This window comes from Ambystoma mexicanum, chromosome 5p, assembly GCF_040938575.1.
Source record: "Ambystoma mexicanum isolate Mex_15411 chromosome 5p, UKY_AmexF1_1, whole genome shotgun sequence".
Lineage (NCBI taxonomy): Eukaryota > Metazoa > Chordata > Amphibia > Caudata > Ambystomatidae > Ambystoma > Ambystoma mexicanum.
Window position 1 is genome coordinate 631,943,028 of NC_090930.1, and position 72,089 is coordinate 632,015,116.

Genomic DNA, 72,089 nt, shown 5'->3' on the forward strand with positions numbered 1-72,089 from the left:
ATAGCAAGGTCTGGAATGCAACTCTCCCCCCGTATGTTGCTTGCTTCCAGGTACAGAAGCGCTGTGTTCTGTTCAACAACTGAAAGATGCCGCCGCACTCACAATTTGCAAATTGTTACTAGAATAGATATTTGAAGGTGTCATAGCTGTCGAAAGTGTCCATCATCACACCACGTTCAAAGAAACCCAATAAAGGGGGGGTGTTAAACATGTCATAGCTGATGGTTTCATATGCATTTTGTATATATGTAACTGATGTAGTAATTCACTCTCTTGCATCCCTCGAGGTCTAGAGATACACGTCACGGGGCGTGGACCGAGTTGGCCAACTGAGACTTTTGCTTTGCAATAAACCCTAGCTTTGGGATTACAACCTTGTGTCTGGCGTATCTATCGTGTTTGGTGACTCGCCTTGTTTCCATAGACGTAAGGAACCCTTAGGGTCCCATTTCAACCTAGCAGATTCTTTGGCGATTTGCTGTATGTGCCCCCTATCAGGTAGGGGCTTCCTCTGTTGATGCTTGCAGCTGCGATAAAACGGTTAGCGACAGCAACTGTTTGTGCTTCAACAAATTGCAGCTAGAGGATTATGGGCTATACTTAGAGGCTCCTCAGGCTGTTAATATGGCAAAACTACCCAGATATCATACTCATACTGAACCTTCACAGTTGGTACCTTTACCATGGAAAGACATTCAGATGTGTGGCACTAGGTTTGCTTGCCTTATTAGGGATGGACTTCTAGAATTTTCAGCAGTGTTTTATAAGGCATGGCATTGATTTTTTCTAGCTGATACTATCTGACTATCAAATGTTGTATTACAAAACTGCTTTTATATACATGTGTAACTTTAGGACAGAATATTTGTGAAAATGCATGCACATTGTCAATACATTTAAAAATGGTGTAAGTAGACATTGTGGCTTCATGAGGCACTATCCCAAATAACACAGCCCCATTATTTGCAACCATAGAGAACCAGAGGTAAAAAATGATAGACCGAATTTGTCCTATAACATTTCAATTTCTATGGCTCTTTACTGAGCCTTGACTGACAAATCTCCAGCCCCATCCGCCTCTTTGGTGCAAAGTTATGATTCTGGACTCTTCTGCCCAAGCACTACCAGCTCTTTGAAATCCTTACCCCACAAGCTTTCCAGGTGCTGGTTAGTGCACCTGTTCCAAGCCAAACCATTGTTTTCTCCCCCTCCCACCTAGATGTAGAAAAGAAACCTCTCAATGTGGCAGTATCTTTTTCACATAAGCTTTAACAAGCCAAAGGGCCAACATATTACCATTGGTTACCTTTCCTTATTTGCCTTCTAGAAGTACAATACTGAAAATATGACCATCAGCCGGAATAATGTTCTAAATACAAGTGACTGACTGCGTTCCCTATCCCAAGACTAAACGTAGGTGGGCATGTTGGGCAAGAGGCTTAGTAGAGATGGACACATAATTGACTATGTCTAATTCAGCTAATCCAGAATAGGGCAGCAAGACTTATCCTTGCCCTTAAGCTCAGGACCGCATCTCGCCTGCCCTAAAATGTCTTCACTAGTTCCCGGTTCCTGCATGGATTAAATTCAAATCCCTCTGCATCATCGAAGGCTGTCTGGGCCCGGGGACCTCACTATGTTCAACTTTATCTCGATAAATACTGTCCCTCCAGACCTCTACGTTGCTCTGGCACAAACTCTTTTTTGTGTAAAGCGCTATGCTAAACAGAGGGCAGGAGGTTGATCACGTTCCTCAGCTGGTTCCCTACTATGGAATAGCCCCCCCTGTCCCTTTGCATCTTGAGCAGGACTTCCTAACTTCCGGAAGCTCCTCAAGATTTTCCTCCTTACCTCCTCCTTCCCATCTTCTCTCCTCTGATAATCTCACAGCTGCTGTGATTGGTGTTTGATGTACACTTTGTATCACCATTCATAACTCCTCTTGGATCCCGTTGACCACTGTAATTGCCAATCCATATGTGTTAGTATGTTTTAGTGTGTTTAGCATTGTTAAGCGAATTCCATCTGTGACAGTTGTGTTTCAAACACAAGAAAATGAATGCATTATAGATACTTCAACATTGCAAATATTGGTAGTGCCTAGCCAGTTTGAGGGCTTTTTTCTTGGCTTTATGTTTTAACATACAGTTGTTTATTAACATTGGTTAATTTGTGAATGTCTGGCAATATTTTATTCAAAATCTCAAACAGTATAGGGCCACATTCAATCATGCATTTCATACCTCAATTGAATGTTGTTACAGACCATTGCAGGTCAATTAATAGCATGGCGTACTGTTAGTGTGTTAAGTGAAAATCTTACATCTGGCTTGTAATTTTCTTTAGGGTGCACACAAATGGCATTTAGAAGGAACATGTGGGTGCCATTCTGCATCAAACTTCTTCCAGATCCTTAACAGAATACTCTTTCTGCAATAGTCAATATATGACCAGTCTATACCATTGCCATACATTGTAAATGGGGGGGTGCTCTATGCCAAAGAGTTAAATCAGTGCCCATGCCAATCCACATATTTATCATCAGTTAAGGCATACTTAGTACATACCAATGTTTCTCTTCTCGAACGCACACACCTCAGACATACATAACAATGTTTCTCTCCTGGGACGCACACATCTCAGACATCTTCTTGAACAAACCAACCCCAGACAAACTTTACTCACATTCTGGGAAATAGATTGTAGGTTTGGGACGATATACCTTGAAGGGCACCATAGGCGCTAATTGAACATACTCCTTCCTCCATGTTGTGTGGCCAACTGTGTTATTTCCATGCTTGACTCCACAACGACATCTGGGCTGGGACTCCTGCATCTTCCATGTTGCTTGTGTTAGTGGTGCAGACCATGTCTGATGGATGACATGATCTCAAATGGATTTTAGCTGATCTTTCAGGTAATCGTGTAACTGGACCCAGGCAATGTCCCACTACATCTTCTTTCATGCATCTGCTTGAAACCAAGTCTCATTCAAATGTTCCCTGTGATACTTGCGATAATCGTCAGCTCCCCATTTATATTCACTTCCCTTAGAATTGCATCTATCTCAGTGAGCTAGTTAGAAAAAGAACTCTTAAACATGTTGTTGAAAACTGAATTTTCCTTAGACATCTCAAAGAGACTCTCACACCACTCTCTGTGGCTTTATTGTGACATTTAGAAATAGCCATTGTCTTGCATGTTACTCTCATATTTAAACAGTAACAAGAATGTGAAATTAAGATATCATCTTCCCCAACCATTCACTTCAATTTTCTTTGCCACAGAAGTCATTTATTATTACCAAACGATAGGCATGCTAGTATTTTAAGGTCTACATGCTTGGAATCTTCAAAGTTCCTCTCTCCAAATGTTAAGTGATCTAGATATCTTGCTCTTTCTGAACAGGAATTATTTGCAGCCTTGTGCGGCTTATTTACTAGGCTGGGCGGAAGCCTCATAAACCATGAAGGGAGCAACTCTGCTAATAAGAACTAGTTAATAATTCTTCATGCACACAACGAGAATGCAGCATCATTTAATGATTTATTCAACAGCTATAATTCAATTATAAAAACACAAACATATCATAAAACCTGTTGCCACAAATCAAATATTACACAGCACATACCAATATAGTTGGACACACAGGTTTTCATAGATACAGTGAACATTTTTTTTTAAACAAACAGAAAAACATCCCATTCATATATTCAGGATGTCCGGAAACCTCATGGCGTTTCAATAGCCCCTTTTCCCATTCGAATTCCCAATGTGTTCCACCACCTCTCTAATAGATGTAGAAGAGGCTGTTCTCGCCCATTGTTGTTTTTTCAAGGGTAAGAATGGGCAAAGGTGGCCATTGCAACTCCATGTGGTTTCCGAACATCCTGAATACATACATCATTTGGATGTGTTTCTGTTTGTTGCAAATTCGTTTTTCACTGTGTCTCTGAAAACCTGTGTGTCCAACTTATTCATATTAGTATATGTTGTTTAATATATGTTTTGTGGCAACACTGTTTTATGATATATTTGTATTTTTATAATTCAATTATAGCTGCTGAATAAAGCATTAAATTAAGTTGCTTTGTCGTGTGCATGAAGAATTATTAACTAGTTCTCATTAGCAGAGTTGCTCCCTTCATGGTTTATGCGGCTTCGGCCCAGCCTAGTAAATAAGGCGCACAAGGCGGCAAATCATTCCCGGCGGAAGCTTATTTCTGTGTGTGTTCTTGTCGCCCTACAGTTCCCGTCAGAGATGGAGGTTGCCCTCTTTTGATTATATTGCTCTTTCTGAAAGCATTAACCACTTTGAGTTTGGTAAGGAGCTCTTATCGTCCATTGTCCCAAACCTAACTATTTTATTTAACAGTCCCTTTTTGTTCTTGTTCCATTTTCAAGGCTGTGCCTGCCAATCAATAACGTTAGCTCATGCATACACCAACTTTTAAATTAATGTGCTAATGAAAAAAAAAGTCATCTCAACCCATTCTGAATTATCACATGACATGAGAATGTACATTGTTGGTGTACACCAAAACCCATAATGAATGCAACTCATACTTAATTTCATGTTAAAGTATATTTGTTAAACTAAATATGCAGTGTATTATTAGATTTTCAATTGTTACCTAAAATAAACCGTATCTGACTTTGAAAAAAATGTGCTTTTAAAATCTTCAATTACCATTATTAAAATAATAATTATTTTTAACTGCTTGAACTGAGAAATCTAAGTTGCTTAATTTGATTTTTAGAATCAAACCCACTTTTTCTCCATTTGCTAATAAAAGAAAAAGCCTGCATGAGATGTTTTCTCCAGCACACAATCCGTTTCTAAGCTCTTTAATTCAGGACTCAAGAGCAAAGACTGACAGTAATTGTAAATGTGTTACATTATTTTTAAACCAGCAATTGCCACATGGGGCTGACTTAAGACAGCTAAATTCACTAGGTTTGGACGGCATGCTGAACTTTATTTTAAGCTTTTGTTAAAAAAAGAGCTGTTAATTGTTTATGAATAAATCAACTGCCAATACGAAATCTCAAACGTCTGAAATGCTCTGGATAAAGTAGCTTAGACACCATTTTTTTTTCTATTTTAAACTTCTTACTATAATTCAACATGAAAAAGATTTGATGAACTGAGGCATGCAATTTAACACGGATCACTGAACTACAGCTTTCGTGCAGATTTTTTTTTGCATTTCGTTTAATTGATCTTAGCATATTTGTATCATGTCAAGAAGACTGAATAGCACAGTGTAAGGACCATAGGGGTATGTTTATTCCAGAATGGCTATGTTCCAATAGCATGTGCTAATAAGCCACCCCCAAATTATGACCCTCTGTTTCACTTCAGGATATAATTATGGCAAGTCACTATTCAACAAAAATGACCCATTGCCCTGTATATAAGGCTAAGTTAGTCCTGGTTCCTGAGCATTATTGTACTCTGCCTCCTACTAATTTCTACACGTGCAGTGCATTCTCTGGAATGCACTGTAGTAGACGTAATGCTTAGGCCGGTGCTTAACAACCAATGGTAGTGGAAATTAAGAGATGGGAAGGAAGGGGTTTTGTTAATCGATGTGTCTACTCTTTGTCCTCGCATGCCTGCTGTTTTCACTTTCGTGTGAGGTGAGGGGGAGGTGTGTAGAGGTGACTGAACTAATCGAACATCTCAGAGAGAATAGTGTATCCCCTGATCTTGTGGCCCACTAGACCACATACTTCTCGAATCATAATCAGAAACAGAAAACATCTTGGCTTCCTGTGGACAAGCACATCACTGATGTTGTATTACTAGAATGGTCAGACCTACAGTAGGTGACCAGCCAATGCTTGCTTTGTTAGTACAGGTGGATACCGATTTGCTTGCTCAGGAGAATGTGAATAATTATCTTAGGATGGTTTGACTTTGGCAGATGCGCAAGATTGCATTGTTGGTCCCTCTTTGAAGATAGTGTGCAAGGGTAACAGTTTCACTTTGAGATTTGGGGCTTATGGCACATAGATTGCTAATTGGTTCATTGAAGATCTGCAGGACTTACACTCAGGAATTCATGAATGATAGGGATGTTCAGTGGGGATACCAAACCTGTTAATCAACAATGTGTAATTCATGGGATAGGCTTCACAAGCTAATCTGATGGGTGTTTTATCATGTGGGCGATTGACTGGAGCACTCAGAGATCATGGTCGAATAGTTTTCCAAAGATATCCTTCTTTAGAAAACAGTTATTTATTGAGCAGTTCGATAAGATGATGTAAATGGCATATGATGAGTTTCAGAGAGTCTTAACTAGTCAGCCTAAGTAGAAAGCAATGTCCTGAGAGTGTATTCTCTCAGTTGACCCTCTGCATGATTTCCAATCAACATAAAAGGCACAAGCATATGGCAAATAATCCATGACAAACATGGCATCCATCACTAACTGCATGCCTTGATGTAGCCACCTTGCAACATGAGGTCAGGCTTTTCCATTTCATGTACCTGACTTCACCATTTGTGACTGCATGCCTTGATGTAGCCTCCTTGCAACTTGAGGTCAGGCGTTTTCCAATGCGTGTACCTGGACATTAATGCACTTTGTATTTGTTGTAAGAACATTCGTAAACTTAAAGAGCCCAGATACCTCAGGGTTCGGTGCGCTATATAAATGTCAACTAAAATAAAAACAAATAAATAAATCCGCACTAACAATTACATACTTCATGCTTTTGAAAGTGGTAATGCAGGCATGACATGCTGGATGTCACATACGTTTCTTGAATTCTATCTGGGTGAAACACATTTCAGTTGACCGGGTAATAGAGAAAGTCAGAAAAATGAATAGTTTTTAATTTGAGATGATTTCCTATCCTTCAACGTGTATGGGTACCCCACTTCTTCTAGATTTGCTTAAAAGGAAGCACTGAGTCTAGATATCTCAATCAATGTTTTCTCCACACATGCCCTCTCCATCATCCTGAATTCAGTGCAAGTAGGTCGAGACTACAGGACCCAACACCTAAGGATTCCTTTTCAATACATAGATTATGCCAATGGGGGAGTGTGGGGCATCCGAAGCTTCAGGTGTGATCAGGGTACTACCTATCCCAAGTAGTTTCCAAAGTCTTCCCATTGAAATGTAACGAGGATACAAAATCCAGCAAGATTTTAGAACTAGTGACAATTTTGGGTTACCGTCTTTACGATGCCATGCCGATTCCTGACGCACAACATAACATCCTTCACCTCTCAGTAGCACTTACCAATTGAAGATTTTTAGCTTTTACTGTAGAGGCTCTCACATTCTGGATTCCTTCTAGAGCACTTTCTTGCAACCCACCACTTCTTTTCCACAAATGGCTGGATGGAAAGCGAGGACAAGGACAACTATGAGATTGTACACTTCTCAAGAACGTCTTGTACAATTACCTGTTTTAAGCATGAATTCCACATTTAGTTAACAGCAAACATTAGGAAGAGAATGGAGGTCACTTTTGTTTGAGAATTGAATTAAATTGCAACTTTCCTCACTCATTTGGAGGACAAAGACAACCCTACCCTGGGGAATGTACTGTTCTTGGGAAGAGTTAGCATGCCCGGGGACTTGTACGTATTTGGAACAGTGAAATACTTCTGTGTACAGGGAGTGGAATATTGGACAGCACATGAGCCTGCATAGTGGGATTCACAGTGCAGCATTGCAGAAACCCCGGGGAATCTGCTCTAGACATATTTTCAACACAATGCTGCCGCACATACAAACACAGGGTATTTCAGGGGGGATACGATATGATTAGGCACACACATAGGATAGATACCAACATGGCATTAATGTCTCATTACAGGGCAACAAAAACATTTTTTATGTGACTATCCCTAGGGGCTGACAGCTGGGCCTGCAATATGACCTCCTGATTTCCCTTTCTGCTTTTGGGTTTTCCTGGCCGCTTGCTACAGCTCCACGTGAGGGAAACATCCTGGCTGCGAATTCAGGATCGAAGAAAAGATTGATAATCACCATGCACACCTAGTCCTCATTTATATTTTTTGCATATAGGAGAATAGCTCTGAGTAATTAGTTGGACAGTCGAGTACAATTTGAGGTGCAGGGGAGGTGTGCTCAGCCTTGGTATCTAGGCTGGGAAAATACATTGAACAAATGGTTTCCTGATTAAGGAAACCCGCGTCCCCTGCACACTATCAACAAAGGTACGTAGGTCGTATAGAGTTTTTAAGGGTGCAACTAGTAATCTTATTGTTTTTTACAGGGTTTGGTTCTTAAGTTTAGTAAATTGCTGTGCTTTGCTATGACTGCAAAATATTATGAAGTGTCTCAATTAATACTTGACAATTCATCTGTGTATCAGAAAAACCGTAGTTTATTCAGATTTTTAACAAAAAACATTCAAAGTATAAGCTGGCCTAACGCGTTTCGAGTATCAATTTTCACTCTTCATCACTGTTTTTACTGTTCTGTATTCTTTACATTAAGTATAAACACTGAAGAAAAAATTAAATTAATAATCTAATATTCATATTAATATTCATATGTACATTTAAGTCAGAAAACAGGGTTCTTCAATAACCAGTTAGAAGCACATATATATGTTTCTATGTACATCATTACTTCATTCTTTGAATTCAGGATCAGTTACATTGCTCAAAAGAAAAATATATTAAGAGATTAGCTAATGCTGGGAGCCTATTAAGATAAAGGACAAACCGATCTTATCCTGAATATGCCATTACTTCCTAATAATAGCAACATTTTGGATGGTGGCTTGAATACTAACCTGAAAGGTTGTATAAAAATAGTTCTGATCTACTGGGCTAAGTGCTGATATACTAAATGCACTTACTTAAAAAAGTAGAAAAAGTATCCATAGGTTGTAATAGAGTTTATAGATTATGTGATAAATATTGAAGTAAGGGTGGTATAATAGAATTTATTAGTGCAAGAGATAATAGTGAATGGAATATATCTTACTTGTAAAAGAAATGTAGCACTCCACAGGCAGTCATCTTAGGCTTCTCTGTGGATAGGATGTCCCAATCTGGTAATTTAAGAAAAGAGAAAGCAAGGTGTATTAAGAAAAAGGGTGAATATTGGCTGTGAGGCTCAATGTGGTTGCTGAGTAGCCATACTTACAAGTTGAGATGAAGAAAAGTAGAAAAGCAGGTTTCCCAGATGTAGTTGTTACCCGAGACTCTCCATCCGCTTCCGAGTGAAAAATCGGAGTGGATCGAGCATTTATAGTCGTGGGTGACGGCACCCGCGCATGCGCGTGATGACGTCACACCGTGGCCCTGGTGTCTGATTGGTTTGATGATGTGAGAGCGGTCGCGGGTGACGTCATCCGCGCATGCGCGTGATGACGTCACACTGCAGCCATTTTGTTTGGTTACCTGTATGTGCGTGAGTCTAAATGATGAGAAAAAGTTGTCTCAACCTTTATAGGAGATACGCCTAAAATTCTATCCGGGTAGTGAATGCCAATATGTATTAGCTATACATCTAAACATCTAATGCATGGTAATGTGGAAATAATTATGAACTGGTGGTAGTGAATATAGTCTGATATGGAAATGTGAGCTAATTGAGAAGCTGTGTGTGCCCTACCCCCAACTAGGAGAAGATAAAAGAATAAATATGAATAAATGGATAAGCTAAAAATAGATATAAAAGAGAGATAAAAGAAAAAAGGGCAATTTAAATTGAAAAACACAATAATCATGACATTAGGCTGTTTGTCATAGAAAAATCAAAAGAGGCTCCCTTGCATTAAAAACACTAGGATAAAAACAATAACATTGTCTGTACATACAGTAGATTTAAGTAGCTTTTCATCTGACCCACTAGGGGGTGTACATTCTTATTGTCTAGTCATGAGATTGTACTTTCTTGTGTATCTCTTCTGGATCTCTAACCAAAGTGAATATAGGATTTTAATCCTGTTTAGTTGAATGAGGTACAGTTTAGTCTAATTCTAATTAAAACATAAGGAGGACACTAAAGAAGAGATGCCATGTATATGTTTGCAGACATGACTACATGTTTACAGAAATGGACCTAAGTGGTAATCCTCATTTAGGCCCAGAGGGAACATAGCATCTAACTTTTTCGTTCTCTTTGTGCTAAAAGTTTTTGAAGATCACCTCCTCTTGGTAAGGGATGGACTACTTCCAGGACTACCATTCTCATTTGTGAAATATTATGTTTTTTGTCACGGAAATGTCTGTAGATAGGTGACTGCACGTTTTTAGTTCTTATTTTATGTATCCAACATAGTGAAAATTGATGCTCGAAACGCGTTGGGCCAGATTATACTTTGAATGTTTTTTGTTAAAAATCTGAATGAATTACTGTTTTTCTGATAAACAGATGAATTGTCAAGTATTAATTGAGACACTTCAGAATATTTTGCAGTCATAGCAAAGCACAGAAACTTACTAAACTTAAGAACCAAACCCTGTAAAAAACAATAAGGTTACTAGGTGTACCCTTAAAAACTCTATACGGGCCACGGCCCTTGTTGATAGTGTGCAGGGGACGCGGGTTTCCTTAATCAGGAAACCATTTGTTCAATGCGAATTGAGGATCTCCACAGTGAAAATTAGATATAATAATTATAATAATAATAACAATAACAATAATAATAATAATAATATTAGCTTGTCAGGATAGATGTGGTATTGGTGTCACTTGCAGAGTTAACGATGATCTGTCTTTTGGGGAACATCAAATGTCTTCAGAAGCATCATCATACAGAGATGAGATGATGTTGATGGCCCCAGAGCACCATTGTAGCCTCTTTGCATATGCTGCTTTTGGCCATCTTAGTTCCACAGCCTCATGTGACTCACATACACAAGCATTCATTGATTCCCCAGCATGGAGGCTTTCAATGTACAGAATCCAGCCTCTGAGGAGAAAAGGCTGTGCAGTGGTGCTTGAATTGGGACAATTTCATCCACGTTGTTCTCCCAGCTCCACCAGCCCCTGTTGGCCAGTAGTAATAATGGATGAGAGCAGTAGGGGCAGGGGTGTCATTTGATTATCACTCAAGTTCCAGGAGACGTGGAAAGGTGAGGAGGGCCCGCAGCCCGTCAATGGGAACAGGTTAGCATCAATACAGAGGGCTCTTCTCACCTTTCCCCTCATATGTAAGGACCAGACAGCGAAGATCAAGACATATAACCTTGGGAGGTCAATGATCTGCCATTTAGGATTTGAAGGAATGTCAGGGTGATAGTGAAAAATTATAGTATTTTGCCAACAGGCAGCTTTTCAAGAGATCCCCTTCAAATTTTTTTGAGCGGGTAATCACCCTATTTGTGCTAGAGAGTTGTCCATGTGCTTTTTTCTATTATTTGCCTTTCACATTAGACAGTACATTGATGTATCAGAATAATATTCCTCTCTAGTACCCCACAATGAAACGTAGGGTAGGAGGGCTACATCTGAAGTATTCAGAGAAATTGTCTGCTTTGAATTTGGGTACCTCTTAGATGGAATTGAGGGGACTACATTTGCAGGAAATTGCCAGTCCAGTTTTAAGGTCTCTTCTAATGTGGTGTGCATCTCATTATACATTAACAATTGGAAGTGAGACTGTGAAGATGACAAAGAGAACATGTATATACGAGATATTTAGAGTCCTTTAGGAACAAGTGGACCCCCTCAAAGGTATAACTAATGGGATGAAGGAGAATAATGGAGCTCACCATATGTACTGCAAACATGTGCATTCCTGCCTCAATCAGAACCATCAGAAGGAGCATGAACAGAGCAGAATCAAAGGAGGATGTGACCTCTCCCTAAGCAAAGATAACTTCAGAGGCTGCAGATAAAGCAGAAATGCTTCATCTAGAAAATCAGGATCCCAAGTGCTCTGCTGAGAAAGCCATGGCTTTTTGCTTCCCACATCCTGGTATCATCCCAGTCTCGTTATAGAATTTTGCAGAGAAAGTAATGCTGAGGATGCTGATACTGATCTATAAACACCAATCTCCTCAGAAGCAACCAAAAAAGCGAATGTATTCATTCAATGGCAGAGTATAAACAGACACCAGCGAAGAAAGACAGTCCCTCTGCCTCACCAAACTATCATACCTTCCTCACAAAGAGGTCTCAAAAATAAAGAGAGACATGCCAGAGATGATTAGCACTCCAGCCTCCTACAAAAGAGAACACACAGAGGAGAAGCCAGTGCAGATGCTGCCACTCTTTAAGCACGCACAAATTCAGGGGCTACAAGAAACACCAGTGACTGTATCTAGTGAGGCCTTTTCTCCAGATCCCAGCTGAGAGAGCTATGGCTTCCAAATCAATTACACAGCTCTCATTGCAGCCTTGTTCTGCATCCATATCAGGGATATACATGGGAAGCACATCCTCATTTGCTTCTGCTCTGTTCATGCTCCTTCTGATGGTTCTGAATGAGGTAGGAATGCTAATGTCTGCAGTACATATGGTGAGCTGCATTACTCCGATGCCTCCCCCAATCAGCAGCAGCTTTAGAGGCTTCAGAAATGTGTTTAGTACCTGCATCTAGCAAGCAACAAATGCACAACTCAGACATCATAGAGTGAAATAAGGATAAGCTTGAAGTATTGGATGTCCCCATGGCTCTCATCATAACAATCCTGTCTCCTTCACCATTACAAAATAACAACACTGGAAGACTGGGCACTCCCGGTTTCCAGTGTATGAAATGGTTCACAAGTGCTGTATTTCCAGTAAATGCCATCTCTTAAACACCAGACATGTGCATTTCCAGCATTATAACTCTTCCCGCACCAAGACTATTAATATCAACGGCATGACATTGTCATGACCTCATATGGCTTTTCACCTGTAAACATAAACTTTTCAATTACAATATAATCTGACATTTCTTGAAAATAAATAGCTCATTACTTCTTTTTAATTGAGATCCTGATATGCCAACAGGTCAAGTTTATTCACATATACATTTCAACCATAGGCTGTCGGTGCTTCAGAAACAACCAAAGGACACAGGAAATATACACAATGGCCCTCATTCTGACTCAGGCGTTAAGGGGTTTACGGCGCCGTAAACGGCGCCGACCCTTAACGCCTGATTACAAGGTCCCCTTTGCGGGATGGCTTTTAACGGCTGCTTTTTGCAGCCGTTAAAATCCATGCCGCAAAGGGACCTTGGCGATAATTACGGCACCGTAATTTACGGTGCCGTAATTATCGCCTTTCCCCATTCCCATTATGCCCTATTGGGCGAAAATGGGAATGGGGAAGGGTAAAATGGGAAATGGGGATTTACCGCCCCACTCACCTTGGAATGGGGCGGTAAATCCGCCAACCACCATGGCGTAAACATAGTTTACGCCATGGTGGTAAGGGTACGACCCAGGCGGTAACTTACCGCCTGGGTCGTAATGAGGGCTAATATGTATAAATGAAGACAAAGGGAGTTAAATATGGCCCTTCTCCAATTAAGTGAGGATGCAATGTGAAAAGGAAATACACTATATATTTATCAATGTAGATGGACTGACGATATATAGCACATGTACCTGTAGTACAAGAGAAATGAGGAAACATTATTTTGATGATATTACAATGTCCAGATTTACAATGATCAAAAAAGGATTCCGAAGTCTGGACATTGAGGCCTCTCTTAAAGCTAGGAAGGGAATGCCATTACCCAATAAAGCAATTTTTTTTTTATTTTTATTATTTCATTTAGTTTATACAAACTTTTTGAAAACTATTTCCATCCTACACTTACATAGTATCAGAAAAGCAGAGTAGAAACAGATTACATCAGAGTCACATTGGTTTATGCATCGGTTTTAGTGTTCTTTGTTGCTAGCCTTAGTGCTCTACATTTCCAGTCTATGGGCCTCATTACGACCCAGGCGGTAAATTACCGCCTGGGTCGTACCTTTACCACCATGGCGTAAACTACGTTTACGCCATGGTGGTTGGCGGACTTACCGCCCCATTCCGAGGTTGGCGGGGCGGTAAGTCCCCAATCCCCATTTACCCTTCCCCATTCCCATTTTTGCCCCATAGGGCATAATGGGAGTGGGGAAGGCGTTAATTACGCCACCGTAAATTACGGTGGCGTAATTAACAACAAGGTCCCTTAGCGCCATGGATTTTAACACCTGCTAAAAGCAGGTGTTAAATCCTCCATGGCGCTAAGGGACCTCGGAATCAGGCGGTAAGGGTCGGCGCTGTTTACGCCGCCGTAAACCCCTTACCGCCTGGGTCCTAATGAGGCCCTATGTTTAATTTAAGGATTTTGTTTCTTCCATGTCGGGGTCATCCACGTTTCTTTGTTCGCCCCGAACTCAATCTCTGCTTTCATGACACATATAAACCTTGTTTCTGCACAATATCGACCTGGTTGATTTAGACTTTTATCACAATCAACCGATTTTACGTTAGTCCACATCCCTAGATGAATAGAGAATGTATAAGAAATACAACTGGAAAGGGAAGTGGTAAATGGGTGATATTTCTATGCCTGTGTTCCCATTCATTATATATATACGTGCTGAACACATATATCAGGAAGGTTATTGAGAATTCACTCTTACCTGATGTTTCACATATTGGCTGGAAGTAGTGAATCAGAGAATTATATTTAGTTGGGAACGTTTTGCGTTCCTTTTTCTAAGCCTGGCAGAATTTATGTTAGACTGTATTGCGTGCTGCCAAAGAAGATATAGGGCCTCATTCCGAGTATGGAGGTAATCATAACGCTATTTGCGCCATGACTACCTCCCATACCGGTCCCGAGTCTGACCTGGTTCAATGGGGACTTACCAGTCCATTCCGACCTTGGAGGGACCGGTAAGTCCCCATTGAAAAAAAACATTCCCCATTCCCATTTCAGCCCCCCTAGGGCTCAATGGAAATGGGGAAGTAGCTAAAAACGGTACCGCCATTTGCAGTATCATTATTAGCTCTAAAGTCCCTTAACGGGTCCCATCATTAACGCCTGGTCAGACCAGGCGTTAAGGAAGGGACCCGCTAAGGGAACTCGGAATAGGGCGCAAAGGGATTACCGGCACTGATGTCCTTAACGGTGCCCTGTATCCCTTTGCGCCCACCTCGGAATGAGGCCCATAATCTGATGTTTGATTCCATTCTGGAATCTGCACTCTCTTTATTCTCCTCAGGACAGATCGTCTTACAGCACTCAAGTACTTCTTCCCTGAAAGAAAGGCAAGACATGTGTTCTGCATTGCACCCCAGTGCTCTATATTTCCAGCATGGGGAATTTGTTATTGACATTGATTGTTGTCATCTATCTGTGACCTAATACCCAGATTCTTTTACACTGACATACAGCCACTAAGCAGCCATCATTGCCAGGTCATGAGGATGGCAAAATGTGTGTCTTTGACCTTGAAGGGTTGTTAATCGTTGATGGTCGTTTTTTTTTTTTTTTTTTTAGAGCCCTTGCTGATGCTGGCTGATGTGATTAATCCTTGGGGCTTTCACTTTGCAGGGTGGATTTGTTGGATGGATCTTTGGTTACCTCTTTTTACAGGTTACCCTTTTTCTTGCTGTTGACCAATTTAGGACAACACATGTAGTATTGTTTTTTTGTGTGTTTATTTCCTCCTGGTCGATTTTAATTTACACCCAGCTTGTCTACATCCTGCCTCTTTGAACATTTCAATGTCCTTTTCTTGGGAGGCCACTAATCTAATATACTTCTCATTGAACATGTTAGATGGAATGAGAGGAAGAGAAGTACTGTTTTTCTCTGTTGTCTTCCTGCATGGTATTCAGCCTGGATGCTGGATGGGACCACATGAATTTTAATAACACCCCTTTTTTTATTCCTCTCTGATGACGCAGTTGTGTTTAATACTAACGATGCATGTTACCATCTTATAGACGCTATTAACTCATCATGCTCTATCCGAATGTTGTCCATCATCAACTAGATTCTATAGTGTCCAAAGAGTCTGTTACCAAGTTGTCTTTGCCTGCCCCTAAAACACTTCTACTATCATTGTCTATCACTGTTGAAAACCATACCTTTGTCGACTCTGTCAAGTTCTGAACTAGGGGCATGACAGGGATGACATACAGAAGTGCAACCAAGGGTCCAGAGACTGGCATGACGCCCCAAATTCCATCTGGTCTGCCTTTATGACCTAGAGGGATGAATTGTTTCATTGCAACCATGCAACGCTTAGGTCATCTGTCCTTGTGGCTGATACTAAATTTCTCTGTATTAGGTGCCTTAGTCTCAAATGGCTTAATGGCTTTAAGTTAGTCTGTCCCAGGATCGATGTTAGGGTAAACCAACTCACATTTAGCATTTCAATGAGCTTCCTCTGACTGACTTCATATTAGAGGTCCTAGGCAGTGGGATTGGTAGTTACTATGGAAGAGAACGTGTTACCCATCTAGTCTTTCCTTTGAGCTGGGGCTCCTACTAAACTTTCACTCATTGGTGAACAAGAGGTATTTAAGTTTGTTTTTGAATATGGAGATGGTGCATGCTGCACTTCAGTAATGTCAGGCAAAAGTGTGCAGGTTGTTTGGGGCTTGAATGTGATCACAATCAACATAGACTCAATGGGCCTCATTATAAGTTTGCCGGTCTGGTAACTATGGTACCAGTAAGCTTGCCGGTACCATAGTTACCGGACTGGCAAACTACGTTGCCTGCCCGCGGGTGCCTGTCAGCCTTGCAGGACCGACCTGCCATGTGGAACGGCATCCGTGAGCAACCGTACCCGGTAGCACCGGCACCATTATTGACTACTATTGGCCTCCCCGTTCCCATTGAGCCCTAGAGGGCTCAAATGGGAATGGGGAGTAATAAATACCGGCAATGGGCAATGCCCCGGTAATTGCCCATTGCTGGGTGCCGAAAAAAAAGTAATTACCAGCACGGCTACCACCCTAGTCGTTATGCGGCCCAATATGTTTAACAGCATGCATGGAAGCATATGAAGCATGTGATCTTTGGCTTCAGTCAGCACAGACATATGTAAGGAGGCCTTAAAGCTTGCCCTGATTGCAACATTGAAAATAAATGTTAAGGTACTCTGCATAACCAAAGAGCAGCATGGGACAGCACCTGTGTAACCTAGCAGATCAGCACATTAATAATGCTCAGTCAGAGGAGAAGCTGAATGTCTAGCATGGTGAATAGCATGGCACATATCTCTCAACTTAATGGATAAAGTAAAAGAAAGATGGGGATGGTGGACCCAGAAATGTGGAACAATTTCCTCATGGAGCTAAGAGTTCTTCTAACCATCTGAACTTCTGCAAAGCCATAAAGACTCACATATTTTGAAAGGTCTTTATCGACCTGTCTATCAGCTATTCTAAGTGGGCTGTTTCCACACTTAAGCATATTCTCCACTTTGTAAATTGTATTATAGCAAATCTGGAAAATAGGATCAATTAGTTGAATTTCTAATGACTTGAACACTTAACTGTGGATATAGGTGCCCTTACAACTACATATGCCCAACATTCCCCTGCCTGTACCCCCTTCCTTTCTCTTATGCTATCTGAGGTCTCCTGTATGTATGTGGAGCTTTACAAAACACTAAATAAATTAATAAACATGCATCAGCCTAAGAGGCTTAACATCTTGAACACCAATGTGCTACTGTTTTGCACTCTGCATTTCTCCGGTCACCCTTTCACATTATGGCTGCACTCCCTCAACAACCTACCACGGGTCACACGTTTCCTCTTTACCTATCTTTAAAAGACTACCATTTATTTATGAGGTCACCAACTTCTCAATAAGTCAGGGCAAGTTGTTGCAGCTCACTAATCCATATTATCCACATCTTCAAAGCATTCTGCTTGTATGAAGTTGCTGCAACCATGGAAGCCTAAGTTATAAAGCCATTCTGCACTCAGGCCTGTTGTAGTGTAGTCTTGTCTTGCCACTGGCCTGGGTGATTGTTTCAAAGAACGTCAGTGCATGAATGCAGCTCAGGAGAATGTTGGGTGAATCTGTGTGTGAATGTTCTGTCAGTGTCAGTTGAGGCCTGAGCTGAGGATGGCTGGATGGCCGGTGGGTCTACTCCTTTGTCAGTAATGTCTATACCTATCCATGTTCCTGTCAGTGTCTACATGTGACTGTAAATACCTACAAGAGTACCCGGAGTAATGTACAGATTATACATACGTGAAATAAAGCCTACCTGGAACTAATCTAGACTACAGCTGGTCTGTGCTTCAGTGATGCATCCTGAATGTCTAGTAGAAGGCTTTACTACAAATGGTGACAAGGATAACTAGAAACCATAAAGGACATGGAGTGAAAAATAAAAAAGAAGGACTGTTAAATGTATTTACAAAGGAGCTGCAGCTACAAAAGTACAGTAAGGAGAGCTGTGGGGGGGGGAGCAGCGCTTAGAGTGGCCCACCGTTCCCCCAAATGCTTTTAAATTAACCATCCTGCCCAGCACAATTGTGAGAATGATGAAAAGGACACTGGGTTCTGGGAGGGATGCCCCCGCAATCAAAAAAATGCCCCAGAGACCCTTTATTAGAATGAGGAAGGCCTTGCCGTTCATAAGTGGCTGGCAAAATTGGCAGGTGTATTGCAATAGACTATGGTTCAGAGTGTGAGCACACACGTTGTACTATTTGCTGCCTTGTTAGAAAGGAGCTCGACTTCTTAGAAAGGGAAGCTGCAAAACCATATAAGTGCCCATAGATCAAGGGGAAAGTAGCCCACGTTCTGTGGAGAGGAAGGAGGATTTGGCTGTCCCTGTGATAATCATTATACAGTGTGCTTACAAGCAGCATGAGAAATGTAACGTACATATGGTGGTAATGAGGAACATAACGGCACTTGACGGGATTGTTGCTTGCCTGTTGCCCTGGAAGTGGTGGTGTATGCTAGAGGCCAGGATGCAGGGCTTTAAGTGGGCCCCGGCAGGCTCCGGAATTTCGTTTTGAGGCAGGGCCCTGCCCAGGCCCACTAATCTCCCCTGGAAGCCCCGGCCATTACACGAAAAAGTTTTTTTTTTCTACAGCCTGAAACTCTCGCTCGTGTGCGAGTGCTTCAGGCTTCAGAAAAAAATGCCTTTTAGCCATAATGGTGGCGCCGCACCTACGAGGCATTCCTTTAAGTAAGAGATGCCTGTGGGCCAGCGCCACCATTATGGAGAAAACATGAGACCGCTGGAAGCAGAGGCCTTGCTTTCTTAATACTGAAACTCCTGCGGATTCCCGGGAGTTTCAGTCTTCAGGAAAAAGGCCTCTGCTTCCAGCGGCCTCACCCTTTCAGCCTCAATGGTGACGCTGTGTCCCTCCCCAGCTGGCGAGGGGCAGCGCCACCATTAAGGCTGAATAGGCGAGGCACTGCCCACTGCCAGGCAAGCCTATAGAAAATAAATGCAGAGATCAGCACCCTCTCCTCCAAGGGGAGAGGGTGCTGATTTCTACAAAAGGCTGCCTGGCAGGGGTCCAGGAGCCCATTGAGCAGAGGCTCGTCAGGGGGGCGTGGTCTAATGAGCCAGCAGGACCTCACTGTTAGGCCACACCCCCTTGATGAGCCCCGGCTCATTTTGTAGTGCCACGTAAGGCACTGTCAGGATGGATGATTCCAGGAGCTTGACAGTTGGAGTTGTGGAGCTCCGTGGGGCCTGCAGGGTCCATGGAAGTGGTGACATCATTGGGGGTGCTGAGGATGTTGGCGCAGTCGTGGAATGCGATGTGCCAACATTCTTTATAATAACCGCCATGATACACACTTGTTGTGCGAGCGATCAGGGAGACCTCAGTGTTCTTCAGTGAATGCATCGGAGGAACGACGTGGGAAACGTTACCAGGAAGTGTTTTCTAATGGATCAGCTGATGAAGGAAAGAATGTTAATTCCGCCGGAAGGCATTCATGGTATGGATTCACATATTGTATAAAAGCGCAGAAAAGCTGCAGGGATGAAATGTTTCATACGGATGACAATAGAATATTTGGTAATGTGCGTATACAATTCTGCAAGGAATGACAGTGACAGTAGAATGCTGAACCAACGTAGTGAAATGCCAGCGAGTAAAAATCAAGGTCATAGATATCAAATGAGTTTATGCATTACTAACTTTTTTTTCTAGGTGGACATTTATTTTAATAACGAAGTGCAGGTGAAAATATATTATACAAGGTGACAAATGTTGTGGGTATTGGTGATATGTTAATCAAGTACGGCTAAGGTTTGGTGAATAGGAAAAAGTAGTTTTTACATGCCCTTCTGTTGATATACAAACAAATTTCATGTGGACTAACGATTTGAGTGCGATTTATACTGTCTGGTGCAAGATTTTTCAGATCTTACATTTTTAAATATTGTGATCCATCTTTAGTGTGTCAGTGGAAGGGGTTTACTGTGTTGGAGTCAAACATGGGAATTCTAAGTCCAATTGCTTTGGTATTATTGGGAATGTCAAACCATTATGGGTCATTGGTGTAATCAAGTATACATCTTATGTGAGGACTTTAAAATTTGTGATTAAGTGAATGGGCTGCTTTGCTCGTGTTTGTCTATGTGTTGTGGCCCAGGGTGCATTATGGTGCATTTAATGGTTTATTGAGCAATGTATTTGTCATAATTAATAGTGACAATGAAATGTTAGTCATAATGATGAATACTGGAAAAGTCATTAACTGAAAAGGTAAAGTGAAACGTATATATGTTGCTTTCAGGAAATGCTTATGCAAGTCTGTTTTTAAATGTGACATTTTTATTTTGGTGTCATGTCATGAGGGGACATCCACCAAGTTTTTCGGGTTGGATGGCGCTGCAAATGGTTAATAGTTGCACACATATGAAGTTAAATGGGGACATCCAACAAGTTTTTGGGTTGGATGGTGCTGCAATAGTTAAGAGTTGCGCACAATTTCAGTTATTTGGGACATCCACCATTTGTGTAGGTTGGATGGTGCAGACATTTTCAGCGGTTGTGCACTTACTGAGTAAAAAAATAGAAAAGGGGTGAGGATTTATGCAATATGTAAGATGCAAATGGAATTAAAGTGCAGTAAAGAAAGTAAAGAACATTCAGAGTGTAGGTATGATCATGTAGGATGTATAGGTTATTAGGGTACCTGATTGTTTTGATTTGTTATAGTTAATAGTTATTATTGTTATGCTTATCAAAAGGAAATGTTTGATGCTACCAGGAGCATTTCATTTATTACATGGGGTTTTGGCATACGTCTGGTAGTGTTTGGAACGGATGATGCATGTGGTGAGTCAGGTGTGTGTGTTCACTGTAGGTTTGTTGGAGTTTGCTTGAAGTTGGGTGGTAAATTTATATATATGTGGTATTGAATCTGTGGGATGTCTGTAGGGAGTTAAGTGGGAGCGATTTGTGTTTGGATGAGATGTGTGGATGTAAAGAGGAAGAAGTATGGTCAAAGTTACCCCTTCTGCAAATGTTGTTTTGGGTTGGCAACATCTCTTTTTGTTTGTGAGTTGGTTGGACTTGTATGGACTATAGTTCTGTTTGGAGTCACGGTTGTGGTGATACCTGGTCCATGGCGGGGGAAATGCATGGTCCCCCCCTGTTTGTTCCCCGCTGGATCTATGATTGATTTCCCTTTGTTGTGTATGGTTGGTGCCAGAGTGTGGAAAGTTCTGTGTCTGGATGTGACAGGTCCAGATGGGAGGAGTTTGTTATGGTCAGATGGTTTTGGTGAAAGGGAGATGTTGTGGTGAGTCTGTGGTGAGTCTGGTATGAAAAGGAGATGTTGTGTGTGTTGAGTCTGGTATGAAAGGGAGATGTTGTAGTGTAGTCTTGTCTTGCCACTGGGCTGGGTGATTGCTGTAAGAATGTTGGTGCATGAATGCAGCTCAGAAGAATGTTGGGTGGATCTGTGTGTGAATGTTCTGTGAGTGTCAGTTGGGGCCTGAGCTGAAGATGGCTGGATGGCCGGTGGGTCAACTCCTTTGTCAGTAATGTCTATACCTATCCATGGTCCTGTCAGTGTCTACATGTGACTGTAAATACTAACAAGAGTAAACAGAGTAATGTAAAGAGTGTACATATGTGAAATAAAGCCTACCTGGAACTAATCTAGACTACAGCTGGTCTGTGCTTCAGTGATGCATCCTGAATTTCTAGTATAAGGCTTTACTACAGGGCCCTTAACTTTAACTGGAAGGGTTGGCCCAACTCATTGGAATATACTGTCATTAGCACCCGTAAAACAGTATTCACGGGTACTAATATATTGTAAAAAAAATAAACAAAATGCTGCCAAAGCAATGCTGCCTCTGGGACAGGGAGTTCCTTTTCAGTGTCGAATATGATGATGTAAGCAAGAAGGGAAGTGAACTCCCTGTCATGGAAGTGGTGTGTGGCAGGAACAAAGGTAAGTTAGTATTTTATTTTTGGATATTATTTTTACCATTTAGCACCTGTATGTTCTTCTCATCGGGTGTAAATGGGCCATGGGGGGGACGGGGGCAGCCAAGGAGGCACAAGGCAAGGAGTGCTGAGTCCGTGGGTAACTCAGAACGTGGGCTTATAGCCGATAAAACAGCCCATTTTCAAAATTCACTGATTGACCATGGCTACTGGACAGAACACAAGCTATGGTATAAAGAACACTTGGAATTCACTGAAAGAACGTTATTGAGGGTGCAGTTAAGCTGCCCAGATTTAAGCACACACAATCCTTGACATTCATTAGATGTGGGAAGTCATGACCAGCTTAACTTGGCATATTCTTGTTGCAAAGCCCATGAGCACATACATATGATAAGAGAAGGGATTCACAATGACACACAGAATGGCATCATTGGGGACATGGCATTATGGGCGACATCCACAAGAGCGCACCGAGATAAGCTGGTCATGACTTCCCACATCTGCTGAATTTCAGGTTTTTTGTTTGTGTTAAATCTGTACAACTTAACCTCACCTGAACTAAGGTGTTTTAAGTCAACATATACATACTTGTATATTAATAACATTATTTCTCTCTTCATCAATCCCCAACCATGTCCAAGTTGTCATAAAGTGCAAATATTTATGTTGGACTCCTGTATTTATTTTAGGGACTGAGTTTTGTAGATCACTCAGTCACCATAAGAGGTCACAATGGCCCTAATTTAGATCTATCATTGGATGGATCTAGACTCTAAAACTTGTTAGGACCTAGAGTCTAAGCCTTGTAGTATAATTAGAAGGGATGTGTCTTCAGTTCCATGTTAAAGATTAGTAACTGAGATGTTTCACTCAAAGAACTAGAGTGTGAGCTTCATTACCAGTACTATATAATATATTTAAACAATCTGCCATGTGTTTCTATTACGAAGCAGATCTATGTGTCTATAAGATGATTATTGGAAGATCTAAGCGTTGTTCACAGGTAGAGGTTTATGGAAAGCAAGACTCACCATCCTTACTATCTAAAACTTGATTCTGGAAATCACTAAAAGAACAGAGAGAACAGGTGTAATGTTGACTTAATAATGAGCTGCATCATTCTGAAATCATTGCAGTCAGTCAAGCAGAAAAGAGCCCAAATATAGACTGTTTTATAGACAACCTTAGATAACAACAGGTGGACTGCTGATGATATTTTGTTGTGTTCTTCTAGGTGTGGGATGATCAATTTAAGGGTTTGGAAATGCCAAAATCCTGTCTGAATAATAGCTTTTATTTTAGGGAAGAGCGAAAAGCAGGGGTCAAGACTTGCTCCCTGGTTTTAGACCTGTTGTAGACCTGTTGAGTAGGTCCTGTCCATTTGCCCAACTCTCATATCCAGAAGGATTGCCACCTGCTGATGGGTTGGGGTCCTACCACCAGAACCCAATGCTGGGGTCTTACAATCGAAACTCTACTTGTACATGTTTAAATAAATACATACATCTTCATAAATTTGAAATACAGATTTTCATCAACATATGTTGGTGGTTAGTGTTTTACCCTTAAAATGTGAAATATTTTTTTCGACCGTCCCAAACAGCATATCTACTAGCAGGAGCTTTTCCTTGTCACTCACATCGTTCATTGTTGTATTATCATTGAGGTTGTTTGAAAAGCATGGGGAATTTACGGAATGCACCTAAGGTCTACCATATTGCATAAAAGAAGGGCTGTGTGCACTGGTCTAAGTGTACGAACAGATGTAGTGGAAATATGTTCCCTGCTGGACTTTCCCCACTTCCCACAAACCCCCTTCGCTAAGCCCCCTCTCACACGCTATGTAAATACTGAAACCAATGGCCTGCTGTTTAAAGGAACGTTCAATGCGGTGGACTGAAGTGCAAGTATCAACTTCTTCCTACAAGTTTAATTTAAAACAAAACCATTCCACAACGGTTTCTCTTTTTAAATTAAAGTATAGGAATGGTAAAATATAATTTAAGTACTGCTCCCAATCGCTCCTGCTCACTACGACCACAGACTGTGTGTATGGGCGTGTTTGCAAGTTACATCAGAAACCTCCAAATGTTATTCGAAAAACATCAATGATGCTCATCCCTTCCCCATCTCTCATAATTGTATTAGGTGTCCAGGTTTTTTATTTATTAATTGAACTTTTAAAATGCAGATCCTTTTATGTATTTATTTATTGGGTATGTATAATGCGCCTATACAGCCAAGCGGTGTTTCAAAGTGCATCAAAACAAGTGAGGAGAAGGTACAGGGGAGAAAACGAAAACTACTTGGTCTTGAGACATTCAGATTGTGCAAGTGCAATTCCTACTAGGTAGTGAGACAATTTGTAACGTGCAAGTGTGGCAACAAACAAAGGGAGAGGGGGAGGGGAAGTGTAGATTGAGATGAACAGGGAAGAAGAAAAACAATAGTGTTGCTAATAGGTCCTGAGACAATTTGGATTGTGCAAGTGCGGTAACAAAAAAGAGGGGAGCAGGAAGAAGGGAAGTGTAGGTTGAGATGAACAGGGAAGAAGACAAACAACAGTGTTTCTACTAGGTCGTGAGATAACTCAGAGTGTTCAAGTGCGGTATCAAAAAAGAGAGGAGAGGTGGGGGAGGGTAAGTGTAGTTTGAGATGAACAGGGAAGAAGAAAAACAATAGTGTTGCTGATAGGTCCTGAGACAATTTGGATTGTGCAAGTGCGGTAACAAAAAAAAAGGGGAGGGGGATTAAGGGGAGTGTAAGTTGAGATGAACAGGGAAGAAGACAAACAATAGCATTCCTACTAGGTTGTGAGACAATTTGAAACATGCAAGCACAGTAACAGAATAAGGGCGAGGTTAGGAGGGGAAGTGCAGGATTTATAGGAAGGGTAATGCTCAGGAGGGCTTGAGAAGAAGCAGGAGGAGCCAGTGACAAGGAGTGATTGCAGAATCTGCCAAGGCTGGAGCAACGAAGGTAAGGTTGTAAGTTCTGGAGGAGCAGGGGAACACCTGTTTGAAAGAGACTCTCACCGAGGGGCGGTCCAGAGATCTCACCAGGTGATGTGGTTGAGAAAGAGGAGAGTAGGAGGGAAGGAGGGAAAGGGGCCAAGGGAGGCCTGCGAGCAAGTGAGGAGTAGCAGGAAGCATGTTCAACACAACAGTAAAAAAAAAATATCACAATTCAAGTGTCCAGGATATGGGAAAAGCCTAGGTTTCATCATACAGCAGGGAAGGCAAAAACACCTAGATGTGAGTTTCTTGAAAGAGGGAAAAAAACCTAGGTTTCAACATAAAGAAGGGAAAGAAAAACACCTAGATGTGAGTTTCCTAGAAGAGGGAAAAAAGCCTAGGTTTCATCATGCAGCAGGGAAAGAAAACACCTAGATGTGATTTACTGGAAAGAACCTGAGTGTCCAAGATGGACATCATAGAAATGAGGGCGGCAGGCAGCACAATAAAGCATTGGTGAAAAGCAGTAATAGGAGAGGTGGGACAGTTTAATAGGGAACAGTAATGGCTCTTCCCTCTGCCCCCACCTTTCTACCTTATCAGTCACAGCTGATTGACAGCTGTGCTGCATCCTCCACAGGCGAACACAGGCAAACACAGTTTGTAGCAGCTTCTGTAGGAGCTGCCCTTTGCCTAAGGCCCTTCCCAGAGGGGGCTGCACAGGCATTGGAGCTGCCCAGGGGCTGTACTAATGGGGAGGTCGGCAGCCAAAGCTGGAGTGGGAGGGCTATGGGGTGGCAAAACATACATCAAGGAAAGCTTGCAGAGAAAGGGCAGAAGGAGCACAGGAGCATGAAAAGGGACACAGAAAAGATATAAGCAAGACAAAAGACCAAAGTGAGATGGGGAAACAAGGGGAAGGAGTCTTCACTCACTTGCACTTCAGGTTGGATACTGAGTGCAGGTGGGATTGCAGAATGACAAAACTCACAGTAGTAAGGTCAGCAGCCAATAGGAGAGGGCAATGGGGAGGTAACACACACAACAAGGAACACAGGCAGAGGAGGGGAAGAATGAGCACAGGAGTGTGAAAAAAGAAACAGAAAAGACACAAGCAAGACAAAAGACTGAAATGGGGCACAGCGAAACAATAGGAAGGTGTCTCTGCTCACCTGAATTTCGGGGTGGAAATGGAGTGTTGCGGGCATGCAGAATGACAAAACTCGCATTAGCAAGGTTGTCGCTAATGGGCTTGGGGGTAGGGAGCTATGTGGAGGCAAAACACACAGCAGGGAAAGCAGGAAGAGAAGGTGGAGAATGAGCACAGGAGTGTGAAAAAAGAAACAGAAAAGACACAAGCAAGACAAAAGGCTGAAAGGGGGCACGAGGAAACAAGGAGAAGGGGCCCCCACTCACCTACAGTACCGGATGGAAATGGAGTACAGGTAGGCCTGCAAAATGACAAAACTCGCAGTAGCAACGTCAGCGGCCAATAGGGGCAGGAGAGTGCTATGGGGAGGCAACTCACAGAACAAGGAAGGCAGGCAGAGTGGATAGAAAGAGCGCAGGATTGCACACAAAGCAGCAGAAAAGACACAAGAAAGACAAAAGGGTAAAAGAAGGGGCAAGGGGGAAACAAGGGGAAGGGGATGGAAAGGGAGTGCAGGTGGGCCTGCAGGATGACAAGACACGCACTAGCGAGGTTGGTGGCCAATGGGGATAGGGGAGGAAAAACATCCAACAAGGTAAGCGGGCAGAGGAGGGGGAGAACAATCACAGGAGTGCAAGAAAATATGCAGAAAAGACACAAGCAAGACAAAAGCCTGAAAGGGTGAATAGTAGGCTGTACTCCTCGGTGAAAGCATGCTTTTCAATAATTCTCATGGCTGGCCACAACCGCCACGGCTGCTCTTCCCTACACCCACCCTCCACTAGTCTTCTTATGTGCACTGCCCTCTCCCCCTCTTCTGTAATTCAAAAGTTGTATCACCTTCCCGAATTGTTTCCCCATTCTCCTCCCCACCACATCTTTTGCGTTGTGCTCTGCATGAAAGTAGAAAAGGAAATCATTTTTTTTATTTGCTCTTCTTTTTTTACAGTGGCTCCATGGCCTTTGGCTCATTTTCTTTGCAATCAATAAGTTCACCCGTGAGGAATTTTTATTAAACTATTGCGACCACATATTTTTTGCTCGGGTTCTAATGGTGATAAACACCCCAGGAATGAGCCACACCAACCAGTAAGGTGATGCAACTATTGGTCTCGAACTTTGCTTAAACTATTACCTCAAGCTGGCAGACTACTACTGCCCAGTAGAACCTGCCTCTGAGGCCCATGTAGTCAAAGTGGGCTGCATACCAGCCTGCTAGTGCAAGCACAGTTCTTCCAGGTAACCTCCCTGTTCACAGACTAAGACGAAGATCCCCAGACTCAAGAAATTGTGTTTATGTTTCATGTGATGCCCTTACTGATAGTTAAAAGTAAAACTGCTCTCTGCAGAACTTGCTATTATTTTTTTTGCAATAAAAAGGAAAATGAATACAGCAATTTGATAGTTTGTATCAGTCTATGTGTAACATTCTGATAAAAGAATTGTCTATTTATATTAACAATACATGCTTTAATCCAGTATCCTCATCACATACTACTACTATTCAAGTTCCAAATCAATTATTGTATTATTGTTTCTTCCTCGTAGAAACAATTCGCCAACAGACGTGATGACACCCATTATTCCCACACATAGCAGATAGAGTCCCATCCATACCTATATGCAAGCCCTGATCTAGATGTGTCCTACGAGCTAAATTCGATCAGACCTGGGAATCCTCATTATATCAGCAGTCAGGCAACATTTATATTGACATTGAAAGTAAAACAAATGCCTGCTTCAATCTAGTTGTCATTATGTGGTACACCTTAGACCTGTCACAGTTATAGGTTGTGGCATGTAATTGAACCACCTGGAGTAAAATGTCATTACATAAATACATTACAGTTGGATAGAATTAGTTTGCTCTTCAAGTAAGGTACATTCAAAGATCCCATACTTCTGTAACATTCTTGTTATGTAGCTGGAGTGGCACAGTTAACACACCTTTTACTTAGACCTACTTAAGCAATAGAACCCGAGCGCCGGGGGCATTACCGTCTCAGGTAATGCCCCGGGGCCCATAGGTAAGGCCCCGGGGCATTACCTGAGACGGTAATGCCCCCGACGCGAGGGGTCTATTGCTATTAGTACCCCGGCCCGCAAAAAATTGCGTGACTGGGGCACTAAAAGCGTTTTTTTTTTGTCCTGAAATACTGCGTCGTTTCGGCGCTGCGGCGTTTCAGGAGAAAAATAAATGACCAAGAAAATGGAATCCGTTTTCCCTTTCCATGGCGGGCATCGGGAGCGGACGCGCTGGGAACACAAGTGTTCCCAGCGCGTTTGCTCTTGAAAAAGGATCAAAAATAAGGTAAGTGGGGTTGGGAGGGCGTTAGTGGGAGGAGGGAGAAAATAAAAACGTACCTGCGTCCCCGGCGGGGGACGAGGGAAGCCTCCAGCCGTGTGGAGGCGCGGAGCGGGGATGGCCCCGCTCCGAGTCTACACACGGCTGTAGGCTTTCCTCGTCCCCCGCCGGGGACGCAGGAACAAGAAGGTAAGTGGAGAGGGGAGGGGCAAGGGAGGGAAGGAGGGAGGGAGGGGATTTAGAAAAAAAAATTCCTTACCTGAGTCCCCGGCGGGGGCGAAGGCAGCCTCTCAGTCGCGGGGAGGCTCGGAGCTGGGATGGCCCCGCTTCGAGCCACCTCATTGGCTGAGGGGCTGCCACGCCCCCCGCCGGGAACAAAGGCCGTGGAATCCCGATGAAGGGATTCCCGGCCGGGTAGGGACCTGGCGAGAGCCAATCGGAATGGCTCTTGCCTTCTGATTGTCTCTCGCCCGGTTACTAATCAAGCATCAGCCCCTTTTTGTTTCTGTGTGTTCTTTTGTGTTGCATTCTGAGTGGCTCGTCTTTGGATCTACAGGTCTACTGCCTCCGGGCTATCATGTCTTTGCTGCTGAAGCTTGGTCCTCCATGATGAATTGTGCCCTTGCATAGGATGATGTCATTGTTGTGATTTAGAGATAGCTGGGTTAACTGAGGAGTCAGACCCAGTTGTAGGCTGTTGGCTAGATTCCTTAGGTGCCCTGTTTAAATCGCAGATGTGTTCAGGTTTTTTTGTGTGGTCATGACCCAGATCGGGTTCCATGACCATTAATGTACTGTGGCAGGGGTTTTTGAAACAAGTGTTTTACATGATCTTTTCCAGAATGAAGGGCTTTTGCCATACCCATCTTAGCCCATCAAAGACTATGGCAAAGAAAATCTGGAACTTCATAAGAAAACAAACCCAGCAACACTGCATACTTCTAGTGAATACTTTCAACTCTGGATTGCATCTCGAGCCAAACCATTCTAGACTTTAGAAATAGTAATCTTAGAAATAACATGTTCTCACTCTTTTAAATCAGACAAGGGAATTAGGATGTACACTATGATGTCCATGTAGTTGGTAGGAAGGGGATCAATTGTATGGGGAGTTTATCATTTCTAAAAATCTAAAAACAAATCATTCGGCGTTTCCATGCCAACTCCAAAAGTAGCTCATCCAATGTAATTCATAGCTGTGCTTGTTCAATTACAACTGCAGAACTGGTTCCAAGAAAATAGTGATGAGCAAACAGGAGCTATAATGTACTCATACCTCATATGAGGAATCTTGAAAACGTAGAACAAATGAAAAGCTGAAAGTTTGTGAATTTAAAACTGGAACTTAAATGCCCACATGTATTTAAATGCGATTTGAAAACATCTCAATCGACTGGATTTAAGCGGTGTTGATAAGTGTTACAACTTTCTAGTTGACAGGATGTGTCTGTATTATTTCTACAGATAAAACTTTGACATCTATCGAGGGCCCTTGCATTCATCCATATACCTGTCAAACCTGGCCCAATAGCATTTACGCTGCAGGGGGCTCACTTTAGTATGCCTTATGGGGGACCCCCAATATGGGAATACATTTACAGGCTGCACTCGTAGGACTTTCAACGCAACACACGTATCTTTCACAGTGAGAAAGACGGAGCCATGCTGGAAGTTTCAGCCAAGGTAAAAGCTGCTCTACAGCGTAAACGCAGACACCAACCGTTCCTGATCGATCATCTGTGCTTGTGAAAGGCTTTTCTTTTGAATAATGGGATGCAGAGCTTTTTTTTCTACGTTGCAGAGCCTCATGGAGGTCATTTCAGTATCGCCAGCGGTAGTAGCTGCGACCCCAGACTTCTTTTTTGGTATCCCGCCGTCTGTTGTCGCAACTCCTAGCTCAGATCGAAGTTGAAAGAGCAGTGTCAAGAAGAGAAGGCAACACAGGGCTCGTGAGAATGGTTTCCTTTGTGAATTGGTAGGAAGTCTCAACAGCACAGAAGTGCAGCCACAGAGAAAAGCTGCATTTCTTTTGCACTGTGGTCTGTATATGCTGAGTAGATTTGCTTCATTTAATATGTTTTGCTTCGATGTTGTGTTGTTTGGGTAAAGTGTTGTACTGAAGGAAACATGCGATCAAGAGCTCTTATAAATGACCCCATGATCACATTTATTAATCACTTTTGCAAGCCAATATTATAGTTTAGGTACCCATTTTAGTGAGCATTTCAGTTTATCCATTGGCAGTATAGGTTTTCCTGATGTATTTAAACAAAACAATAATTTGCACAGAATTTCATATGTTACACTAAAACAAAGCTTGGCTTATTTTAAAACGCCGCTAACCTCTTTTAGGGGAATATTTGCTGATTATCTGGATCTGACTGAGTGCATGTGTTGTTTTTTTTGTAAGTAACTATTTTCTATTTCATACCAGTCTTCTGTCATTTGAGAACTGCTTATCCAGTCAGGCCACTTTCTATGCAAAGATTGAGATTGAAAGTCAATTTTGTCAAATTATAATCATAAGGACAATTCCACATTTTGGGGTCAGGCTAAAACCCATAATCCAGTATAGCATCTCCAGAATACCACATCACATAATACATTTAACTTAATGTCAGTGGAGTAAAACACCAGCATACATAAATGCAAAGCATACCTTTATTGTAGTGTTATAACGTACACAGGAATCTGTAAACTTGCTTGTTGTTCTTAAACTTTGAAAAGCACTTTGAAATTGCACTTGGTTTTCCTTGGTTGTGCAAGTAGTGCAAAAAGCCACTACAACCCCCCCCCCCCCCCCAGCTAGTTGTTTTGTCCGGCAGCACCTTGATTATGCTTATGAGGCCCTTTGAGATAGGAGTGGTGGTAGGAACAGAAATGGCATAATGTGGGAACCTAAAGATGCATGGCTATACTTACCTTGACACTTGAACCTGCACTTATCAATAATTAGCAGTACCTAGACATGTTAGTCTTTCCCTTATATAGAGTGACTATATCACACATATAAGGCATTAACTGGCATAATATGGCAACAATAGGCCAGTAAGACTGTGCTTCGCATAAATTGGCATAATCTCGACAAGTGATGGTAATTCCGCTACTGCCACTTTACCGCTGCATTACCACAGTGTCGTACTATGAGTTACGGCAGTAAGGTGGAAGATTTAAATCTAGCAAAAAAATAGAGGTAAATCTTTTCCATTTTAAAGGCAAACCTCATCGGATATATTGTGCAGTATTACGTCTCATGGACTCCAAAAATGGGTATTGGCACCGCCTCACAACCACTCATAAACCCATGGTAACTTAACAGGACCAAGTGAACGTAATGGTAAGCAAGTTTGTCACTTATTCCACAAATGTGCCACTGGATAAGAGGTACATTTGTGATGAAGCCCATTGGCAGTACCCACATATAAAATACTACACTCTGTGTATTATGGCTTCACCACCTAATTTGGATCTCTATTTAGCATATGATTATTATACCCATGGTGTGATGCCATAAATGACATACAATTACAGTAATAGCCACATAATACTGTGCTGTTAGATAAAGTCAGTGCCCCTGGTTTTCTCTGCACCTACTCTGTGTACCTCTAGCCTATCAAGTCCCATCGTAGTTGTCAACATTGTAAATGAAGATCTATTAACGTCAAAACTCATAAATGCATTTTGCAGGATAACTATTCATTAAGACAATCCTGAAAACACGTCCAGCAAACCATGTTCTGACGCTCGCAACACAACTGGTCAAATTCAGGTTGACCAGATGTACACAACAAATATGCAGACTTTCAAATGAAAGTCTTTCAAAACAGTATAAACTTTCATATCCATAAGCGTGTGCCATCTATAATTCAAACTAGTAAACATCCAATTGTGTTGAAATATACACAATCATGATGAAGTTGAAGAGCCAATATGCAGCTAATCAGTGAGATTGCTGTACATCTGTTTAGTAATGTGATGTATTACAAAGTGGTCTTACACTTCTGCAGTGTTGGCAGTTTCTTGGCCACTGACACTTGAGTAAAGGGGGAAGGCGAAATAATGTTTCAGGGGGTATATGGAGAGGTAGGTGTGTAAACTGAAGGTTTGATTGGGTGTCTGACTCCTGTGTGCTTGTTTCTTTCTACATGGCTTTCGACAATTTAATGCATGGTTTATTTATGAGGAACCAACTATCTGAACAAATACATTTGTCAGGACTTGCCTTGGTCTACTAGCTGGAAATCAAGGGTTAATGGAAGAGCCACTGGTCCGGTGAGACGAAGGGTGATATGAAAGAGCTAAACATCAGTCAGCATTGCTGGATTCCCAAGTGTTCTGACAAAATTAAGTGGATGATTTTCTTCTTTTTGAATTCCGGGATTCTGCAGCAAATGTAGCTAGGCTGATAATGAGGAGTTTGGAATGGATTTTCCTTTCAGCTTTCAACAGGGTGCCGGTGGAGTGTTCTGTGAACCAGGTTGATGTGTTCCCTTCTTTTCTGTCTTAGGGCTCATCAAGTTGCTTCATTTAGAACTAATTGTATGCAGTTTGCCATGTATTCTGAGAGACCCAGGCAGTAATGACTGGCATAATCTATTCTGGACAGCACTTGGTTGATGGCTATAATGATTCTCTGTTTGGATCCAGCTATGCATTATCTACCATATAGATTTGATTAACTTGGGGTTTGAGAATGTGTGGGCACTCCATGAGGAATCTGTGAACATTTGCAATTGTTGTCATCTGATGATAGTGTCCCATGTCTTCCTACCAAGGAAAGGTCATGCAATAAGTTATCTTCATGTGGCACATCATGAGTTCCCTTTCAGTTGGATTTTTTCTAATTTGTTTGTAGTATGTGAGGCAATTAGTTAGGTTCAGTTTATTTTGGGTTGAGGTCTTACTAGATCATACGGGTCTCATCAACATAGTTTTGGCAGTTGAGGCCTGAATTGCTGATGATTTCCAAGTGGACTCTCATTTAGTTCTTCAAAGGTTGAGTTGATAGTATGTATCCTTGAAAAGCTCCACAGGTGAAGTTGGGCATGACTTGAAGGGGCTTATGTAGGTTGTCTCTGTCCTGTCTGAGAGGAGGCATGTCCACCAAGCTAGTGCTGTTCCCAATAACCTGATGTTCAAAATCCTTTTTGAGAGGATTCTCTCACTGATAGTTTTGGATGCTTCTGAGATATCCAAAAGGATTAGAGAAAATAATAATGTGTTCCCACACTGATTTGAAACTGTTTAGTGATTTGGGCATGATTTTAATGTTTTTCATACATACCTAGAATTGTTGGTGGTGGACATTTTCTTTAGGAATTCTGCAATGAGGTATGTGTTGAAGATGTTGTAGCTCAGAAGGTTGTTTCCTTTAGCTGTGGTTTTATTTAATAGTTCATGGGATGACACATTCTTGGCAGATTGTGTGATGTAATATTGTTTTATTGATGAGTTGTGAAATAAATACAAGGGGCGGAAAGTCTGGGTTATTGGATTAAGGTTTTCATATATTCAGTGGCCATGGATATTTAGTTGATCTGTGTGGGTTCCTGGTGTCCTGGTGCTGAGTGTGCTCATAACATCATTATCAAGTATGGACAGAAGGCTCTGAGGCTCAGAATTGTGGTATTGATGTGTGCTGGTTCCATTATCTAGTTGGGTGCTGTTGTTAAGCATTTTTGTCCATTTGGTAATGGGTGTTCATTCGTTTTTCAATTAAGTGTGCACACAGTGAGTTACAAAGTATGGAATCAGTGCTTTCTGTTTGAAAAAGCTTATGTTAGCATTGTCTCATGACTCAATAAATGTTCCCCTGAATGCACTGTGCACACAATATGCTGTGTGTGTATAGTATGCTTTTATGGTCTCCAGCAGTTTTATTATTGTACCACCACATGTTCTCTCACCCTCTGTTTTCTTTCTTGAGTTATTTAAAGTGTGTGAAGAGCCATTTTGTTGCTTATTTATTTTTTAGGGGACATTTCAAGGGCATATTCGGAACAAGTATGCCAAGGGTTTGTGAGATCCATTAATAGAGGCAGTGCAGTCTTTCTTCTGGGGCTCCTGGGCGATTTGGTGAGGAGGGTTAGAATGTGAATACTTCATAATCTATGAGGAGTTGGGAAATATAATGATGGGGCATTGGTATATCCTAGTGGAGGTATAGCTAGGATTTAGTTGATTAACTGAATAGTGAGGCGGTTGCCCCTTGGTAAGGGCAGAGGAAGTTCAATGTTACTATAATCTCTGTAAGGGTGTGTATGGCTGTGTGAGGGGGATCTTACTAACTGATTAAATAAGTGGTTGCCCAGAATTATGTATTTTGTTTATTTATTTTAATTATACTGGAATCCTATTTTTGATGAAGGGGATATGTCATCCACTGTATTGATTTCCTCCATCCAAAGTTTGAAATGTCACAGTATTGTATGGTGCTGGCATGTGACTAATATGTTGGCTACAAGATTGGCAATGATGCCCGAACAATTAGGGTTGTATGGAGGAAGTCTTTAGATTCCGATGATCCTGAAAGTGGAGTAGTGTGAGGTTATGCAGTTTATTGGAAGCGCTTCACAAGTCCAAGGCGGACACCATTGTGTTAATGGTGTCTCTGTTTGAGTTAATCACACCTCCTCCCTTGCTTTTGTGTTTGGAAAATGTAATCTCATAATGGAAAAGGCTCATCTGTTAGCCAATACAGGACTGCATTATGAAGACTAGATCTATTTTATCCTCAAAAAGCAAATCCTAGGTGATTTTGTGGTTTATCTTTGTCCTCTCACTTGTTACTTTTGATTGTGTTTGTGGATAGTTTGTGGTCTGGGGCCTTGTCATTGGGGGTTGTCACATGCAATTATGTCACCTTTGAAGAGGCTGTAACAGATCCTATTATGTTTGAGGTAAAATTGTGACTCTAGTGAAAGTTGGTATAAGGTCTGTATTTGGTGATGGATGTTTTGACTGTGATGATTTTAGGTAGTGTGAAAGGCGAGTTATTGGTTGTTTCTTAAAAATGCTGTTCACTACTCTGTTGTTGATTGGTTATTGAGTTCTATAATATGAGTGTTTGTGTTCGATGATCCTTCATGATGGTAGCTTCTTTGATCAGATTTTACATTTAAGGAATTGTGTGGGTGTGATACGAGTGGGTCTGTTCCTTGCTGTCATTGGTATCTTATGATGTATTTTGTGATGTCAGAGGTGGGGGAGTCTTGCATGGGGAGCATCATCACCATAGACGGAATTCCTTATAGACTGATTGGGTGGTGGAAATGCAGAAATTGTTAATTGGTGCTGTAATTGATAGGATTGACTTCTTGATCATCTCCGCTGCTCATGTTCTGCTGTCTGTGCGTCCGTTTGCTTGGGTGCTATAGGCTGCAGTTGAAGATTCCTACACAAGTTTGCGGCCTTGAAAAATGGAAAGGAATTATATTACCTTACTTGCGCCATCAGACTGGAATTGATCAAGGCAGTATAAATAACAAACAGAAAGCATGAAAATATGTAAATTGTAGTATTTATTGGAGGTCCAATTAAAGTTAAGATTAAATCATATAGGAAAATAACATTTTTTAAACATGAACCCTAATGTTGAATTTCACAGAGGGGGTGGTCTTATTGTCGATTTGTGCCACTTTTTTAGGATGATGATTTCCTTAATGATTGGTTTGCCTTACTGTTAATTTCACAGTGAGGAGTTTTTGCTTTCTTGTTAGTCCTTAAAGTTTACTTTCTTGTTAATCCTTAAAGTCCTTCATGGAAAGCTCTGTGATTTCTACAGATGGAGTCCTTATTCCAAGTGTATATCCTTGAAAGTCTTAGTTAGTATTCCAGGATGGGTTGCTTAGTATACATGATTCCCTCATGTATGGGTTCCCTCAACACGTGTTTCTCCAACACTATAGTGTTGGTTCCTCAGGAGGGTTTGTTACATTTGGTGGAGCTGTTTGGGTTTGAGAAAATAAATGGAGTAGGAAAAAGTGAGGTAACAGAATTTTGTTTGAAATTACATTTATAAGCCAGACTTTTATCATGCTTGTTTTTGAAAAGTCAGGAATGCAAAATAAGGGTGCTTAATTGGCTACTCGAAAAATGGTGGCTGGTTAGATGCTGAATCATTATTAGCAGAAATTGCATTGCGCATGATAGATGTTACTTAGTTTGCACAGGAGAAGATATAACAAGCCAAGTGCTTCTGTTTGGCAGTAGCATATTCATACCAGTGGGTTAATGGGATATAAGTGCTAGGATATAGATTAAAGCATGAATGTGAGTTTAATAGTGCAAAAAATAGAGCTTGAGATGACAACTTGTGATCATGCATTCATTGAGTGTAAGTGACCCAAGGAGGGGTCTCACTTACATATGGATAGGCGTTGAAAAGTATGCATTAATTAAATCTTGAGTTCCTTTAAGGTCCTCGTCATTTGAGCGTGATCTCGGGATGCAAATATGAGCTCCTGGTAATTGCGGTAGAACGTACAGCAAAATGTCAAATGAACTTGCGTTTTTAGGCGGTGTTATGTTCCTAAAGGGGATACATTGATTTGGGCAGCGGCTTACCTTTATGAGCGTGTTGTCGTAGGGATTTCAAAGTGAATACGGTATGATAGCCGAGCATCTGTTGGGATCGGGATCGCCATTACGCGAGCGTGAGTAGTTTGTTTATAAAACGGGATGACGCTATTTCATGCAATGATCACATGTGGGATAACATGCGTATTACGTACGCGTTCGCAGCGTAATCATCACCATGTTGGATTGGGAATTGGATAATAAGCTCGAAGTGATCATGATAATTATTACATCATTTGAATAAAGAGTTAATTTTGCCATTGAGGAATGAATATTATTTTCAAAATGACCGTGATAGTTACTGCATCATTTGAAAAAATAATTTGATGGATCTCTTAAACGGATGAAAATTAAGTGAACTTAGAGTTTGGAAGAATTTATATTTTATAAGCTAATGAATTTTTGATGTCAGATGTTGTATTGTTCAATGAGAGTATAGAAATGATGTGGGACTTGAGAGAATTGCATCCTACATAGATAAGTGCTTAAGAGTTCAACAGTGAGTTACAAAAAATGGATCATCTCGTTATCCGAGTTACAAAAAATGTAGCATCTCATTATCCGAGTTAAGTCCTGTGTGGCAACAATCCATAAGGCAGATCCATTTAGACTCTCGTTGTCGCAATAGACGTTCCCAGTTTCCCCCTGAAGGGGGTTTATTGACTTTTTCGATATCAAAGAATTTAATGGATTCAATTGATACTTGTGGGTGTGTGTTGAAAAAATGGTATGCCAGAGGTGAGGTCATGTCTCGATTTTTCACAGCATAATCTACTTAAATAAACAAGTTTTCAAACTTTTTACCAAAGAAGAGAAGATTTCTTTTCTGATGCAACTCGGCTGGAAGAGTGTTCCATGCAGTATGTGTAGGACTGAAGCGTGTAAACTTGATGTGCTGCACCCATACCGGTACAGCTGAAACATATAAGGCTTGTGCTGTTGAGATGGCATAGTTTAGCTTCTGTCTCAACCACTAGGTCTGGGAATTTCTGGGTCTCATAACACATGACTAAACAACTACAACAATAATGCCTACGTTCTTCCTCACAAAGTGATGAATCATTGTCAGATAGGATTGTTGCCAGACTTATTTTCTGGACACTTGATGTTGTTGCCCCTGTGATGTTGTTAGAAGATTGTGGTATTCACCCCCTTTCAACCCCCTTCTTTTTATTTCTGGTTTATCAGACCTTAATCTAACTCTACTATTATGACCAACCTCATCTAGGCCATAGCCACGGTATTGAGTCTTTAGACCATGTTTCCTAGACCACTCATAAAATGCTGGCTGAAAACCAGAACAGGATCCTTGTGGACCAGACGTGGGAAGGTGAGGGCATGGAAGAGCAGGTACCTGTGTGTTTGTGTAGAGGCATGGATCTGGGACCATGTTTGTGGTGAAGACAAACGGGGCCAAGGGTGCCAAGGTGGGCGAAACCTCCTGACAAAATGGCAATTGAACCTGCCTGGCTGAAGGAAAGTGTGGAGGGTATGATGGGCATGTTTGCTAGTCAGGGCAGAAAAGCGGCACCATGGTTTCAAAATCGAATCTTTTGTAGTCTATTCCAGGATGGCCTAAAACAGTAGGCTTTCTTTCAGAGAACTGGCGTTAAGACATAACAGAGGCAGGCTTAAGACATAACACACCTTTCAACTTTTAGTGCATGACTCTCCTCACTCCTCAATTTATTTTTATTTTTTAAAAAAAAAAAATGTATTAAAGCTTTCAGCATACAAAAATACAAGCTTTGCTTATGTACACATTTTTCCCTCCTCCCCATGCACAAGCCAGACCTCTCCCAAGTCTTCTCTCTTTGTTCTTAAGTCGAGGTTTGGCTATTTGTTTTTAGTCCTCCTTGTTAATAATAGTCTTAATTCCCTTCCAATCTCTTTAGCACAGATTCTAGGAAAATACCAAGACCTTTAACGTTTTTTTTACTTGGATCGTCATATAAAGCTGACCACCATAAGTTGGGGTCCAGATCACATGAAGGCAATATTGGTAGTAATAAACAACCCCTTTCAGATCTGAGTTCAGGGCAGAACAACATTAAGTGTTGAGACGATTCTTCTTCTTTTTTGCATAATCTGCATAATTTTTCCTTTGCCAGGCCATATCTGAACGGATTGATCTTTATTCTTAAAATGTTCAGACGAAAGCGCATTATTAGGTGTCTGTGCTTCCGATTTGCGCTTTTTTCTAGGTATCCAGGTAATATCAGTGGACATCTAGTTATCTTGTTCGATAGAGTATGATGGTTCGAAGCTACTCTCGCACGCTCTGTTTCTGCCCAGTCGATTGGTAATAAAAATATTTTTACCCTCTTTGGATGTTTCAGAAGGGCTTCTGTCGTGACTTTTAGATTTTGCAGCAGCTCGTTACATTTCGCTTTCCATTCATCCAATGGCCAAAAGGGCATTTTTCCTGCTTCCTTGTTCAATATTTGGTATTGAGGTGGACAGCTTTCCAAAGATATTTTTCTTTATGTGGCCAGTGTTTTCCAGATGATTCGGACTTGCATTGAATGCAATCCTAGCTCATGTCGTATGATACTTATCGGAACACATATCGGAATATTCAGCAATTTACGCCAAAATCTGGCTTCAAGTTTATCCCATGTTTCCCAAGGGATTCTCAGGGCCGTTTCGCCAGCATATGTCACAGTAGGGATGACCTTTGCATTATAGAATTCCACAATCGGGCGCATGGAGAATTTACAGAACTTTCTTTTCAATATTAATGCCTGTGATGTTAATTGGTCCATTTTCCTCTGCAAATGTTCAATCCACGGTTGGTCACTCCAATTGGCACTTACAATTGCTCCCAGGTATTTTGTGTTTTTAACTGTTGTTATCAGGTCATTCTCTATATGCCATCTAAAAGATTTTTTACTTGCAGGACCTGCTTTTTTAATTATCATTACCACTGATTTTTCAGGATTCATTTTTTGTTCGATTTCTTTTAGATGTATATTCAGAGCTTCTAGTTTTTTTTGTAGACCCATTTCTGTTTTGTCCATCACTATGAGATCATCAGCATATAAGAGATGACCAATTTTCATTTCTCCTATTTTAGGCGAGCATGCTCTTGGTGGTTCCAAGCAGTCCTTTACTTCTAAAATGTAGAAGTTGTAGAGTATAGATGCTAGTGGGCATCCCTGTTTTAGCCCACAATTTGTTGTTATTGCCTGCGTTAAGTTTCCCTTTTGGTCCAATCTGACTCGCATCGATGTATTTGTGTGGAGAGATTTGATAGTTTCTATTAGGTCTGATGGACAACCTTTTTCTTTCAATTTGGACCAGAGAACTTTGCGGTCTACTCTATCAAAGGCTGCCGCCATATCTATTGAGGCGATGAACAGTTTTTGATTTTCATGAATGGTCTTTGCTTTTAGCAGGTTGAGGATTAGGAGGTTTAGACTGCAGTCTACATTTTCCACAAAACCCGCTTGTCTGTGATCGAAATTACCAGATCTTTGTATCCATTCCTTTAAACTTTTCAAGAGAATGCCCGCAAAGAGTTTGCCTAAGACATCCAGCAAGGATATGGGACGATAGTTCTCCGGACAAGCTCTGTCTCCTTTTTTATGGATTGGAATGGTAATTGAAGTTGTCCAAGATTCTGGTATATGACCCGTTTTTACTATTTGTGTAAAGAGAACAAAGCACATGTGTGCCCATACCTCTGGAGCTTGCTTTAAGATTTCATTCGTGAGGCCATCCGGCACTGGTGCTCGCGATCTACTTGCTTTTTTTATCAGTGCCAAGATTTTACTTAAAGTGAATTCGATATCCCAACCTTTTTCTTCTTTGTCAAATTGTGGAATTTTGTCTGTTATGGGCTCTCGATTATATTTTTCTTGAAAGTATTGTTCCAACGTTGTTTCATTTATAGAATTTAAGTTGTTCCTCACTTTGTTGGTTTCCTTGTTGATTTAACAATGTCCATAGATATTTTGCATTTTTGTTTCTCATCGCCATTAACATATATTCAGAGTCTTTTTGAAATGATAGAGCTCTATGGGACTTAGCCCAGTTTCGATAACCTTTTCTCAATTCTTTCTTTTTTGTTTGCATGTCGTCATAGGCAATATTCTGTTTTTTTAAGGCTCTTAGATCTCTAGCCAGCTGACGTTTTTTTTCCGCTACATCCGCATTGAAACAATGCGTCCTGCTTTTTGTGGTTCTTCTATTTGTTTCTGTAGTCACTTTAAAGATTTTAAGACACAATTCATACTCTACGTCTTTTCCTGTTTTGGTAGCCCATTTATTTATTGAATTTGTTAGCATGGGAATCATTTGTGTTGTTAACCTCAGTCTGTTTCGCCCCTCATTTACATTGACTCCAGTAGGCCAAGTATTCCTAGGTACCACATCCCTTTTATGCTCTATTGCTGGATCTGAGCATGTGAGGATTAGTATTTTGTGGTCACTACTTTTTGTTGGTAAGATTTTTAAGATAAGTATTCTGCCGAAAGTTTTCCGGTCAACAAAAAAGTAGTCTAATTTTGCACTTGAATTATGTGATGACCAAGTCGATTGTCCTTCCAGGTCTCCTTGGACATTTCCATTTACTTGCAAGAGATCACGGTTCTCCATTTCCATCTGCCAATCTCTTGCTCTTGATTGTTTTTGTCGGTTGTAACTAGACAAATTTGACTGTGGATTTTTGGTTTTACCACAGGAGATGTTTAGATCACCACATATTATTAATGCCGGATTATCATATTCTGACCTCAATTGGTCTATATGATTAGTTAGTAATTCCAGGAATACTTGTCCATCTTTTGCTTTTGTGTTCCAGTATAGATTACAAATGATTAATATATTTTTTTCTTTTTGTGTATCACTTCCTTTTGAATCCTGTTGCGTGATTAATATTTGTATCAATGGTGAGGGGTGTATCGTACGAATTACATTCCGCCATATGTGTTTTTTATGATAGTTAATAAACCTGCGGAAGGTCTACATTTTTTTCCTTTGAGAGCTTTGTTTAAATAACAAGTTGCTCCATGTATGTATGGCTGTTCTTGCAGCCAGCACTCTTGAATACAGCTAATGTCTGCATTTAGAGTTTCTTTATTTAGCTTTTCAATCAAGTGATGGAAACCTCTTGTATTCCAGGAAGCAAAACTTGTTAATCCTCGTGGTCCTAGTCCTTCGGTCTAATGTTTTTTTTCATTTATTTCCGTATTCAAAGTTTCCGCTAACCAGCCCCAGGATTTTTCAGCATCTGTTTTAGTTACAATAGAATGGTCATTATTTGTTTTCTGGACCAGATTCCCTTTCACTGTTCCTTTAATTTTCATACGTAGAGCATTTGGACCCGTAATACTGTTGGTGAGAAACGTATAGGTCTGTAATCCACTTCCTCTTCATTTTGATTTTCGCGGGCATTTTTGTTGTTGTTCTTCAAAGCTTGTTTTCTTAATTGTGTCTCTTTTTTATATCTTTTTCTCTCTGTTGCGGACATTCTGTTTTAACATCAAAACCCAACAGGTCGTCCGCTGCTAGCCATATTGCGTTCATAACTGCCTTTGAGTTGAAGTGTATATAAATTCTATCCAAATCTTCTTCGTTTGGAATTTCCACAATTCGGATATCTTTTGGTTCAATCACTCTCAATTGAGGCACGTTATGCAAAAGTTTCATTAGATTTGATCTATTTAGGATCAAACCATCCTGTGCTCTTAGGACTCTCTCCATTCTTACTTTTAGGGTGTTATTCTGATTGTGGTAGGGTTCAAAATTATTCTTGTCACTTCTTTGGTTCTTCTTCTCAACACTTTTATTCCTATTTTTCATTCTCGAGCTCTTGGGGTCTTGGGTGGTCCAGCTTTCTCGTTCTTGTTCTGATTGTTTGATCATATCTTTAAGCACCTGGCATTGCTTTTTTTTTCAAGTCCTTTTTTAGTCCAATCTGCGTTCTTTTATCTTGCAAAGTTTGAAAGGTCGAAGGTGGTACTTCAAGACATTCCGGAGCATTACTTTCCTTACTCTCATGCTCTTCACATTCCTCAGTTGACTCTTGCGAGCTATCATCCTCATAAACCGATAAGAGCAACAAAGACTCTTGAACATAGGACTAATTTATGGAGCTTTCTAATGTACTCTCTAGTTCCACATCTTTAATGAATTATCTTGCTTGTTTCTTTACTTGCCCTCCATCGTCCTTTTTTTTTATTGGCGGTGCTTGTTGGATAGACTTCGTTATCTCTTTACCTATGGGCTTTAGGTTTCGAATGAACTGCTGTGTTCCTTCATTAGTCATACATTTTTGATTGGGCAAATTTTTAGTTTTTTTATTTGATTTTTCCACAACATCTTTTGGTCTTTTCATTGATTTTTCCAAAGTTTCATTTAATTTTTCCATCTTATCTGTTCTGTTCGATTCTTTAGGGATTTCAATGCTGAATAATGGATAAGTACCATTAGGCTGGTTTTCACAGTTGTTATTATCAATGACCTCTATCGGTTGACTATTTATCAGGGACTCTCCCTGTTTTCCCTCTGTTCTTTGGGAGCCAGGTGCCAGTGTTCGATTGACTACAAATTCAGTCTTTCTTGTGTTTTCAGTTACGATTTTTTTGTTCTGCTAAACCATCACATTTACCTTTCTTTGTTCCTCACTTGACCTTGGCTCTCTGTCCAATGTTTCTGTTGAGGTACATTTGACCTCATATTGAACATTGTTTTTGTAACTCTCTGTTTTAAGTAAGTTAATAGTGTCACTGAAACAATGCAAAAACGCTCTCTTGTCTTCCCGAGCTTCCTCAATTAGCTCGATTAGCGTCTTAACTGTTTTCCGATGCTTTTTCATGGATCTTTCTTTTTTGTTCAGCCTCAAAATGTTTTTCTACACTTGTTAGTTTGGACTGAATTTGAGCCAATGCATGCGATTGGTCCCTATTGCCTTGTATAACTTCAGATACGGTGCAAGTGCTATAGTCATCATTGATCCTACTGCGGCTTGCATATTTGCACAAATATCAGTAATTGGCTAAGGGCTATATGAAGGTACTTGTTCTCTTCCAAGATGTTTTTCTTTAATTTCGGCCGAATTGAGGCCCGGCACAATTTGTTCTTCGTCTTCTAGCTGCGAGTCCGCAGATAGGGTGCTGCTTAGTTCCTGAGGGACATCTTCCTTTGCTTTTTGAGAATTCAAAGTTAGGTTGATTTATCATTTGGGACCTCTTCGATACTTCTGTTCTTCCATTTTCGTTTTTTTTCTTCATTTTTTCCGGGCTCATGTGTGCACTCGATTTGTTTGCGTCCACTTCTTCAAAGAATTTTTTTACTCACGGTATCTGAGGAGTGGAAGTGTTTTTTGGTTCCTTGAAGGACAGTTTTTTAGATTCTTCCAGTTTTTCTGAATGTTTTTGTTTAGGTACGATTTCAATTATTACAGGAACATTTGTCATTCCAATGTTTTCTGTGATCATGGCATCCTTAGGTAAATTGCAGTTACCGCTTTTGTCTGGTGCATTGTAAGAGCTTAATTGCTCACATCGGCCGGACGCTAACAGAAGGTCATGATCTGACATTTCCATTTCGTCTAGTTGTTGTCTGGCGTCCATGATCCCAGTTGCCAGACTCATGTCTTTCTGTAAAGTAGATAAATCTTTCTTTTTAAAGTGCCATCTGATAGTTCTTATCCCTGAAAGGGACTTTGCACACGGTCTGGATTTCTGAGTAGAAGGTGGTTTCAGGAGGTCACCGGCCCCATTTAGTAAATTATTTGTTGTTTTTATTTTTCCTTGGGTCAAACTTTTTTGTGTGTTAGCTTGCAAGTGACCCTTTTCAATGTCAAACATTGGCTCTTTGTTAGTGGAAGACAAGATATTTGGTTTACTATCGCTGGCTTTCAGTGCATTTTGTTTTGTAGGGGAAGACTTTGTATGTGGTGCTTGTGAACTTTCCATGCCTTTTAGAATAGCTGCTGCTTCACTACTCTCATAGAGTATACTTGGTATAAATGTTTTTGGGGCTTTATTTTTTTGTTTATTGGTTGTTGTTTTTTTTTTTTGTTAAAAAAGAAGCTTCTTCCTGCGGCAGGCAGAAGACTTCCTAATTTGCCGCACTTGCAGCGGGCGCCGCTTCCCTCCAAGGAAGCGAGTCGCCCACCAGCGATATGCCCCCCAACGCACACGGCAACTCCGTAGTTCCGCCTGGACCGCTCGACGGGACTCCGGCCTTGTGTGCACGCGCAGCTCCACTGCACCCGTGCGCGTCGCAACCGTCCCCATCACAACACACGGCCCGCGGCAAGCCCCCGCTGAGCGCAGACCCAGAACAACGGCGGACCATGAGACCCATCCACCGCGGTTAAAGATGTTTCTACAGGTGTGTAACAAGGGGGGCAAGGTGAGCAGGGGTCAAGGGAGGGACAGGGGGAAGACAGCACGGGAGGGTCGGAAAGATGGAATCTGTCATTAGGGGGCTCCATGTGGTTATTAGACCGAACGGAGGGCACCCCAGCTAGTCCAGCTTCGTCCATGATGGTACTCACCGCCTCTACTTTGTCCCCTGCGTTACCCCCAACACCAGGCAATTTCATACGACTACGGGTACGAGGTACCTGAGAAATCACTACGTCGCCCGGGATCAGGGTGGGTGTGTGGTCCATGTTTGATCTTCTGCCTCACACCACGCCGAACACTCGCCAAACACTCCGCAAACGCTCCGCTTGGAGCAGTGGTATTATAGTGGAGGGTCCGCCTCCAGCCTCTCACTGTTGGTAGTAGAGGTAGTAGAGCCACTCAGGCACAGGTCTGCAGGAAAGGAGTTGTGGCAGGTCCCAGGTCCAAACACTCGCCAAACACTCCGCAAACGCTCCGCTTGGAGCAGTGGTATTATAGTGGAGGGTCCTCCTCCAGCCTCTCACTGTTGGTAGTAGAGGTAGTAGAGCCACTCAGGCACAGGTCAGCAGGAAAGGAGTTGTGGCAGGTCCAAGGTTCAAACACTCGCCAAACACTCCGCAAACGCTCCACTTGGAGCAGTGGTATTATAGTGGAGGGTCCGCCTCCAGCCTCTCACTGTTGGTAGTAGAAGTAGTAGAGCCACTCAGGCACAGGTCAGCAGGAAAGGAGTTGTGGCAGGTCCCAGGTCCAAACACTCGCCAAACACTCTGCAAACGCTCCGCTTGGAGCAGTGGTATTATAGTGGAGGGTCCGCCTCCAGCCTCTCACTGTTGGTAGTAGAGGTAGTAGAGCCACTCAGGCACAAGTCAGCAGGAAAGGAGTTGTGGCAGGTCCCAGGTCCAAATACTCGCCAAACACTCCAACACAATCGTTGGATTGGGAGCACAGTTCTGTGACACCAGAGCACTATGTGACGCTCCTCGAGTTTTACATTTAAACCAGACCCGGCAGGAAAGTTCTGCAGTGTCAAAACAAAATGGCGTCGGTGACCTCACTCCTCAGTGCGTCTTGCTAGTGGACCTCTAAGTCCACTATTTCCTTATTTTCTTTCTCATCCTTTTGCAAAAAACGACTTCTGCTATCCAATGTTCTATATTTATCAACATGCTCACCCCTTTAGGCTCAACGAGTTATTACTCGTAACAACCATGCATAAATCTTTTAATTGTCAGAGAAACCCTCTCTATAATCTACTCTGCCCCCTTAGGTGCACCTCTCTTCTCCACAATTTATTATTAATGCCGCTTTCTTCACACTCGTGAGTAGGAGAGCAGACGAGCATGAGACATTAATGCCCGCCTTACTCCCACATGGCTGGAATGTGGTTGATAAGGAACAATTGTTGCTAGACAACTAAGAAGTGTTTTCAGACGCGGCAGTGAAGGTGGCACCACAAGTCCAATCCTTGTGCCGCGCTCCTCACACTATCTATTCCCCACTACTGCCTGGCAAGAAGACCCTAGTGATGGCCAGGTGTCAAGGTACATTTCTTTAAAAATAAATGTTTTTTGTCTGTTCACATATAATGATGGGCATGTGTGTTTGAATGTTTTGTGCCTATGTGTGTTTGAATGTAATGGTGCATGTGTGTGTATGTGTGTGTGTCTGTGGTGTGTGTGTAAGATGTTTGTGTCAGTGTTTGTAAATGTGACATGAATGGGATAGTCGGTATGTTCATTGTGCGTGCAGATGCATGCTTACATGTGATGTCCACATGTGATTTATGTGGAAAGGGACTGCACTATGAGATTAAAATGAATTCAGTAGTGAATGCTGATCAAGATAAATCAAGGTAATCTCTTTATCAAAATCATGTTTTCAGTGCAGGGTTCTCCATTAAATATAGCAAATATTCAATGTTAACTTGTTCTGTGTTGCAGTCCTATAAAAGACTGTATGAGATGTCTGTCCTAATTATTCGGTGGACACCTGTTTGGGAGCATGGTATGGTCTCAGTGTTGAAGTCTTTTCGCAATTGAGCAGAAAGATGGGATTGGGCTACCAGTCATGGGAAGATAGATGGTATGAAATCTCTTAACACCTTATTGGAAATGTGTTTCTTTTACTAGACTCCCTAACATTATATATGCCAAATCCCTTCGCCTGTAATTAGAAGAGAGTGTATGCTACTCCTTTTTAATAATGTTATGTTATGTTATTTTATTTATAAGGCGCCAAAGCCTGAAGGCATGCAGGCGCCAAGAAAAAGGAAAAATAGGCCCTATATAGTACAGGCATTATCTAGTAATAAGCAAGATGTTCTAGTTAATAGTGGTGCCTGGTTGGGCATACCCTTGAGTAATCATATTTGTAGGCTGTTTTCTGATCTTAATTGAGTCGAGACTATTTGACATGTAAACACTATGGGGGTCAATGCAATTTTCCTGGTATCCCGCTCGTCATTTTGATGGGATACCAGGAAAGCTGCATTATCGTCACCTGCCGCCCGATATACCGGTATTGGGATGGGAACTACTGAATAGCCGGAACCGGTATTACTGGTGCTGGTGAGTCAGTCATTTATCTGTCGGTAGAGGCCTGATCTGGCGCCCCCACTGGCTTACTTGTACTTTGCCAGTCCAGACAAAAATGCTGCTGCAGGAATTACTGGCATTTTTTCCAGCCCAGCAAAGTTGCAGTGAGGCCCTATATTCTGCTGTGTATAGGAACTATGTCCTATATGTCATTTCATTATTTCTGTGTAACCTCTGCACTCCCACCGTTAAATATTCAGTGGCATCTGCACCCCACCTCATAACCTCTGGGTGACCCATGCACTGCCAATTCTAAAAAGCTGGATGATCCTTGCACCCCAACCTCCAAAACTATCAGTGACTCCTGCCCCTATCTTCTTAGGATCTGGGTGACCCATGTTCCCATGCTAAATCTCCTCCCCACACTCTTCTAGTGTCACCTTCACCTAGCCTCTTAGGTCTCCTTCATCTCTTGGATCTTCTATTCAGCTCCTTCTCCAGATCTCCTTTGCTAGTCAGCCTCTCCTTAGCATCTCCTCTGAGCCGCTGGACTCATTTACTTTGCCCTCTCCCACCCCTGCGGGGAACGCTATGCAAGGGTCTGCACCTGCTCTTGTAAATGTTTTAAATTAAACAAAAATAGACATATTTCTATGCTGACGAGTTAGGGACAGGCTAGTGCTCCTGTAACTCTACTTAAAGTTTTTTAACAGCCCTCTCATAAATAAAGATAAGGTTTTCACTGTGTGTGTGCCTTGACTTTGAGCAGGCACTCAGAGAGTGGTTTTGTATTCAACTTGAACCTGCTCTCGGCAATTTGACTGCAGCTCCTGACATTATCCAAAGATAGGCAAGGGACTTTGCCATGTATGTGTTTAAAAAAAATATATATGTCTTTATAACTACATTTTCACAGTTACATTTGCCATTGCTTACAAAAATTAGTCTTGGCCCATCTTCCTTCAGTGCTCCTGTCCTGATTGAATGGTTCATGGTACATTATTTAAAAGTTGCTCGCAAATCTTGCTTAAAAAGTGGGTAAAAGGCATACAGGTGTTTTTTCATGAAGAAAACAAAAAAATATATGCTCTTGTGAATGTCTAACCAAAATAAGTGCTTGATTGCCATGGTGTAGCAATCTGAAACTTATTTATTCATTCACACATAAAGCACACAAAACCTGAAGGCATCAAGGCACTGTTACAGAGACTAGTTACATGCAGACATATTGTATTACAGTTTCATACATATCGGTTAGCAGTTACATGCAGAAGAGTAATGATCTGGAAGGATCTTGTGTCGGATCCCTAGTTAGGAGAACAGCCAGGTTTTTAGAGCTCTTTTGAATAGAAGGTGTTCCATTGTTTAGCTGCTGTTGCTGGAAAAATAGACCCTCCCGCTTTCACGCGTTTGAATTTGGGCTGGACAAGACAAGGGGAATAGGGGCCTAAAAGAGTGAACCTTGGAGATTTTCTGAGAGATGTAGGGTGGCAGATTTGAAGATGCACCTGTGTGTAATAGATTGGGTTTTGAAGATGATCCGTTCTGGAATCTGGAGCCAGTGCAATGCTTTTCCGGCAGCCGATATGCGATCAGATTTAAGGATGTTAAGGGCTGCTCAAACAGAATTGTTTTGGATTGTCTGCAGTTTCTGGAGTTTGTGTGCAGAGATACCAACAAAGAGTACATTTCAGTAGCCCAGCCTTGTGCTGATGACTGTACGTGCAATGGTTAGACAGCTATCTGTGGATAGGAAGGGCCTGGATGTGTTTATCAGTTTAGTTATATACACTGCCAAGGAGGAGATGGTGTTCACTTGGTGCGTCAATGAGAGCGTGGCATTGAGGTAGAGCCCAAGTGTTTTCACTGAAGTGGAGACTAGAATCTAGGTACCATCAACGGTGAAGGCTTCTTTTTTAGTATTGTTGAGGGCTGACAAGAATGATCTCAGTCTTCTCGTCATTCAGAGAGTGGTTGTGCATTGCCATCCAGGCTTGAATGGCCGAGTAAGCCACGTTAAGTGTGTCAGCGTCTTTTGGGTAGCTGCCAGAGAGGGGTAGGAGAACTTGTGTATCATCATAATAGTTAGCGTATGCTATGCCAACAGAGTCTGGAGGATAAGAGTGGCTTTATAAAGATATTATAGAGGGTGGCAGGGCGGCCCAATCCTTGTGGTACACTGCAAGTGATTTGGGCTGGTGTGACAGTGGCGTTAACAGAGAACACTCTCATTGTTCTGCCCTCTAGGAAGGAGGTTATCCAGGTTGTGGCTTCAGGTGACAAGAAGGCAAAAGTGATAAAATGGTGGCATAGCATTTTTTTGATCCACTAAATCAAAAGCTGCAGACAGATCTAAAAGGAGAATGAGAAGAAGGACAGGTTTCCCTTCATTCCTGATCGCATTAAGCTGTTTTTTTATGGTCGAGGAGAGCTGACTCAGTGCAATGTCCTGAGCGGAATCCAGACTGGTGGGCTCCGAAGATGCAATCTGCTTCCAAGTGGTCCTGAATTTGGACATACGCCGCTCTGTCCAAGATTTTTTGTAGGAACGGGACGGTAGTGATAGGACGGTAGTTTCTTTGGATCACAGGCTCTAGGGAGATTTGTTTTAGAAGGGGAGAGCCCATACCTCCTTAAGGCTGGAGGGCACCATGGCAGCAGCAGATGAGGCATTTATGAAGGTGGTTATAATGTGTGCTAAGTCTTCTGCACACTCTTTGATGAGAGAGGCTGGGCATATATTCCCTTTGCATCTCAAATGTTTCAGGTTCTTTAACACATGTAGTGCTTCCGGCTCTGCAAACATTTCGAAGCAAAATAGTGTGGGGCCAACACTGGTATAAATATGGCAGGCAGCAGTGGCTGGTGGCAGGCAATAAAGTTTCAGGGTGGATTGTTTGATAAAGATTCTATTGTACAGAGCAACAATTTTGAGGAGCACGGCAGTTTGTATATTGGTGTGCCATGATTTATTTTGGTGAGTGTGGTAGGGGGAGTTGATGGTGTTTCAAGTTCCCTGTGAATGGTTAATAGTTATCTAATATTTGAATTTGGCATTGGTTATTCTAGAGTTGAAAGTAGTGGATTCGGTATGAATTATAGCTTGTTTGTACACCTTGGACCCCGTGAATACTAGCTTTAAGGCATATGATGGTGTTTTTTCCAGTTTATTTTGGTGAGTTGTTTGTTTTTCCAGATTTGAACTGAGGCGTGCATCCTGGTCAAGAGTAAGTGGATTCGGTATGAATTATAGCTTGTTTGTACATCTTGGACACCGTGAATACTAGCTTTAAGGCATATGATGGTGTTTTTTCCAGTTTGTTTCGGTGAGTTGTTTGTTTTTCCAGATTTGAACTGAGGCGTGCATCCTGGTCAAGAGTAAAAAGAAACAGGAAGATAAAATAATGTTCGGTGGCTCACCCAAAGAATAAGCAGCATTGGAACATAACCTACTAGGCCTTGTGAACATTTAGATCGTGCAATTGAAGAGAGAGAGAGATGGGACAGGGGAAGGGGGTAAATGCTGGGGATCAACCGAGGCGTGAAGTGATAGGGAAACAGTTGGATGGAAGAGGGGTCACAGCCCATCCAATAAGTGCAGACCTGTGATGCAGCACAGGCCAAGTGGTGCCCAAAGGTAAGTACAGGGGGTGGGCGGATGCTGCGGCTGATCAGACACTTACTGGCCCAGGCCACCAATCACACCTACTGTGGGGTTTAGCACAGGAGGGAGAGAGGGAAGGATGAGGAGAAGAGGAGAGTCTTCAGATGTTTCCAGAACTTGAGGAGATCTGTCTCAAGACAAAGAGAAAGGGGGAGGCTGTTCCAGAGGAGGGAACCAGCTAAGGAAGGGAACGGCCAACTGCTCTCTGCTTAGACAAGCACCTGACAAGCAGAGAGTTGGAGACGGAGGAGCGAAGGGATCTGGAAGGAAAGTAATTGGTGAGAGCAAGTTGTAGATAGCAGTTGTAGATAGCATGGCCCCTGCCCCCAGACAGCATTGTGGATGATGCAGAGGGATTTACAATTTGCTCCTTGCAGAAACCGGAAGCCAGTGGAGAAATGTTAGAGCTGGAGAGATACGGTCCCTGGGCTTTAGGCCAACAATAAGTCTTGCAGCCCTGTTCTGTATTAGTTGGATAGAAGAAGAAGGTAGATTAGGGAAGATGCTGTTGCAGTAGTCCAGCCTGGAGAATACCAGAGCTCTGGCGACATTGAGCTTCTGGGGGAAAGTGTGGAAAGGGAGGATGCTCCAGAGGAGGAAGAGTTGGTTAGCAATGGGCCTTCATGACAAGGTCAAATATGTGTCGAACGAAAGAGAGAGAGTAGTCAGATTACTCCCGGGTTTCTGGTCTCAGAGGAAGGAGAAGGGGGCAAACCCATCTAGGGAGGCCAGTGAGAGGAGAGAAAAGAAGGAACAGAAGTCCTGATAGGGATCTCAGTCTTGCTGGCATTGCGACAGATGTTGTTGGAGGTACACCAAGACTGGATAGCAGACAGACAGTCAGGAATGGCAGAGGGTATATTAGAGAAGAGTTGGGTGTCGTCTGCATAACACTGGAAATGAGGTAAAAAGGTGGAGAAAAGGTGTGCAAGAGGTGCACGATAGATGTTAAAGAGCCAGGCTGAAAAGGATAGAGCCTTGGGGAACGCCACAGGTGGAGATAGAGGTTGTGAGAAGAAAGAAACCAGGATAAACTGGGAGGGACGGTCAGAGAGGAAGGATGTCAGCCAGTCCAGTGCCTGCGGCTCCATGATGCCGAGGATATAATGGAGCCATTTTATGAGGATGGAGTGGTTAACTGTGTCAAAAGCAGAGGCGAGATGGCGTAGAATGAAAACACCAGGAGATTTGGAGTCAAGGGATGCAAGCAATTCTTCACAGGTGTTCAGGAGAGCAGTTTCCGTGGATGCTCGGAAACCAGATTGATGGTCGTGCAGGCAACCAACAAGATCAGTATGTTGGGTCAGTTGGGGGAAGACTAACTTCGCCAGAGGTTTCCCAAGGAAAGGAGTCAGAGAGATGGGGACGTAATTAGCCGGACATGAGGGGTCAGCAGAAAGGTTTTTCAGGAGGAGATGCACAAGAGATTGCTTGAGGGAAGATTGGAAAGTCCCAGTGACCCAGTGCCAAGAGAGTGATTTCAGATGTCTGCGAGTGCAGGGGCAAGGGAGATGATATTGTCCTTAATAGTTCTGGAACAACATTGGACCTGTATGGAAGAGACTGTCATGGAGCTGACAACTCTAGTGACCTTGTGTGGTGGGGTAGGAGGAAAGGAGCAAAGACTGGATGAGGGAGAAGGAAGGGCCAGGGGGTGCAGGGCTATGGGGGGAGGGAGGAATAGAGAGACCTCAGCATGTCCTGAATTTTAGCAGTGAAGTGGGTGGCCAGTGCAGTGCAGAGGGCCTGGGACTAGGCAAGGTAGAGACTGCATATAGATTGGCTAGTTCCGCCATTTTGCTAGAAGCTTCAGAGATGCAGGCCTAGATGTGAGCCCTCTTCTGGGGCTCATGGAGAGACAACATTGCCTTTGGAGAAGGTGACAGGCCAGTTAATCAGAGGATGAGCTTGAGGTCTGCCACTTACATGCATCATCTCTGTACTTTATTTTCAGAGTTGCTAGATCAGAGTCATACCAAATGTTATGCTTGGAGGAGGGTTTCAGGTGGATCCTAACGACAGGAGAAAGACTATTGAGAGTGTGAGTGATAGTGAGAGCTAGATTGTTGAGAGTAGAGTCAGGAGTTGAGTCAGAAGTTGGAGGAGAGGCGGTGAATGTGGCAGCGAAACCAGCAAATGACACTCACTTAATTGGATTGATGTTCACAAACTAGGCTGGCCGAGCTAGGAGAGGTCCGGTCAGAGGGCTGAGAGGTCCCAGGCGTGAGAAGAGGAGAGTGTGATCATCCCAGGATAGTGGGGTAAAGAGCAAGAGATCATAATGGATGAAGGCATCAAGAGCGTATCCAGCTGAGTGGGTAGTGTCAGAGGGGAGAATTGAGAGGGATAGAGAGGTGCAGTGGTCATGCAAGAGAGTGGAGGCTGTGATTGAAGAGTATATGTGGATGTTAATGTTGCCCAGAAAGAGGAGATTGGTGGTGGAGGTCAGGAGAGTTAAGGAGAAATCAGCCCATCCTTAAATAAAAGAGGAGATAGGGCCTGGGAGCCTGTAGATTGTTGCAATGGTCAAAGAGGAAGTGAGAGAGATGCCAAGCTTGCAGACCAGGCTTTCAAAGGAGGAGTATGGCCGCGTGGGTTTAGGGGAAGAAGGGACCCACTCAGTGAATATCAAGGCTACACCACCGCCAATGTGCTTGGGATGAGACTTTGAGATGATCTTGTAGCCAACAGGGAGAAGGGAGTCAAAAGCAGTGACTGATTTGGCATTGAACTATGTCTCAGTAAGAGTGAGAAGTCTTCAAATGTTGGAAGAATGTTTGACAGCAGGATGAGAATTAAGTGTGGCTAAGTGAAGCCGGTCACCAACCTTAAAGTATTTCCGCGGAGGGGCATAGGGGGATGGAACACCCGTTGGAGGTAGTGAGCTGCTGAGAGGGAGGAAGGAGGAGTACCAGGAGCAGGAAGGAATTTGATGAGAGACGGCAGGTGCTGGTCAAAGAGGAGATTGGGTTGAGGACCCTGGGCCATGATAGTGCCATTGTGATAGACATTAATGATACACCTCGAGAATGAGAAGCCAGTGGTATGCAGTGATTATATATAGAGAAAAAACAAATTAAATAATACAGAAAAAAGGTAGGTGGGGTGGGGGTAAGGGGTAATAATGTGTAGGGGGGTGGTTTGGGTGGGGTTAAAAGTACAGGAAATGGGGGGTTGGGGAGGCAGCCCCCCAATAGAAAAAACATATTATTTTTGTTATTATTTCATTCACAATTGTTTGATTTGTTGTAGTCACATGTAACCAGGCCAGCCAAGGGAACATCCCATCTAGCCCCACCATTAATGGGTGAGGAAGAGAAAGGTGAGAGTGTGGAAATCAGATGCAGAGTCCATAGGTCGGGAGTGGGGACAGAAAAGAGGATGTTATTGACCAGTTGTCTTGATGTAGCTCTGACATAGGTGTCAGTGATAGGTAATCCGGGATGACATGAAAGGAGATTTTTTTAAAACTTTTTCCTTCCAGACTTAGTGAGAGAGGGAGAATAGGTGATAGCATAGCAGTTAGAGTAGATAGGAGAAATTGATAGAGCCACAGATGGGGTAGAGAGGGGAGTGGGACAGGAGGAGACACTGCACAGGCACAAGACAGCTCACAAGGCGGCATAGCAGTCAGAGTAGTGAGTAGTTAAGAAGCACACCTATATATGACTGCACACAAGCACAAAATAGCACATACGTGGTGGTTGCAACTATTTAAAAAAGCACACCTAGATATGACTTTGCACAAAAGCACTAAATAGCACAAACAGGGAGGTTGCAGCAATTTAAAAAAGCATACCTACATTTGACTTTGTGCAAAAGCACTAAATGGCACAGAAGTGGAGGTTTGAGCAATTAAAAGCACACCTAGATATGCCGTTACACAAAAGCACTAAGTAGCACATACTTGGAGGTTGCAGCAATTTAAAAAGCAGACCTACATATGACTTTGCACAAAAGCACAAAATAGCACAGAATTGGAGGTTGCAGCAATTTAAAAAGCAGAACTAGATATGACTTTGCACAAAAGCACTAAATAGCACACAAATGGAGGTTGCAGAAATGTAATTATCACCCCTAGTTATGATTTTGAACACAAGCACACAATAGCACAAAAGTGGAGGTTGCAACAATTTAAATAAAAAACACACCTAGATTTTGATTTAGGCAGAGAGCGCCAGTGCAGCAGTAGAAAGGTTTTGGCACAGTAGACAGCAGACGCAAGTAAAAAAACAGAGAAGTACAGTAAGTAACCGTTGCAAGTGAGCCAAGGGAGGCAAGATTCAGTAGGCAGTCAGGTGGAGAGTTATTGTCCAAGCTTAGGTGATCAAGAGTGCTTCCTGGGGCAAGGTGATTGCACATTGTGCATGGTCTTGGGTTAAGGAAGCAGTTAGTGTATTCTGTGTTCCATGGATCAGAGGTGCGGCAGCATGGGGGGCTGTTAGGGAAAATTCTCCAAAATGGCTAATTTTCCTTACCTACCGAGTCCCTCAGCAGCTTTGCTGGATTTCTAGTACTTTTTTTGTGAAAGTATTGTGAAAGTATTTAAATTGTGAAACATAGGCATTTCTCCCACTATACAGCACTCTCAGACCTAACCTCCCTCCCCCCTCTCCCTACCTACTCTATGGTGCTCTCTGTCTCTCCTTCTTTTCTAACAACTTACCTATCGACTATCCTGCTCTCCTCACTAAATCTGGTAGGAAGACGTTTAAAAAGGAAATCCTGATCTCCAACCCGGGCCTCCCTATCGCTGACGCCTATACCAGTGCTTCCTTCAAGCAAACCCTCACTGACATCCTCTTTGTCATTCCCTCACCAGACCTATGGACTCTTCATATGGTCTCTTTGCTTTCTCCTTTCTCTTCTTCTTCCATTAATGGTGGCACCCGGTGGGAGGCCCTTCTGGCCGCCTTCCACCCCTCGGAGGTCATCATTAATGTTTACCTGAATGGCACCGTCTTAGTCCAAGGCCCTGAAGCCAACCTTGTGCTCCTTGATAGACGCTTCCCACACCTCATCAAGGTCCTTTCTTCTACTGCTATCCCCTCTGTCTCCTCTTTGGCTACCTTGCCCTCTCCTCATACCACTGGCTTCTTCTGCACCTCTGCAGGACGTAGCTCTGATTTGTATCCCCTCCTCGGAAGTCTTTCAAGGACGGCAACCTTCTCCATATTGCCACTCTAAACTCTCGCTCAGCTGTCAAACAATCCTCTGACATCTGCTGCCTCTTATAAGAACTTCACCTCAATGCCCTTGGTCCCACCAAGACATGGTTCAGAGCCAGCTCCATCACAAGCTTTGATACTTGCCTTCCTGAAGGCTACAAGATCCTCTCTGCGCCCAGGTCCAATCTCTCCGGAGGGGGTGTAGCCCTTATCATCCGTGAGTGGATTCCTGTCTCTGTCATTCCTACGCAGGCCTACTCCTCTTTTGAATGCCTTGTCTGCAGGCTCTCTTTCTATCCTGGCCATTTCCTTACTGTGGCTACCATCTATCAGCCACCTAGTCAGATATCCTCCTTCCTCTCAGAGTGAGCGGAACTCTCCTCTTCCCTTGTCGTGTCAACCACTCAACTCCTCCTTCTTGGAGAATTTAACATCCACCTGGATGCGTCCTGTCCTTCCTCTGGACTCTTTTGCGACCTCTGCAACTCTCTCTCACTCTCTATCCTCCCTCTGGCCCGACTCTTTCTGCAGTGTACACTATGGATGTTCTGACATCTACAGACCTTCCCCTTTGTATCACTCTCACCAACCCTCTCTCCTGGAGTGATCACTTTTTCCTTTCCTCCCAGCTCATACTCTCTACCCCTCAGGCCAAGCTAACTCCAGCACTGTCACCTACATTCTCAGTTATCTGACAATTGAACCGTGTGTCAGTTGGGGCTTTCACCGCCACTTTCTCTCCCCTCTCATCCTTCGGCTGGCTCACACCCTGACACAGCCCTTTCTATGCTCCACTCTGCTATATCTGATACTCTTGATATTCTTGCCCCTGTCATGAAGATCCGCTTGAAGCCCAAAGCCAAGTGCAACTCCTCGTATGACTCAGACCTCGTGAACCTTAAATGCAAGTGCAGTGTGGCTGAGAGGAAATGGTGTGCTTCCTGTACATCCTCTGACAAACTGGCCTGTCACATGCTCCAAAGGCAATGCAGGTCCCCGGACGCACCATGTAGAGAGCTCTCATCCAAGCCTGCATCTCTGGGGCATCAAACAACTCGGCCAAACTCTTTAAAAACTGGCCAAAGGGGGCTGGCCAATCCTGCTGCAGTCTCTACCTCTCCTGTCCCTACCAAGCCCTCTGCACAGCCCTGGCTTCTTTATTTACCTTTAAAACTCAGGACATCCTGTCCTCCCTCTCTTCCTCCTGTTTCTACCCCCTGCTCTTCCTCTGGCCCTTCTGTGGCCACCCCACCTCCCTCCTTCTCTGCCTTTCCACTGTTCTACCCAGACAAGGTTTCTAGACAAGTCCAATCTATGAAAGTCTTGACAAAATAGGTTCTCCCCTGTTCCTCTAAAACCATGAACAACCACATTGACACTCTGGCTCCTGCTTTAGCTGACCTCTGCAACCACTCCTTCACCAGTGTAGTCTTCCCTTCCTCCCTGAAGCACTATCTTATGCTCCCTCTTCTTAAGAAACCCTCAGCCAACCCCTCCTGCCCTGCTAACTACCGCCCAATCTCCATCACTCCTTTCTTGGGCAAACTCCTGGAAAAGCTGGCCATCTCCCAGCTTAATTTTCACACTGAATCGGTTGGTTGTATCCATGACCATCAGTCTGGTTTCAGAGCTGCCAGAAGCATGGAAACTGCTCTCCTGAACATCCATGAAGACCTGCTCTCAAACCTTGACTCCAATACCCCCTGTGTCCTCATTTTACTTGATCTCTCTTCTGCCTTTGACATGGTCAACCATGCCATCCTGCTCAACCATCTCCGTGATAACCTGGGTATCACCAATCAGGCCCTGGCTTGGTTGCCCTCTTTCTTCTCCGATCGACCCTCCCAGATCCAACCTGGGTTTGTCCTATCCTCTATCTCTATCTCTACCTGTGGTGTTCTCCAGGGGTTTAACCTCTCTCCCTGGCTGTACAAGCAATACCTGGCACTTCTTGCCCACTGCGCTGCCCCAACTTTCAGCCTCTCTTGGCCCTCTTCCTTCTCCCACCTCTGAGGCTAAAAACCTTGGTGTCATCTTTGACTCCACACTCTCCTTCTCTCCTCACATTTCTAACATCTCTAAGAATTCACACTGCCAGGTACACCTCCTCAGAGGTATTCCTACTTTCCTCTCCTTCCCCCAGAAGCTCACTGTCTCCAGAGCTCTGGTTCTCTCTAGTCTGGACTATTGCAACAGCCTCTTTCTAAATGTGCCTGCTTCTACTCTCCGCCCTTGCAACTCATGCAGAATAGGATTGAAAGACTTGTCCTTGGCCTCATGCCCAGGGATCGTATCTCTCCAGGACTAAAATCTTTGTACTGGCTCCAAGTGGCTGCAAGCATTAAGTTCAAAATCCTCTGCATTGTTCACAAGGCCTTCTGGGGCCTGAGGCCTCAATACCTTCAACTCTCTCATCCTAAATATCTTCCTTCTTGAGCTCTTCGCTCATCCACCTCCAACTCCCTCAGGGTCAGTCTCTTCTCCAAGCAACAAGACCGTACAGCAAGGTCGTAGTCAGGGAAGTGTTGCAAGTCCAGGTAACAGAAGAGATACAGCTGGCCAGATAGGACCAAACCCCATTAAATATAGAATTCTGAAGTCAAGGTGACAGTGAGTAGAAATAATGACAATGTGATTACTAGTGTTAAAAGCTCCACAGAGGTAAAAGAGAACCCGGATTGAAGTGCTTGCAGCACAACATGCCGAAAGGAGAGAGTCAGTGACCTAAAGTAGAACTGTCTCATTTGAGCTGTAAGTACAAACACCATATTATTTGAAATGGGATTTCAGCAGAAACTTGGACATACAACACAGATACAAGGAGTTTAGAAACAAAAAGAAGAGAAATAGGTCAATAAATTGAAGAGAGACAAGAGTTAAATGAGGATTTTTTTCAGATTTGACAATGTCAAACGGTAAAGAGAAAATTATAGACTTTAAAAATCAATAGAGAGGTTAAATGGTGAGATGGAGCAGCGATAGGGTGAGACCAAGATAAATGGATGGCAACATATGTCTTAGAAAGAGCCAGACAGTAGGTCACCATAAAAGTAGAATGGTGAAGAAAGGAAGCACAAGAATTAAAAAGATAGATTGGATGATGCATAAGCACAGAAATGTGCTATCTTAGAAGTGATATAGCTGGCAAAGTCACTTGCAGAAAGAAAGGTGTCAGGAGAGGCAAGGGAAAGAATATGATAACTTGAAAAAGACAGAGTTGAGTTGAGAAAAAGATCATACGATCAGCATAGTATTTCCATTTAGCAGATAGTAAATAAGTGCCATAGGAAGCATGGAGAGATGATTTAACATGTTGAAGACTATCTGTGTCATGGCACAATTTGTGGCCTTTTATCGTAATAGTTATTTGTTTGTTTTAGCTGCCAGTACTGATGTTGTTTATATATGCATGATTTTCTCTGTCTTTAACCGTGTTATTTTTAAAACATATTTTTATTGGTTTCTCAATCAACTTAAACAACATTCCATTCTCCACCTCCCCCTCTCTATGCCCCCCGCCCCCAGTCGGTAAGAGTTCCTTCTTTTTTTTTTTCGTGGGGGATTTTGATTCATGTGCTGAATAAGTCCAAGATTCTGACCTATGCAGGTACCATTACGCCATGTAGTCACTCTGTAAGAAAGGTATTCAGGGAAGAAATTGTCTTGGCTGCATTGAATCTTATATGGTAGCCATTCCATTGTGACATATGACCAGACCTTCTGCAACCAGTCAAAGGTAAAGATGGTGTGGATTGTTGTTTCCATTTTTGCACTATTGCTAGTCATGCTGCTAACAATAGGCCCATGAAAATATTTTTTGCCCTTTCGACACATCCCTGGAGGGTATTACCCAAATTGTTTGTTTACAATTGTTCGAATGACACAATTGTTTGAATAATAGGGGTCCGAATTGACCTTCTGCACAATTGACCGTATGGTCATTTTAATATATATTATGGGTTGGGTTGGTGTAATAATAAAAGGGGATTGGGTGGGGGGTTGGGGTGGGGGTTGGATTGGGTGAGGGGCTGCAGGGGGTTTCCCCCTCATATATATCCTAATTGACCTTTATATTCAGTCAATTGTGCAGAAGGTCAATTGTTATTCGAACAATTGTCATTCGTACAATTCGTATACAGCCCCTTGGAGTGGGGGTTCCCACGTTCTGCATAGCCATACTTTATCACCCAAGTGGCCTATATCTTTAAACATCGCCTGTATCTGAGGTATCACCTCTGACCAGAAACATTTGATTCCCAGGCAGTCCCACCAGATGTGTTTCCAATGTCCCACCTGTTTGCAGCCTCTCCAACACAGGTTTGATGATTGCAGATACATAGCGTTTAGCCTCTCTGGGGTGTAGTGCCACTGGACCATGATCTTTACCCACATTTCCCTCATTTGAATCACCCGTGTCAGTTTTGGAATCTCCCTCCAGGTGTGTTTCCAATGTTTTCTTGGGATTGTTTCCCCTAGCAACATTTCCCATTTTTTCATATAATTCCATTGGATCTCCTCCTTTTGTTTGTTTAAAAATGTGTACATAACTGAGACAAGCTTCTTAGTGCCTGTATGCGTCATTATATATAGCTCAAATGGGGTTAAATCTCTGGTCGCCGCCTGCCTAATTGGTAGGGTCGACAGCCAGTGTCTCAGCTGTTCGTATTCGTAACTGTCTTTTTCTGTCACACCTAGCAGGGCTTTGCAGTCCTCAAATCTCCTAATTTCTTTATGCTAATACATATCCCCAATTTTCATACACCCCAACAACTCCCACTTGTGTGTGCCCCTTCTCTACTCCTGGTGGGAATTCCGGGATTCCAGACATGGGTTTAAAGGTTCCCGGTACCTCTGTTAGTTTGCCTCTTTTTGTTTCAACCCAAACGTTAAGTGCCACCGTCATCACCTCACTGATTTGCAGGTTTGGGTGTCTATGCTTCTTCTCTCTCCATAGGAGGTCTGAGAGTGGTGTCTCCACTACCACCCTGTCCTGTTTTTATTGTGGGTGCCTTTTCGGAATCCATTCTTTTAGTACCAACATCTGGTCCGCCTCATAGTATTTCCGGAAGTACAGAAGGGGTTGTTCCCCTATGAGGTGTAATGCAGTGAGCACCGATCTTGGCACTCTGGGGGATATTTTTTTCCAAATGTATGCTATTATTGTTTTGATCAATGATTTAAAGGATGACTTGGAAATTGTGATCGATAGCGCCTTAGAGTAGTACCATAATTTGGGAAGTGTATTAATTTTTATTGAGGTTATCTGACCCCACCATGAGATCGTCAATGGATTCCATCTCTCTGTATCCTGTTTTATTTTCCCCAACAGTTGCGGAAAGTTCTCCACAAATAGCGGTCCCACTCGAGCCGTGACGGTGATTCCTAGATATTTAATTGCCCTGTCTGCTATCTTTAGATATAAGGTGGCCAATTGTCTTTTTATCACTTCGTCATCCCCGGCTAGGATTAATAGCTCTGATTTCTGGCTATTTATTTTTAGTCCTGATATTGTCCCAACCTCTTTCAGTTCCTGCATCACTGCTGCTAGCGATTGTACTGGGTGTGACAATGCCAGCGGCATGTCGTCTGCATATGCCATTATTTTATGGGATATTCCCCCGCTTATATGCCCTTCATTTCCTCTGTGTCCTTTATTCTGATTAGGAAGTGTTCCAAGAACATTGCATACAATAGCGGCGAGAGAGGGCATCCCGGTTTAGTTCACCTGGTTATCCTCAGTTTGTCAGTTACCTCTCCGTTAATGGACACTCGTATGCATGGGGTGTTATAATTGGCTGTAGCATTTTGATATATTGATCCCAAATCCGATTTTCTTCATGGTGCGTAACAGGATTGCTGAAAAACACTCAGGGAGCAGATGAGTTTTTACTTCATAGTTTAACCTGAAGTGTTATTTTGGAAATGTTTTAACACACATGAACACTTCTGGCTTCTTTTGAATTGTTCATCCAGTATTGTGTTTGTGGTATATTATACTTTATATATATAGTGGAAAAATGACTAATATTGACCTCATGATTAAAAAACCTACCCTGGTTTTCTTCTCCTTAGGCAGATGGGATGACGGCTTCCTAGATCCCTCCCAATCCCTGATCTCATCGAGACAGGCATAAATATCAGTCCTGAAGAAGATGACGAATCACAATCATCGAAACCGGTCGACCACTTTTTAACCAAGGATATTCCAAGAAATCAACCAGGGATACCCTCCGAACAAGACTAAACAACATGCTGTTGTGGAAGAGCTTCTTCCCCCAAAAAAACGTTGTGCTATGGACACCCATACCAGAATCAAACTGGAGTGGTAATATATAAAGTATAATATACCACAAACACAATACTCGATAACCAATTCAAAAGCCAGATTCAAACAAAAAAGATCACCAGAAGGGAGAAAATAACAACGGAAGGGTTTCTACCAATACCTTTTTGAACAATCACTAGGTGATCCATGATTTGGGGACCACACACTTCTCATGAAGGTCATTAAAAGAAAAAAGGCCCCATGACCTATGAAAACAGTTCCTCTCTGAAATGTGGCCCCAAGTTCCTCTGAGACACAAACTCCCAACCCCACCCCCCAACGGGCAGAAGATCCGCACTTCCCACCGCTAAGAACAGAAGCCCACATATGCTATGGGGGCTCCATCATAAGAAATGTTCTCTGAGGCCACACATTAAGGGGGTAATTCACAGAATTCAGCGCACAAGTGGCGCACGCGGCTGGCGCACAGTGTGCGCGTGCGAATCCATGCGCCAGCCGCGTGCGCTAAAATCCATTTCCGCACACAGCGTATTCATGGATTCCAGCCACCAAAACCAGCCGTGGCGCACAGTGGCGCAGCGACCCTGCAGCAGCGCCAGTTACGCCCCCAAGAACGCCTCTCGCGCAGGGAAAAGCCATCAACATACCCAATCCAGCGCAAAGGGCTACGCTAACCCTGTACCAGCACGGCAAGCGGGCTACGTGTATCACTGCGGTGCGCGGGAAGTACCTAACGCGATTGGCCCCGTGCGAGCAGGGTACGCGTATTTCAGGGGTGCGCGGGAAGTGCCACACGCGATTTTAGCAGGGTACATGTATTTCAGGGGTGCGCAGGAATTTCCACACGCGATTCCATCAGGGTACGTGTATTCCAGGGGCGTGCGGGAAGTTCCACACGCGATTTCCGCAGGGTACGCGTATCTCAGGGGTGCGCGGGAAGTGCCACACGCGATTTCAGCAGGGTACGTGTATTTCAGGGGTGCGCGGGAATTTCCACATGCGATTGGGCCCGTGCGAGCAGAGTACGCGTATCTCAGGGGTGCGCGGGAAGTGCCACACGCGATTTCAGCAGGGTACGTGTATTTCAGGGGTGCGCGGGAATTTCCACACGCGATTCCATCAGGGTACGTGTATTCCAGGGGTGCGCGGGAAGTTCCACACGCGATTCCATCAGGGTACGTGTATTACAGGGGTGCGCAGGAATTTCCACACGCGATTCCATCAGGGTACGTGTATTCCAGGGGTGCGCGGGAAGTTCCACACGCGATTTCCGCAGGGTACGCGTATCTCAGGGGTGCGCGGGAAGTGCCACACGCGATTTCAGCAGGGTACGTGTATTTCAGGGGTGCGCGGGAATTTCCACACGCGATTGGGCCCGTGCGAGCAGAGTACGCGTATCCCAGGGGTGCGCGGGAAGTGCCACACGCGATTTCAGCAGGGTACGTGTATTTCAGGGGTGCGCGGGAATTTCCACACGCAATTCCATCAGGGTACGTGTATTCCAGGGGTGCGCGGGAAGTTCCACACGCGATTCCATCAGGGTACGTGTATTACAGGGGTGCGCGGGGAGCACCACACATGAATTGCACGTGTGGGTCCTCCCAGGTGTTCCCTCTACACCCTCCACGGCCCCTGCCGGTGGCTCACACCACAGGGGCCTACCCTGCACATGTCCTGCAGGCACACCATCCACCATGGCCATGACCCCCAGCCAAACCACATGTCAACTTGCACTACTGCCCACCAACGCATGTCCCCCTGCACCCCCAGTCACCAGGGGCACCCTCCACCAGGCCCCCACCCATGTCTCCCAGCACCCCCACCCCCCAGCCACCAGGGGCACCCACCACCAGGCCCCCACCCATGTCTCCCACCACCCCCACCCCCTAGCAGTGCAGGGGCAGCCTCCACCAGGCCCCCACCCATGTCTCCCACCACCCCCACCCCCCAGCAGTGCAGGGGCAGCCTCCACCAGGCCCCACCCATGTCTCCCAGCACCCCCACCCCCCAGCAGTGCAGGGGCAGCCTCCACCAGGCCCCCACCCATGTCCAACTCATGTCTCCCAGCACCCCCACCCCCCAGCACTGTGGGGCACCTGCCAGCAGGCCCCCACCCATGTCCAACTCATGTTCCCCACCACCCCCACCCCCAGCACTGTGGGGCACCTGCCAGCAGGCCCCCACCCATGTCCAACTCATGTTTCCCACCACCCCCACCCCCCAGCACTGTGGGGCACCTGCCAGCAGGCCCCCACCCATGTCCAACTCATGTTCCCCACCCCCCCACCCCCCAGCACTGTGGGGCACCTGCCAGCAGGCCCCCACCCATGTCCAACTTATGTTCCCCACCACCCTCACCCCCCAGCAGTGCAGGGGCAGCCTCCACCAGGCCCCCACCCATGTCTCCCAGCACCCCACCCCCTCAGTCACCAGGGGCAGCCTCCACTAGGCCCCCACCCATGTCTCCCACCACCCCCACCCCCCAGTCACCTGGGGCAGCCTCCACCAGGCCCCCACCCATGTCTCCCACCACCCCCACCCTCCAGCCAACAGGGGCAGCCTCCACCAGGCCCCCACCCATGTCTCCCACCACCCCCACCCCCCAGCCACCAGGGGCAGCCTCCACCAGGCCCCCACCCATGTCTCCCACCACCCCCACCCCCCAGCACTGTGGGGCACCCACCACCAGGCCCCCACCCATGTCACCCACCACCCCCAACCCCCAGCAGTGCAGGGGCAGCCTCCACCAGGCCCCCACCCATGTCTCCCATCACCCCCACCCCCCAGCACTGTGGGGCACCTGCCAGCAGGCCCCCACCCATGTCCAACTCATGTTCCCCACCACCCCCAACCCCCAGCACTGTGGGGGACCCACCACCAGGCCCCCACCCATGTCTCCCAGCACCCCCAGCCCCCCAGTCACCAGGGGCAGCCTCCACTAGGCCCCCACCCATGTCTCCCACCACCCCCACTCCCCCAGTCACCAGGGGCAGCCTCCACCAGGCCCCCACCCATGTCTCCCAGCACCCCCACCCCCCAGCCACCAGGGGCAGCCTCCACCAGGCCCCCACCCATGTCTCCCACCACCCCCACCCCCCAGCACTATGGGGCACCCACCACCAGGCCCCCACCCATGTCTCCCACTACCCCCACCCCCCAGCAGTGCAGGGGCAGCCTCCACCAGGCCCCCACCCATGTCTCCCAGCACCCCCACCCCCCAGCCACCAGGGGCAGCCTCCACCAGGCCCCCACCCATGTCTCCCAGCAGCCCCACACCCCAGCGGTGCAGGGGCAGCCTCCACCAGGCCCCCACCCATGTCTCCCAGCAGCCCCACCCCCCAGCAGTGCAGGGGCAGCCTCCACCAGGCCCCCACCCATGTCCAACCCATGTCTCCCAGCACCCCCACCCCCCAGCACTGTGGGGCACCTGCCAGCAGGCCCCCACCCATGTCCAACTCATGTTCCCCACCACCCCCACCCCCCAGCACTGTGGGGCACCTGCCAGTAGGCCCCCACCCATGTCCAACTCATGTTCCCCACCACCCCCACCCCCCAGCAGTGCAGGGGCAGCCTCCACCAGGCCCCCACCCATGTCTCCCACCACCCCCACCCCCCAGCCACCAGGGGCAGCCTCCACCAGGCCCCCACCCATGTCTCCCACCACCCCCACCCCCCAGCACTGTGGGGCACCCACCACCAGGTCCCCACCCATGTCTCCCACCACCCCCACCCCCCAGCAGTGCAGGGGCAGCCTCCACCAGGCCCCCACCCATGTCTCCCACCACCCCCACCCCCCAGCACTGTGGGGCACCTGCCAGCAGGCCCCCACCCATGTCTCCCACCACCCCCAGCCCCCAGCACTGTGGGGCACCCACCACCAGGCCCCCACCCATGTCTCCCACCATCCCCACCCCCCAGCAGTGCAGGGGCAGCCTCCACCAGGCCCCCACCCATGTCTCCCACCACCCCCACCCCCCAGCACTGTGGGGCACCTGCCAGCAGGCCCCCACCCATGTCCAACTCATGTTCCCCACGACCCCCAGCCCCCAGCACTGTGGGGCACCTGCCAGCAGGCCCCCACCCATGTCTCCCACCACTCCCACCCCCCAGCACTGTGGAGCACCCACCACCAGGCCCCCACCCATGTCTCCCACCACCCCCACCCCCCAGCCACCAGGGGCAGCCTCCACCAGGCCCCCACCCATGTCTCCCACCACCCCACCCCCCAGCCACCAGGGGCAGCCTCCACCAGGCCCCCACCCATGTCTCCCACCACCCCCACCCCCCAGCCAACAGGGGCAGCCTCCACCAGGCCCCCACCCATGTCTCCCACCACCCCCACCCCCCAGCCACCAGGGGCAGCCTCCACCAGGCCCCCAACCATGTCTCCCACCATCCCCACCCCGCAGCACTGTGGGGCACCCACCACCAGGCCCCCACCCATGTCTCCCACCACCCCCACCCCCCAGCAGTGCAGGGGCAGCCTCCACCAGGCCCCCACCCATGTCTCCCACCACCCCCACCCCCCAGCCCTGTGGGGCACCTGCCAGCAGGCCCCCACCCATGTCCAACTCATGTTCCCCACCACCCTCAACCCCCAGCACTGTGGGGCACCCACCACCAGGCCCCAGCCATGTCTCCCAGCACCCCCACCCCCCCAGTCACCATGGGCAGCCTCCACTAGGCCCCCACCCATGCCTCCCACCACCCCCACCCCCCAGTCACCAGGGGCAGCCTCCACCAGGCCCCCACCCATGTCTCCCAGCACCCCCACCCCCCAGCCACCAGGGGCAGCCTCCACCAGGCCCCCACCCATGTCTCCCACCACCCCCACCCCCCAGCACTATGGGGCACCCACTACCAGGCCCCCACCCATGTCTCCCACCACCCCCACCCCCCAGAAGTGCAGGGGCAGCCTCCACCAGGCCCCCACCCATGTCTCCCAGCACCCCCACCCCAGAGCCACCAGGGGCAGCCTCCACCAGGCCCCCACCCATGTCTCCCAGCACCCCCACCCCCAGCACTGTGGGGCACCTGCCAGCAGGCCCCCACCCATGTCTCCCAGCAGCCCCACCCCCCAGCGGTGCAGGGGCAGCCTCCACCAGCCCCCCACCCATGTCCAACTCATGTCTCCCAGCACCCCCACCCCCCAGCACTGTGGGGCACCTGCCAGCAGACCCCCACCCATGTCCAACTCATGTTTGCCACCACCCCCACCCCCCAGCACTGTGGGGCACCTGCCATCAGGCCCCCACCCATGTCCAACTCATGTTCCCCACCACCCCACCCCCAGGCACTGTGGGGCACCTGCCAGCAGGCCCCCACCCATGTCCAACTCATGTTCCCCATCACCCCCACCCCCACAGTCACCAGGGGCAGCCTCCACCAGGCCCCCACCCATGTCTCCCAGCACCCCCACCCCCCAGCCACCAGGGGCAGCCTCTACCAGGCCCCCACCTATGTCTCCCACGACCCCCACCCCCAGCACTGTGGGGCACCCACCACCAGGCCCCCACCAATGTCTCCCACTACCCCCACCCCCCAGCAGTGCAGGGGCAGCCTCCACCAGGCCCCCACCCATGTCTCCCAGCACCCCCACCCCCCAGCCACCAGGGGCAGCCTCCACCAGGCCCCCACCCATGTCTCCCAGCACCCCCACCCCCAGCACTGTGGGGCACCTGCCAGCAGGCCCCCACCCATGTCTCCCAGCACCACCACCCCCCAGCAGTGCAGGGGCAGCCTCCAACAGGCCCCCACCCATGTCCAACTCATGTCTCCCAGCACCCCCACCCCCCAGCACTGTGGGGCACCTGCCAGCAGGCCCCCACCCATGTCCAACTCATGTTCCCCACCACCCCCACCCCCCAGCACTGTGGGGAACCTGCCAGCAGGCCCACACCCATGTCCAACTCATGTTCCCCACCACCCCCACCCCCCAGCACTGTGGGGCACCTGCCAGCAGGCCCCCACCCATGTCCAATTCATGTTCCCCACCACCCTCACCCCCCAGCAGTGCAGGGGCAGCCTCCACCAGGCCCCCACCCATGTCTCCCACCACCCCCACCCCCCAGCAGTGCAGGGGCCGCCTCCACCAGGCCCCAACCCATGTCTCCCAGCACCCCCACCCCCCAGCAGTGCAGGGGCAGCCTCCACCTGGCCCCCACCCATGTCTCCCAGCACCCCCACCCCCCAGCAGTGCAGGGGCAGCCTCCACCAGGCCCCCACCCATGTCCAACTCATGTCTCCCAGCACCCCCACCCCCCAGCACTGTGGGGCACCTGCCAGCAGGCCCCCACCCATGTCTCCCAGCACCCCCACCCCCCAGCAGTGCAGGGGCAGCCTCCACCAGGCCCCCACCCATGTCTCATACCACCCCCACCCCCCAGCCACCAGGAGCAGCCTTCACCATGCCCCCACCCATGTCTCCCAGCACCCCCACCCCCCAGCCACCAGGGGCATCCTCCACCAGGCCCCCACCCATGTCTCCCACCACCCCCCAGCCACCAGGGGCAGCCTCCACCAGGCCACACCCATGTCTCCCACCACCCCCACCCCCCAGCCACCAGGGGCAGCCTCCACCAGGCCCCCACCCATGTCTCCCACCACCCCCACCCCCCAGCACTGTGGGGCACCAACCACCAGGCCCCCACCCATGCCGAAAGACCACCCCCACCCCCCAGCAGTGCAGGGGCTGCCTCCACCAGGCCCCCACCCATGTCTCCCAGCACCCCCACCCCCCAGCACTGTGGGGCACCTGCCAGCAGGCCCCCACCCATGTCCAACTCATGTTCCCCACCACCCCCACCCCCCAGCACTGTGGGGCACCTGCCAGCAGGCCCCCACCCATGTCCAACTCATGTTCCCCACCACCCAAACCGCAGTGCAGGGGCAGCCTCCACCAGGCCCCCACCCATGTCTCCCACCACCACCACCCACCAGCCACCAGGGGCAGCCTCCACCAGGCCCCCACCCATGTCTCCCACCACCCCCACCCCCCAGCACTGTGGGGCACCCACCACCAGGCCCCCACCCATGTCTCCCACCACCCCACCCCCCAGCAGTGCAGGGGCAGCCTCCACCAGGCCCCCACCCATGTCTCCCACCACCCCCACCCCCCTGCACTGTGGGGCACCTGCCAGCAGGCCCCCACCCATGTCTCCCACCACCCCCACCCCCCAGCACTGTGGGGCACCCACCACCAGGCCCCCACCCATGTCTAACACCATCCCCACCCCCCAGCAGTGCAGGGGCAGCCTCCACCAGGCCCCCACCCATGTCTCCCACCACCCCCACCCCCCCGCATTGTGGGGCACCTGCCAGCAGGCCCCCACCCATGTCCAACTCATGTTCCCCACCACCCCTACCCCCCAGCACAGTGGGGCACCTGCCAGCAGGCCCCCACCCATGTCCAACTCATGTTCCCCACCACCCCCACCCCCCAGCACTGTGGGGCACCTGCCAGCAGGCCCCCACCCATGTCCAACTCATGTTCCCCACCACCCCCACCCCCCAGCACTGTGGGGCACCCACCACCAGGCCCCCACCCATTTCTCCCAGCACCCCCACCCCCACAGTCACCAGGGGCAGCCTCCACTAGGCCCCCACCCATGTCTCCCACCACCCCCACCCCCCCAGTCACCAGGGGCAGCCTCCACCAGGCCACCACCCATGTCTCCCAGCACCCCCCCCAGCCACCAGGGGCAGCCTCCACCAGGCCCCCACCCATGTCTCCCAGCACCCCCACCCCCCAGCACTGTGGGGCACCTGCCAGCAGGCCCCCACCCATGTCTCCCAGCACCCCCACTCCCCAGCAGTGCAGGGGCAGCCTCCACCAGGCCCTCACCCATGTCCAACTCATGTCTCCCAGCACCCCCACCCCCCAGCACTGTGGGGCACCTGCCAGCAGGCCCCCACCCATGTCCAACTCATGTTCCCCACCACCCCCACCCCCCAGCACTGTGGGGCACCTGCCAGCAGGCCCCCACCCATGTCCAACTCATGTTCCCCACCAACCCCACCCCCCAGCACTGTGGGGCACCTGCCAGCAGGCCCCCACCCATGTCCAACTTATGTTCCCCACCACCCCCACCCCCCAGCAGTGCAGGGGCAGCCTCCACCAGGCCCCCACCCATGTCTCCCACCACCCCCACCCCCCAGCAGTGCAGGGGCAGCCTCCACCAGGCCCCCACCCATGTCTCCCAGCACCCCCACCCCCCAGCAGTGCAGGGGCAGCCTCCACCAGGCCCTCACCCATGTCTCCCAGCACCCCCACCCCCCAGCAGTGCAGGGGCAGCCTCCACCAGGCCCCCACCCATGTCCAACTCATGTCTCCCAGCACCCCCACCCCCGAGCACTGTGGGGCACCTGCCAGCAGGCCCCCACCCATGTCTCCCAGCACCCCCACCCCCCAGCAGTGCAGGGGCAGCCTCCACCAGGCCCCCACCCATGTCCAACTCATGTCTCCCAGCACCCCCACCCCCCAGCACTGTGGGGCACCTGCCAGCAGGCCCCCACCCATGTCCAACTCATGTTCCCCACCACCCCCACCCCCCAGCACTGTGGGGCACCTGCCAGCAGGCCCCCACCCATGTCCAACTCATGTTCCCCACCACCCCCACCCCCCAGCACTGTGGGGCACCTGCCAGCAGGCCCCCACCCATGTCCAACTCATGTTCCCCACCACCCCCATCCCCCAGCACTGCGGGGCACCCACCACCAGGCCCCCACCCA